Here is a 72,089-nt window from a genome sequence, read left to right on the forward strand (position 1 = left end):
TTTTTGTTCTAAAGTTGTCAATTGTTCTGTTAATTCATTATTGTGGGATTTGTTTTCCAGCTTCTTATGTAGGCATTTAGTACTGTGAACTTTCATCTTAATACCACTTTCATTGTGTCCCATGAATTTGGCTATGTTGTATGGTCATTTTCAATGAATTTTGGGAAGTCTTTAATTTCTCCCTTTATTTCTTTCTTGATTCATTAATGCTTCAGGTGAGCATTATTTAACTTCCATTTGCTTGTGGGCTTTCTGGAATTAGTGTTGCTGTTGAGTTCTAATTTTATGTCATGGTGATCCAATAAGATACATGAAGTTATTCCAATTTTTTTGTATCTGTTGGTATTTACTTTGTTACCTAGCATATGGTCAGTTTTTGAGAAGGTTACATGAGGTGCTGAGACAGTATATTCTTTTATGTTTGGATGGAATGTTCTATAGATTAATGTTAAGTCAATTTGAATTATAACATCTGTTACTTCCCTTGTTTCTCTGTTAATTTTTTGTCTGACTGACATGTCCAGTGGTGAGAATGGAGTGTTGAAGTCTTCCACTGTTAAAGTGTGGGGTTTAATGTATGATATAAGCTTTAGAAATGTTTGTTTCTTTTACATATGAGGGTGCCCTTGTGTTTGGTGCATAGATGTTCAGTATTTTATGTAAACTGACCTTGATATAGTTACCAATAATTTCCAATGCAATCTCCCTTGTTTCCTGTGAGATTTATATTACCTTTTTGTATTATTAGTATATGAGTGTGCCTGAGTTTATGTGTGTGCCTCATATGCATGCAGATACAGAAGAAGGCATCAGATTACCATGCCTCTGGGGATACAGGTAGTTGTGGGCTGCTACATGTCTACTGGACTCCTAACCATGACCCTCTACAAGAAAAGGAAATGTCTTAAAGACTGACCCATCTCTCTAGCTCTTCCCTAGTTACTTCCATCACATTTGTGAATTCCTTATGTTTTTAAACGACCTCCTCCTTGGTCCTCACAGATGATAAACTCTGCTGATTTTATTTTTACCTTTCTTGTTCAGATCCTTCATCATACAGACAAGCATGTTTCCTCCATGATTCCATGCTCTGCTAATCAATTTTTCTTTCTTCATATAAGCTAATTTCAGTGGCTTCAAATGCTCTCTACGAGAAGGTCTTTCTCACGTTTCTGTTACAAAACATGTCTTCACAGAACTTTCAATTATGTTAATGTCTTTGAGTTTACTCCACACTCAGGGAGTTTAGTATCTTGGCATTTTTCATGTTACTACCATATTCAGTCCCTCGTGCAATACGATTTAGAACTGGAGTCTTTGTAGATGATCGGGGAGTGAGGGCTGGAGCTGTATGAATAGATTAACTCATGCATTAATTCTCACCACAGTTGCCTGGGAAAGAATGGCTGAAATTTTAGAAGGCAGGCCTAGTTAGGAATGGTTGTCACTGTAGACATGTTTTATGGAATATATTTTATGTTGCCCTCCACCTTTGCTCTCTGGTCATCACAAGTAATAGGTTTTCCTCCACCAAGTGCTTCCTTCAAGTTCTTCCTCATCATAAATCCAATAAAGTAGTTTCTTGACCATGAACTGAGACCACTCAAACGAAGAACCAAACATTGCTCTACGCCTTCCAGTCAAGTCCTTTTGGCATTTTGGCAGAGCGTGGAGAGCTGACTCCACAGTCCTCTGGAGAAAGAATTAACCAATGGATTATGAGTGACCATGTGCTATAATTGATTACCCAGAGAGATGGCAGAATTGCACTGCTTGGAACCCTTTCAAAGCAAAGTGGGTTGCCAAATGGCTGAGCTTGTTTAGAGAACGTTGCACTGTAAGGCAGTTAGGCAAAATAAATTGCCTTCCAAACTCCTTTTGAAGCCTGCAAGTCTTCATATTTCTGGAGACTTTTAATGGACAGTACGTTTTGCGAGGGCTTTCAACAGCTTACTTTCCTGTGCATTTTGTCAGTGCTTTCTGCTCTCTGATGAATATGAGACTTTAGTCATCATTGCCCTCAATAGGTATTTATTTGTTTAATTTATTCAATGCAACTTTGTTTAAAAGAGCCAATAAGAATCAATAAGGTGTCCAATGTGTGCAATGAAATAAAATCCAGGAGTTAGGGGATCAAAGAGAAAAGAAAGGACTGGAGTATGATAAACACCAGAATTAGTTTCCATTCAAAGAACATAATTTTCTCATTAAGTTTAAGACATATTGGGTTGTTGATTACATGAAACATTTCTTTCTAAAGATTTGTTCTTAGATGTCACTCACTTCAATTTTTATTAAACACGGGGAGTTAAATTCTATTAAATATAGGAACATGTCTCAAAGATAACTCACTGGTGTATGTGCCTGGTCCTGGTTGCCTTGGAAGCACACAGATGATACAGAAACACACATGGGTGCACAAATGTGCACATGCATGCATGTATGCACACAACATGCACACACACATTGCATGAACAGACACACACACACTTTGCATGATCCAATCTTATAAACATATAGTCACTATCTCTTATGGTATTTGTAAGATTACCAAGTATTATGCCAAGACTTTACAGATGTTTCCTTTGAGTCTAATTCCACATCTTGAAGGATCAATGTTGATAACCCAAAGTTAAATTCATTAAGATTTTCAACTATTGAACAGCAACAAAGTAGGTGAGCCACATCCTTGACTTCCACCTGTGAATATTGTCAAGAATAAGTATTTGAAGGCTTTTTTATTATTATATTTTATTATTATTTTATTTATTTTTATTATTACTGTTTTTCCTATTTTGTGTATATAGAAACATTCTTTTTCTTTAAAAACTAAGAATCCTGTGAGGAGGGAGACTATAACTTCTACATCATAATCACACTGATTATGAAATAAATTTCATTAAGGTTTTAATATGGGGCTTAAACTACATTTCTATATTTTTAGCATCCTCTGCTATTATCACCGTGAATTATCAAGCAATGGATGAAGCCACCCATCATTTTGCAGCAGACTTTTCTGCTTCATTTTGGCCTCAGGCAGGTTGTTATATCATCACTACAGTAGAAATTAAGCTAAGTCTGTGATGGCAATTACTTGTGCAATTTCCTGAAATCACGGACTAAAACTGAAGCCATGCCATGATTAAAGACTGTACAATGGGAATAAGGGGCTTTGTGAAATACAGAATAGAAATGGATTGGAAAAAGATAATAGGGTTTTCCCTCATACATCAGAAAATTTCTTAGAGTGGAACTTGTAAATTAAAGAACGGCTGCTTCTGCCCAGAGATTAAATATCTTCTTTTCCGTGTTCTTAGGCTGCCTCTAAGACTTAGTGTTCAATCTGAGATCTTCTCCAAGTTAAAGATTACTCTTTTAACCACGGTTCAGTTCTGTGCATCTTGATTAGAATGTCTTTGTGATCCAAGTCCTAATTTTCATATGTAAAATATTAGCACACTTTTACACTTCTTTATTGTTTTCAGTTCAACAGATAAAGCAAGACAAGAAGGTTCTCAGAATCTGGAGTGTCTTACTGCATCACAAATCCCTGGAAAAGAGTTTGGTTTAACTAACAGGAGAAAATGATTGTTCAGTCTTTTCTGATGAGCTGCAGACCAGTGTCCTGATGAACCACATCTGTCTTGTGGGGGAAAGGCACCTCTGCATCAAGCCCAGGGCAGATAATGGCTCTGAGCATTGTCTCAGCGTACACGCACACAAAATCTTGGCTTCAAAGCCCTAATACCCCTTGTACCCCTCACAGTGGCTGTAATATAGTTACTTTAATAAGCAGGTCTGCTTGTCTGCTCCAAATCCAAATGCTACCATCCAGGCTGTAAAATGATCCTAATCTAGTAGGTTCGAGTTATCTTTTTGAAGGCAGTCAGAATACAGAGCCACCATACGGAAACAATCTTTATTTTCCATTGGCTGCATATGTGGCATGTCTAATGAAATGCATTTTACGTATTTACTTTAAATATGTGATAGAATTACAAAATTGACAACTTTTATGATTGTCAAAAATATGTGATGCATTTGAAATGTGCAGTGATACCTAGTCCTACCGCAAAAATGTTCAAGTATAATTTATTTAATTTGCATATGCGCAAAATAAATATGAGGAATTAAATACATATTTTATTTGTATATATACTTATATAAATGTTAAATACATTTGACATTTTAAAAAATAAATATAACTGAAAGACATCTTGAATACTTAAAATTTTTACTCAAGGAAATTTTAGTAAAATCACTCAACAATAAAATGTTAATGCTATCATAGATTTGGTACCTATCAACTTGGATTTCTCTCTGGCTGAAGTATGATAGGGAACTATATTCAAACCCTTAAATATAATTGCTACCTCAGCTTTGTCGCTGTATTTTCCTCTACTTCTCTTTCTCCCTATGTAAAAATTTTGCAGGTTTCCCCAACTTTCCACATTTTAGTCCTAATATGTATATCACCATGCACTTTCATGGAACATGTGTTAGTTCAAAGTTACATAATTATAAGATCATGCCAATAAATTAGAAATGAGTTTAATACAGGAGTAATAATTACTAAGCCTCAGACTGGGAAAAGTAGCAAGCTTCTTAGAAAATCCATCAGTAATTTTTTTTTTCTTTTCTACTTGTTTTCTTTGATACCTCATATTAACACCAAAAGGCATTTACATTGAAGTTTCCAAATCAAAGAACAGAAGAATCTTTGTAAAAGATTGGTATAAACATTTAATATATGTCACATGCTTCTAAGTACAACTCAGTTTTTTTTTTATTTTAAAGCGCTGACCTGATATAATCTTAGTAGACCAAGATAATGTCATGTTAAATCTAAGAATATAGTGTACAATAAAGCATAGAATATTAAAATATTTTCTGAGTAAAAGAAGAAAAGACTTTACTACAAGCTCTTCTTTAAGACTTTCTCATCTGATACTGTAAGTCGTTCGAGCGCTATTCTATCTCAGGTCAACTGTCTCTTCTTGTGTATTCCTCATCACCTCCTTTTTGAAAGGAATGTCAGGATCAAAATGCATGTGACCCCTGCCTTTTATGTTTTATTACTTTGAGGAGAGAATTGTATGTTTGGACAACTGTTCTTAATTTGCGCTCCACACCTAGGAGTTGTAAGGAAAGGTTTTGGGAGTTCATGAACTACCTGAGATTGCATGCAATACTAGTATATTTGTGCCTATATGAATTCCTGTAGGAAGTTTCATGACCTGTCACATTCACAGAAGTTTAGGAGCCACTGTGCTTTTACAGATCTTCTCGTTTCTTGTGGGGACTCTTGGTGTTCGGTCTACCTGATATCCAAACACTTTGCCGGCAATCAATTGACTAAGCCTAGTTTAGCAAAATGAGAAATTTTTGTAAATACTTGAAACACCCTCCCTCCCTCAGGGGTAAAGAGCAAAATTGAAAGAAACTAAAACCAGGACAAAATCAGGATTCTACAAGAGGACACGTCACAAAAGTCACACACAGAAATTCCTGAGAATAAACAAGGGCTAAAAATCTCTCTTTCTTTCTCTGTCTCTGTCTCTCTGTCTCTCTGTCTCTGTCTCTGTCTCTGTCTCTGTCTCTCTCTCTCTCTCTCTCTCTCTCTCTCTCTCTCTCTCTAACATTCTAATTGTTTGAAATCCAAGGAATTCATTTGGGTTCTCTTCTGGTTATAGAAGGCAACTTGATTAGTCTGATCAAGATTTCTGGAAGAAGAGCAAAGAAATTCCCCCAAAAATGCTGAGAAATAGACCTAAAGAAAAAAGAGGGATGACATGAATAATTATATATATTGCATGGTATTCGAAGAATCTAGATATAACAGTGAATGAAAGCAGTCACTTTAAACTCAAATTTAGTCAAGATGTCTCTCTGTCAAATGATTGAAATTTCTTTGGTACCTATACATGACATATACACTAGAAACTCCTTGATTATGTTTCTGCCTTCAACATTACAAAAGCATGAAGCAGTGCCTTCCTATACCACGTTTTTTTTCTTCTGATTCATTTTCACCTTTAACAAAAGTAGTGATTTTAAGCTTAAATTCAATCAATCTAATCTTCTTTAAAATTCTTTCCAAGTGTATGGATTATGCTTTAAAATAAGAGCCAAAATGATACTGTTCACGGTGCTCTGTATAACATGATCTTGCTTATTCTCCAGATTAAACTCGATTTTTTTCCATCTCTCCACTACAGGGATGATTTGCTTTCTTTGTTTCTTTTGAATAACAATGCACCTCCCCTCAATAGACATTTCTCCTGTATAGCCTTCATTATCTCTTCTTTGCTTAGCTGATGGATCCTTATCTTTCCTCAGGTCCTTGTCTAGCTCTAATTATCAAGGGCATCCTTTCCTCAATGCTAGGGTCAAGCCCTCACCCTTTGTACTCTGGATTTATATTAAATAGTATGCTGTGACTTGATAATTCTGTTTTTAATTGTCTCTGTGGGAATAACACTGTAACATTTATTATCACTACAAAATATTTCCAGCACAAGGAACCTAAAATATTTCTACGAAGTAAACAAAGAGTAATGTTGATTCTGAAAGAGCACCAAAAAGACCCTGACATTTGACTCTGGATTTTATCTCTACCATCATAGAATAAGAAATATATGGTTGTTGTAGTGGATAAAATTGTATGGAGTTGAAGAAGACATGATGATTGAGTCTTGAATGGATGTGTGCTGTTGGCAGGCACGTCCATGGCCAGGATCCCAGAGCCTAAGACCTCTGGAAGAATGGCAAAGTCTTCCACCTGCAGTAGGCTCAGAGCTTTGACAAATCATTCCTCAGGGGACTAGTGCCAGTCTTGACAGTGTATGCTGAAAATATTCACCATGGTTTCTCCTTCCAGAAATTTACCAAGTGAAGACTGCTTCCCTGAAGAGACTGTTCCTACAAAGTTTGCTAAATCTGCCTCCTTGAACCAACTGTATACCATAAATCCTGCTCCCTTGTTTACCTGCATCTAAAAATTTCACCTGTATGTTCAACTCTATAATAAACACTCTAAGCTCCTGGGAGGAAGAAGGGTGGCTGAGGTTTCTAAAGCTTAGAGTCTAGACCACCTGTTCTCTGTATCTGTTCAGTTTCTGTCCTGATGTCCGTGTCTTTTTTTCATTCATTCACTGCCTTGGTCTGGTCAATCCCTAAAGTCATGAATGGATGGGGGATGAAATCCTAAACTTCGTGCATTATGACACACCTCATACATGCCAAGAAGTATTAGAGACAGGCCTATAGTTATCCTCACTTTATAGATTTTAAAGAAAGGAACAGATAATGCGATTTTTATTTTTATTGGGGTTGTCCAGAGTGCAGACTATGACAAGCCACATCATGCTGAATTTACATGGTGTGGTTCCTACGGTTCCTTACTATCCGCTACATTATGGACAGTTTATAGAATGAAATGCTGCCTTACTGAGACTTAAGAAAGATGCATGCATAATGAGGCTCAGTATTTTCTGAGTTTACTTTATGGAAGGCAGGGACCATGTGAACCTTACCTACTCTGGCTTTGTGCTTCACATGCTAGTCCCTTGACATGGTAAATGAAAGTTTAATAAATGATACCGGGAATGACAGTTTGTTTTCTCTGAAAGGTGGTGTGCCAGAAAATACTGGAGCCTTGTAGGCAGAGGATGAGTTTCTGCATCTTTTCTGTTGTGTTTTTTTAAATCCTTTTACATTCTGGAGACTATCATTGAAATATTAGAAAGAAGATGGTAGACATGAGTTTGGGTGGAGGCAGAGCCTGTGATTTAGCGGCTTTCCTCCAGAGTAATTTGTATTTATGAGCTTCTTCCAGTAGACATGCTGATTTATCATAACTTTTATGCGTCCATGTATAAGTGTGTGTTCCTGTGTGTTATGTGTGCCTGTGTGTATGTGTATTTAAGTGCGTTTAGACATGTGTACATGTGCATGCACTTGTATGTTGGTACATGTGTACGTGCCTAGTGTGTGCAAGTACACGTACAGGAGTTGATATCAAGTGTGTTTAACTGTACTCTACCTAACATATAAAGGCAATGCCTCTACGTCAAACTGAAAGACAGACTACTGGGCTGTTCTGTCTAGCAAGCTTGCTGTAAGGCCCCCTGCTCTGAGAATCCTAGGTCCCCACTTTCTCTGGTACTGAGATCCCAATGGGCTCTCATGCCTCCCAGCATGTGTGACTTCTGATGATGTGCTTTTACCACAAGCACTTTTAGCTACTGAGCTATTTTTTCCAGCCATTAATCATGACATTCTGATGGAATTTTCAACTTTTACAGTTTATAGTAGTAAGGACTCTCATTTTGCTTCAAAGCTTTGTAACTTTCAGAAATTAGAGACAAAGAAAAGAGGAAAGGGTTGCTGGATGATATACTACACCTATGACACCAGCATTCTGGAGACAGGAATAGGGGAGTATTTGTTCAGAGCCATTTCTGAGGTACATAGTGAGGAACTAGAGGGAGGGAGAGAGAAAGAGGAGGGGGCTACAATGAGGTACAGAGGAAAGGACTCACTGAACATTTGATAAGGAGGATTTGTCAAACCTTAACCTTCTACTGTTAGTATCTCCCAAATGCAGTCCTTCTTCAGAGGCTTGGAGGTTCTTCAGTGCTGGTATTATTGACTCTTTGACTTGAAGCAATGTGGGGGGGAAGGCTGAAAGCTGAGGTGCAGTACTGAAAGCAAAGGGATGTGCTCACTGAACATGTAAATCTCCATTTTAATCTGCTTTTAGACTGTTGGAGGCAGGCAACACTCACAGATTTGTTCTAGTACCTGCCTAGAAATGTAGAAACAGTATTGGTGATAGGGAATCTAATATATGTCTCTACAATGAGAAGTGTAAATATTGCTGCAATATATATTTGGGGCGAAAAAACAGGAGCACACACACATACATGTATCTTTCTTTCCCCTTCTACTATGCTGGTTTCAGGGACTGAATTCAGATTTTCAGGCTTGGTTAGAAGTGTCTTTAACTGCTGACCAATCTCACTAGCTCCTAAACATTGTTTTAAATTAACAACAACAACAAAATAGTATAAGAAAAAGAAAACTTCAATAATTCAGAGAGACAAACGAAGAACAGTATGGTAACATTGAAACATTCAGAAAATTAAATGAGCTCTCAAATAAATAAATACAACAATGCTAAGTCATTTTCATAAGTGCCATAGAAAATGGATGAAGAAATAATTTCATTTATTTGTTTCTGAGTAAGTGTACATCTATGTAATAACTAATTACTAAAAGAACCACGAGCTTGAAGAGAGTAAGGACGGTTTGTGGGAGAGTTTGGAGAAAGAAATGGGAAGTGATAGAAACAATATGGTGATTGTGAAATTATAATATGAATTATATTATTATCTCAAAAACTAATTGAATGATAAAAAAATTAAATTAAAGAAATGGTAAAGTTCAATGTTCTTATTTCTGCTAATATCACACCTTGGGTGAGAACATTGTGCCTAGACAAAGAGATAGTGAAAATGGCATCCTCTGTGAATTGATGCAGTTTCATCACATATAATCCTTTGGTGTTTGTCCTGTACTCCATGATATAGATAGTCACAGCAATGGCCTCACACACTTTTAACCCTACTTGAAAACTGGGATAAAGCTTTCTTCATCCTAATAAATAATCTTCATTATGTGCTATGCGGTCTACCTTGCCATTGTTTTATTGATGACACTGACACCATGTTCATCAAGGATATTATTCTATAATTTTCTTTTTCTGTTGTGTTCTTGTTTTTAATATCAGGGTATTGCTGATCTCATGAAACATGTTTAGATATGATTGTTTTGCTTTTACATTTAAATTAAGCAAAGAAAAGGTACCAGTTATCTTTTGAACATATGGTATGACTCACAAGGAAAGTCTTTTCTTGGAATTTTCTTTGACAGGAGACTAAAATGTTTACAAATTTGATCTTGTTTTTTGTTAACCTTATTTATTTATTTATTTATTTATTTATTTATTTATTTATTTAGGATTTCTGCCTCCTCCCCGCCACCGCCTCCCATTTCCCTCCCCCTCCCCCAATCAAGTCCCCCTCCCTCATCAGCCCAAAGAGCAATCAGGGTTCCCTGCCCTGTGGGAAGTCCAAGGACCACCCACCTCCTTCAAGGTCTAGTAAGGAGAGCATCTAAACTGCCAATAAGTGCAGTAGGATCAAAACCAATTGCCATTGTTCTTGAGTTCTCAGTAGTCCTCATTGCCCTCTGTGTTCAGTGAGTCCAGTTTTATCCCAGGCTTTTTCAGACCCAGGCCAGCTGGCCTTGGTGAGTTCCCGATAGAACATCCCCACTGTCTCAGTGTGTGGGTGCCCCCCTCGCGGTCCTGAGTTCCTTGCTTGTGCTCTCTCTCCTTCTGCTCCTGATTTGGACCTTGAGATTTCTGTCTGGTGCTCCAATTTGGGTCTGTTTCTGTCTCCTTTCACCGCCTGATGAAGGTTAATATTCAGGAGGATGTCTGTATGTTTTGTTCTGTTTTTCACATATTCTAGAATGAATCTGGCAAGGTATACATGCCAGGAGTTTTACATTTATTTTAGATTATCAGATTTTCCAGTTTATATTTATTTGAAATTATTACTATGGCCGCTTTGTGCTTCTCTGTTGCCATTTGCAATGTTTCCACTTTCAATTCTGACGTTATTTGTTGAGTTCTCTTTTTTATTTTTAGTCTAACCAAGCATTTTTTAGTTTTTATGTTTGTATCATTGACCATTTGTTTATTAGTCTCTATTTCATACATTTTTGCTGTGATCTTTGATTTGTCTTTGTTCACTATGTATGGGCTTAGTTTGTTCACATTTATGTCATTCCTAGGAATGCAATGGTATGTTATTTACTTGAATCCATCCGTTTCCTTAATGTCAAGGTTAATTGCTACGCTATTTTTCTTAATAATGTCTTTGTTATGTCCCATAAGAGTTTCACTAAATCAGTCCACATTTTTAAAGTATTGATTAAATAAACAGAGTTAATTTTATGAATATCCACACTACTTTTCTGCTATACTATCTTTTTAAATATGTTCTGAGTTCAGCATCTAGTGAAATAATCTTTTGTTTTTCAGTTTGTTTATATGGTGGATAACATTGAGCGATTTTTTTTTTTTTTTGAGACAGGGTTTCTCCATAGCTTTTGGTTCCTGTCCTGGAACTAGCTCTTGTAGACCAGGCTGGCCTCGAACTCACAGAGATCCGCCTACCTCTGCCTCCCGAGTTGAGTGATTTTAATATGTTGAACCATCCCTCATCTTTGTGATTAAGCCTACTTGGTAATGGTGGGTGATATTTCTGATGTGTTCTTGAATTTGGTTTGCCAGTATTTTATTTAGTATTTTTGTATCAATGTTCATGAGTGAGATAATTGGTCTGGAACTTTCTTTCTTAGTAGTGTCTTTGTGTGGTTTGGGTATCAGAGTAATTATAGCCTCATAAAAAGAATGTGGCAATGTTCGTTGTGTTTCTATTGTGTGCAACAATTTTGGGAGTATTGGTATTATTAGTTCTTACTCAAAAATCTTGTAGAATTCTGTACAGCAACAATCTGGTCCTAGACTTGTTTTGATTGGGAGACTTTTTATGACTGTTTCTATTTATTTAGCAGTTATAGGACTATTTAGTTTTCTTATCTGGTCTTGATTTAATATTGGTAAATGATATTTATCCAGAAAACTCTCCATTTCCTTTAAGTTTTCCAAATTTGTGCTGAAAAAGCCTTCAGCAAAATACAACATCCCTTCATGACAAAGGTCTTGGAGAGAGCAGGGATACAAGGAGCACACCTAAACATAATAAAGGCAATATGCAGCAAACCAATAGCCAACATCAAACTAAGTGGAGAGAAACTCAAAGCAATCCCACTGAAATCAGGAACAAGACAAAGTTGTCTACTCTCTCCATATTTATTAAATATAGTGCTTGAGGTGCTAGCTAGAGCAATAAGAGAAGAAAGGGAGATCAAAGGGATACAAATCAAAAAAGAAGAAGTCAAACATTGACTATTTGCTGATGATATGATAGTTTATGTAAGTGACCTCAAAAATTCTACCAAGGAACATCTACAACCCATAAACACCTATAATGTATTAGGATGCAAGATTAACTCAGAAATAATCAGTAGCACTCCTTTATACAGATTATAAATGACTAAGAAAGAAATCAGAGAAATATCACGCTTCATAATAGCCACAAATAACATAAAATATCTTGGAGCAACTCTAACCAAAAAAAAAAAAAAAAGTAAGACCTATATGACAGGACTTTAAATCTGTCTCCTAGAACCTGGAACTAGAGAGAAAGCACAATCAGTAAAGTCCTTGCTAACAATTTTCAGACAGATGGATGGATCTAGAAAACATATTGTGTGAGGTAACCCAGACCCAGAAAAACAAATATAATACGTACTCACTCATGATTGACTTTTAGAGATAAAGTAAAGAAAAACCAGCCTCCAATTCACAATCCCAGAGAACCTAGACAGCAATAAGGACCCTAAGAAAGACATATATGGATCTAAACTACATGGGAAGTAGAAATAGCCAAGATCTCCTGGGTAAATTGGGAACATTTGGATCATAGGAGAGAGTATAAGGGGAGAGGGGAAAAGGGAGGGGAGCAGAAAAAATATATAGCTGAATAAAAACAATACAAAAATGTTCTGAGTTCTTGGCAGCCAGGGGTCCTTACTAGTGTCTTAAGAACTTTTACTGATGAACTGGTTCACAGTTGCTCTATAAGCACCTGCTGAATAGTGAAGTTCTTAGAGACAGCTGTGTTCTTGTCCCCTCTATTCTTTCAGTCACTTTAATAATTTAACACATTTAGAAATTCAAAACACGTTTTGCGCTTGGTGCAGTGGCTTGTGGTTGGTGAGCTTCAGAAGTTCATGGTGTTTCTTAGCTATAAAGCTAACTGAAGACCTGCCTGAGTTACATGAAACTGTCTCCTAGAGCCTGGAGCTAGAGAGAAAGCACAGACAGTAAAGTCCTTGCTAACAATTATTGGGATCTGAGTTCGAGGTCTAGTGTTCTTGTAAAACTCTGTGTGTATACTTAAAATTTCAGAGCTGGTGAGGGAAGACACGGCAGTCCTGGCATGTGCTGCTCCTGTAACTTAGCCTGATGGAGGACTCTAGTTTCAGTAAAACACTGACTCACAAAATAAAAAGGGAGTGGGTAGGGGGAATGGACCCTGAGATATACTCTTAAGATGGGCATCTGGCTTCTATGTGGACTCACATTCGCACAAGCTCACATGCACACACACACACACACACACACACACACACACACACACACCCCAAAACACAATTACATAAATACCTATGAACGTCAAGAAGCATATAGTCTTAACTTTGTAAGTTATTTATGCTCTTGTATTTTACTGTTTCCATTTCTTACATATGAGGCTTTTTCAACACAAGTTTAACAAGAGTAATCTAAATTGATTCAAATATTAGAGAATGTACTTGAGTTGATTCTTTTTTTTAGATTTATATCATATTCTTTTTTTAAATTTTTTTATTGAGAATTAGAAAAAAAAAGTTTCCGCCTCCTCCCATCCCCCCATTTTCTTCCCCTCCTCCCACTCTTCTCCCCCTCCTCCCCACTCCTCTCCCCATCCCTCTCCAGTCCAAAGAGCAGTCAGGGTTCCCTGCCCTGTGGAAAGTCCAAGGTCCTCCCCCTCCATCCAGGTCTAGGAAGGTGGACATCCAAACGGGCTAGGCTACCACAAAGCCAGAACATGAAGTAGGATCAAAACCCCGTGCCATTGTCCTTGGCTTCTCATCAGCCCTCATTGTTCGCTAGGTTTAGAGAGTCCGGTTTTATCCCATGCTTTTTCAGTCACAGTCCAGCTGGCCTTGATGAGCTCCCAATAGATCAACCCCACTGTCTCAGTGGGTGGGCACACCCCTCGTGGTCCTGACTTCCTTGCTCATATTCTCCCTCCTTCTACTCCTCATTGGGACCTTGGGAGCTCAGTCCGGTGCTCCAGTGTGTGTCTCTGTCCCTATCTCCATCCATCACCAGATGAAGGTTCTATGGTGATATGCAAGATATTCGTCAGTACTTTGGAAAGCAGTGTGGCAGTTTCTCAGGAAATTTGGGATCAACCTACCCCTGGACCCAGCAATACCACTCTTGGGAATATACCCAAAAGATGCCCTATCATATGACAAAAGCATTTGTTCAACTATGTTCATAGCAGTATTATTTGTAATAGCCAGAACCTGGAAACAACCGAGATGTCCTTCAATGGAAGAATGGTTGAAGAAAGTGTGGAGTATATACACATTAGAGTACTATGCTGCGGTAAAAAAAACAATGACTTCTCAAATTTTGCATGCAAATGGATGGAAATAGAAAACACTATTCTGAGTGAGGTAACCCAGACCCAAAAAGATGAACATGGGATGTACTCACTCATAATTGGATTCTAGCCATAAATAGAGTTGATTCTTTATAGAGTCTATATTTCTCTATTGTCTAATTTAATCCCTGTGCTATAAGCAGTAAGGAAGGTTTGATATAATACTTATATTATAAAAATATTAGTCACTTTTTAAAGTGAGTTTTCAATATTCATAGGCATTGGCAAAGATGAACATATTAATAAATTAACCCTTTATATTATGCTGTGTTAAAATAGTTTCTTCACATTTTCATCTTTTCTCTCCATAGTATTTCTTTCTCAGTTCCCCCATATTTATGACTTCACTCACGATCTCTGGTCCCATGGATATCTATAAAATATCTGATCCCTTTGTCTTGTAATATTCAACTGCATATAAATAATATCATAGATCATATAATGCTTATTGGGAATAATTTTTCATGACTGCTGCTCTTATATTTTAATTCTTTTAAATTTGAAATTTTTGTAGGTTTGTTGGTTTGGATCAACATACTTCAGAATATTAAATAGTATGCAAAGAAATGGTAAAACCAAAAACTAAAAATATTTGAGGAATTTAGAAACATTCTGAATGAAAGATAGTGCAAGTAGCAGAATAAATATACCAACATGAGTGTGTGTTCCAAACAAAATGATGGGATTTGTGGGCATAATAAAACATAGTGCGAAGTAAAAAATGAAGTCCACTGAAACATTTGGTTGAATGCAGATGCCATGGAAAACAAGGAGAAGAGGAATAGGTTGATGAGTAAGGGCAGTGTCTTCAAATTGGGAAATGGCAGTTGATGGAATATCTGAGAGGACTTCCTCAGGCTTTCTGATATGTTGGGCTTACAGCGCATGCTTGTGCACAGATGAAAATTAGGGTTTTCTGTTTGGGTGCCTACTCAGTGAGTGAACATAGCAGAATAGTCTCATGGAATTAACAACAATAATCTTTCTCAACAAATGTACCTAGAATGTGGGGGATAGAGGGAATTCTTTGCTTTGTTGGAGAGTGAACACAAAGAATTGGAAACATAAATTTGGGAGATGATCAGGGAAAAGAGAGCGATAGAACGAGTTAACTGACCATGTGACTTGACTGTTTTCAGTGCTTTGTTTCTGTCACTGCTTTTTAATCATCAATAAAGGCTTGTAGCTTGCTTGGTTTGTTGACTCATGCTTTTCTTTCTCTATAACAATAAACGAGCTTATTGCTATGAGAAATCATTAAGTGTAATAAAAGTGTTGACAAATGAAACCTGGTACATACTCCGTGCAGTGTTAGGGACCCTTTGAAAATACCTTCTTCACTGCAGTACCTACGCATTGGCAATCTTTAAAAACCAAAGAAGATTTACTGTCTGGAATCTCTACCTTCACAGATTTTCTTTTGAACATTTATGGTTATTTGTGCTTTAGTCTTTGTTGTGCACAGAATCATCTTGGTCTCCTCATTCCATCTCTTTGAGCAGCAGCCGATTTGTCTCGGTAGAGTACCTTTATGTCCCCCAGTTGTATGAAAAGATCCCATGCCATACTCTTCTAAGCTCAAGTAAAAATAGTTATTTTAAAAATGCAGAAATGATGCATTCACTTACTAATGTGAAAAGTCTTTCCATAGAGAAAAAACGATATCTTAATACTTAAAATGCTTCCCATCATACTTAAAGTGGATCGGGAAACAAAGAATTCCATTTTCATAAAAATTTTTGGTTCTTTTGAGCAGGCAAAAGTGCCGATTAAAAATCACCTTATTTTGCTGGTCATAACATGTTTTAAAATAAGTCTCAATTCTGGCATTTTTATGAAATACAAAGCAATTAAACTTTGTGTTCAGCAGACCATTGCCAAATAGGGGCTTAGATATTCTTCAATGTGTAGTTTTATCACCCAAGCATATCTAGCTGTTTGGCAGTAGGATTTGGCATGAAAATAAAAAAGAATTCCAAATACATTCTTCATGCCTTTTAATGGATCTACAACTGCTCATCTAGAAAAAAAAAATAACAATTTGCACATACTTGTCCATGATCTGGTACAGGCGGCGTTTTATAAGGTATCCCAAATTCCCTCCTGCTCTAGCAAATAGAACAACTCAACAAATTAATCAAATAAAATTTACTATTGATCCATTTTTATTTATGATATTGATCATATAAAATATTTGTATTTTAAGTAATTAAATAATTTCATAAAATGAGATAAAACCATAGACAACGTCAGAATGTAGTCAGACAAAATATTCAGAAAAACACAATTGTGTAGACATACATAAATATTTTTATTATAATTTCTGCATTTAATTTTTCTTAATAGCATTCCTTATGAACATTTTGTGTTGTAAATGGTAATTTGAACTTTCTTGCCTGTATTCCAAGAAATTAATAATGAGCTTTTCCTGTCCATAATGACTTGCAAGACATGTTTCAGCAATAAGATGTAAAATCCCTGTGCCTTCTGCTAGTTCTGAGACTGATGTGTATGGTTTGTTTCCAGAAATATGGCCAAACAAATACATCAAAATTTTCAATGTCAAGTGTTCTGGTGTTCCGCATAATCAATGGGAAACCATTTACAATAACCAGTGTACTAGTCTACATTGTTTTGATGCTGTTACATATTTTCTGTTTGTTCGCTTTTTATGTCTTCCTATTAGTTTACCTATGTTTAATGGAGCTAATGCAATGACACATGAGCACATAAATAATGTGGCAGAATTATGTGTAAGCACAAAGTGTAAGGATATAACCCTTAAGCAGTCATTTGGCTCAGTATCTATGATACCTCCTTAGAAGAATGCCTTCCTAAGGTGAATATTAGGTGGCGATAAACTTTCTCCTTTATCTTTATCCCTAATTTAATACTGTTCTCAAAATAAGCATGTGCAGGGTTTGGAGCGATTGCTCGGTAGTTAAAAGCACTTGCTATTGTTCCAGAAATGCCAGTTCTCCAACACCTTTTTGACAACTAACTCTCTGCAACTCCAGTTCCAAAGCATTTGGTGTCCACTTCTGACCTCTTGAGACATCAGGCATGACATAGTACACATATAAACGTGCAAGCAAGGCACTTTTACACATAAAATAAAAGTAAATAATTCTTTAAAATAATTTTCTGTCCTCTAAAACTTTCTGTTATCTTTTTAAACTAAAAATGCTTTTGCACACTTACATTGTCTATTAAATACCTTCACTTCTTTATTCCTTTCTCTTAGCCCTTTTCATTCTATTCATTCCTTAGTTTCTGTTCAGAAATTTACTTCTTTAATGTGATATATACATATATGATTTCGTGTACTAATATAATATCTTAAAAAAATAGGAGAGAAGGTATAAGGTAATTATCTCAATCCTTGTAATTTGACTACCTCTAATTCCATGCACATTCCCCCAAAAGACAAGGTTTTCCTCTTCTTTAAAGATAAAATATTCAATTATATTATATCCACCATAATTTCCTTATGCATTCCTTTGTTGATCATCTAGCTTGCTTTCACAATTTAGCTACTATGAATAGTTGTATAATAAACATCAATGTACAAGTTTCTCTGTGTAAGTATTTTTTACTAAGACTTCTTTGGACAAACACCCCTGAGAGATTTAACTAGATTATGCAGAATATCAATTTTTATTATTTTGAAGAATCACCATGACAAGTCCCACAGTGGCTACACTAGTCTCTATTCTCACAAGCAGCCTATAGAGGTTTCCTTTAGTCCATATACTCACTAGCAGTCACTGGTTTTTGTCTGTCCATTTGTTTGTTTGTTTGTTTGTTTTCTTACTGATTGCCATTCTGGCTTCTGATGAGCAAAGGCTCAGTAGCCAGATCATGTAAAGAGACAGCCTACAGAATGGGAGAACATTTTTGCTATCTATATCTCTGACCGACAATTACTACCTAGAGTATAAAACACTCAAAAAATAAACAAGAAATCAATCAAATCTGTAAGTGGGATAATAAATAGACAGTTTCTAACAGATGAACTATAATGAACCAATAAATATATAAAACAAGTGTTTAAATTCACCAGTCATGAGAAAAGTATTACTACCTATGATTTCATTTCACCTACATCAGAATGGACGTCATCACACATTCTCCCTACTCATCCCCTGTTGTGGAATATTTAACTCTGTAAAGGTCTATTATATTCATTTATGCTGTAGACTATTATCTTAACTAGGTAAAGGTGTGTTACATTTGATGTAAAGAGGAGTAACATTTGTTTAGGCTGCGTTTGTTTTATTATGAAAATATGTGCTGTTGTTTCACTTTGCTGATTGGGCTAATATAAAATCTAAACAGTCAGTATCTAGGTGGGGCTGTAAGAAAGAGAGAGTAAATAAGAGGAGGGATCTAGGCCCAGAGTTAAAAAAGAGAAAAGGAAGAAGCAAGAACGAGGGAGAAAGAGAGGAACAACCTCGGACCAGAAGCCAGGCAGCCACGAGCCAGACATAAGAAGTAGTGAAAGTAAGATACACCAAAGGAAAGAAAGATGCTGAAGCAAAACATAGATAAAGAGAAACAGGATAATTTGAATTATAAGGGCTAGCAAGAAAGAATATATATATATATAATTATTAAAATTTATCTTATCCTAAACATCTTTGGTGTTCAATAGAATTATCAGTGTTAGTAAAATCTTTCTATATGTTTGCCTTTCAAGAATAACCAAGTGAGTGCCAGATGAGGTCACTGAATCTTACCCATTTTCATGATGAAATAAGTGAATAACTGACGACTGTTGGTGATGCTACTAGAGATTTGAATTTCATCAAAAATTATAATATGTTTAGTATGAATTTGTTAATTTTAAGAGACCAAGCAGAAAAATCAGCCTTTTAATGTTGTAAAAACTAACAACTGTGCTATTTCTTTATTTAAGTGCCTATAATAAAACCCATTTAGAATTGAAAATAAATAAGTTGTTAAGATCATAGTAGAAAAAAATGTGAAATATGATAGAAGAGAGACTGCGGGGACCAAGTAGTGAAAATGTGAAAAAACATAGGCCAAGTCCCAACTCACACAAGTGAGGTCCTTTCAGCTGCAGAACTAAGGCGCCACTCAACGATTCCTTTAGCATCCTTTGAGACCATCACCAGCATGCAAGGCTAAACTTGGATTGTCAAGTTTTATAACTCTTACTAAATATGGAGATAATAAACAAGATGCAAGGTACTTAAAAACTTTGCCCGGGAGACATAATAAATCAGCAATGCAACAAAACTGCTTCATTTCGCTCTAAAAAAACTGTGCGCCCCATAGAACTGAGTTTGGTGAGAAGCTGTCACAAGGCACTGCTCGCTTGCTTCCTTGCCTCCTGGTAATTGGTCCAGAACTGACTCAGAAGACTGCTCAGCACCTACTGTATCACCCACATCACTTCCTGTATGTAGCAGCTGGGTTTTTCTTGGAAGGTTTCCATGGAGACACAGGTCTTCTCTGATGCTGATGGGTTGCCAGAGCGGATAAGATCACACGGCGGCGTGAGTGACACCGAACCACCTACGTGACAGCAAGCTGCTCTTATTTTTAATGGCTACATCAGGAGTGACTTAATCACTGACTGGTCCCTAACATATGACCAAATGGAAGTTCTTAAAACAGAATTTCCTTCCTAGTTTCCTGGCTGCAAGTGAGCACACCTATTTCCCTTTGGGATTGACTTTCAACACAAGTCATAGCCCTCAATACTCTCATATTTTTTTTAAATGTCCTGTGAATGAATGGAAAGTTACAAATTGTCCAAATTATGAGTGCAGGAAGTACAAGTCAAAAAATGTTCAGGACAGAGGATGTACGCTGAACAGAATTCAGCAAAATGCGTTATTCCTGTAATATTGCAAATGCTTTGACAGGCAAACATGAGGATCATGAAGAGAAATCTGTCATTTTCTGGAAGGTACCATCAGCATTGTCCAGTCATCTGCTCAGCAGTATTTCCATTAGTCTTGGCAAGATAAAGGTCCTTAATGTGCATAAGCTGAAATAAAATAATGAAGACAGCATAAAATGTTCTTCAACACAATACAGTTTTTAATTAATTTTAAGTTTGAAGGGTTCACTAATTACAAAAACATCTAAAATTCAACATCTTCTTAAGGAGTAGTCATTTAAAAACTAAAGGCAAAGATTTTCCCAATATTCTAGTTTTCCTTGTTTAAACAGGGAGACAAGGTATCCTCCATCCTTTTGATTGTGTGAGAGAACCGAGAAAGAGCAATATCAGGGGCCCTCAATAAATGATCACTGGCATGCATGTTGAACACTTTGAATTTACTACTTCATGCTGTACAAAGGACAGACACCTTGGGATGAGGCCCAGCCACATTACAGAGAATAATCTGCTTTTCCAAAGCCTACTGATTTAAATGTTAATCCTATCTAAAAAGATGCCTTCATAGCAATATCCACGTTGGTGTTAGACCAAACAATCAGGCCCCCAGCCAAGCATAAAATTAACCAACACAATGGGTGATCATTGGGTGTCTCAGTTAAAAGCATGCTAGCAAAAATCTATTATGGAGTTGTGAGGGTTTCACTGAGAGATTTGGCAAAGGTTTAAGTCATGGTAGAAAGAGTTTGCACTACACTGAATGCTGTGCAAAAGTGCAAAAGGAGGGCAATTTTATGACTGGTCTTTCAATACATTTTAGTTACAGGAAGAGATTAGAATCGGAATAAGTCTGATTGCTAACGAATCATAAGCAATCAATCGTTCCCGATAAAAAGACAAGGTGTTTGATATTTGTGACTGGCACAGTGGCCTTGTTTGTGTCACATTAAGGCAGAATTATGAACTAACATTGTTTTGTCTCACTTCATCATGGCCTTGGAATACCCTCGTTTGAGGTTGACAGTGTAACAGATTGTTTTTGTGAATTGCATGGTCTAGTTGTGATCACTAGACTGGAAGCTTGATGCCAAAAGTTAATGAGTTCCCCTCCCTCCATTTCTCAACAGTAATTTAACTTTATCTGCTCATACCAAAAAAAATGTATGAAGGAGATTTTTGCTTTTGTTTTTTGTATGTTTGTTTATTTTGGATGTATTCTTAAAATTGACCTTAATTTAAAGGTAGAAACATTTTATATGCCATATGTATATATGAAGAAATATTTTGGTTTGTGTCCTCCCCCTCACTAGCTTTTCCCAGTTGATCATTGCTCTTGAGCTGTGTCTTGTCATTGTGGATTCCCACAAATACCATTCTAAACAAGCTTACAACCACAGGACTCGCTAGAACAAATGGCCCTTTGTATTCTCTGTCTATCCAGTGATGCTTACTCAGCTCACTTCTTGCAAATTCTTCTACTCTGTGACAAAAATTTTCTCTCTGTGGTCCTTAATTCATGCTCAATATTCAAATGTACACAAGTATGATTTAGATAGGATGATAAGTCTACTGTACAACTACACTCCTGAGATAGATGCATATTTACAGAGAGCATCTGCAAGCATCTGAGCATCATGCACTTTAGAGCTCCACAGTGAGAGAGTGAGTGGCTGGTTCTTTTACTGTTGATGGTACACAGACTTTTCCTAAGATACTGACAACTCCTCACTTTAGTCCTTCAAACTGACATTTCCCGTGTCTCTTTCCCTAACATTGTAGTAACATATTCCTTAACGTTCACTCTTCTAGTTTTTCTAACATTTCTTCCAGTTCTAATTCTATGTTATACTTTACATTCCCTATTCCCCAAGATGGTTCTGATTTCTTGAGAGAACTCAAGTAGATTTACACTTCTGAGCTACTGTGTGCAAGTCCTTAAATGTAGTCATAGTGTTATGTGTTGATAGCATCAGGCACAAGTCAATAGAAGGTCATATCTGCAAGTAACTTCTAACACAAGATGATCCAAAATTCTACCTGATGACTCTTAAAGCTAAAAGTATGATAAAGCATAAGATTTGTCTACGAATGCCTGGAGAGATGGATCAACCATTAAAGCTAGGCTCACAACCAAAAATTTGGTTCTGAAAGGTTCATATGTGAAATTACTAGATAGGAATGGGGCTGCTTGTGTTGAACATACCTATTTACTTTACTACCTAGATATCCCACTAACATGAAAGGAACTGTTCACATCCATGAAGCCGAAGAAACAGAAAACAGCAGACTTAGAAGATGATATAATAGACTCAAGAAAGTTAAAACTGGAAGCAAGTGGCCAAGCATGGTGGCTTATGCCTCTTACCCTTCCACTATGCAGACTGAGGCAGGAGGATTAGAGTGAATTCAGCCCTGTCTGACATAAATAACGAGTCTTAGCTTTGTCTGGGTCACATTGTGAAGCCTATCAAACAACAAAAGAAGACAAAACTCATAATTTAAATCTTCAAATAAGTAAAAAATAATAGCAACATAGGACAAAGAGAAATCTAATTCTTTCTATTGAAAATACCCCAGAGCTAACTAAGTGAGTGACCCCAGATATCATTATAAGTTGACTGAATGAGAATACTGTGTCAGGAGGGGAAGAATTGGGAAATGGCTTATTTTAAAAATAAATAATATAAGTATCCAGGTAATAACTTCAACCCTGTGAAGGAATGGATATTGCCTGAAGATAAGAAAGCAGTTGAGTTAATTCATATCCGAGGAAGTAGTTTCAAAAGCACCTTCACTGTCTGGTCTCTTATAAACAAAACCCCAGTAATGAAAAGACACACATGATGATTTTACAATATGGGATTGAGAGAGTGAAACAATGAAAATGAAAACCGGCTCAAAAATAATAAAGTATTGGGGAGAACATAAATTCTAAAAGAGAAAATCTCTAGACTCTAATGTTTAGAGCAGTATTCTTTTCTCATACTGTGGATGTTTAAGCAGACGGTGCTGTCCCTGGGAGAGACCCACTCTGTGAACAGAAGATATGCAACTAGCCCGAGTGGCACAGAATTGTGCAGGAGACAGAAACAGAGTTCATGAGCTCCACCTTATGTGGCAAGTGAGTGCATGTGGCCAATTGAGCGAAACTGCAACTGATTTGAGTGAAGGAGCCAAACCCAACACACCTCCTATGCTAGGGGAAAGGCTGCAGCCCTTACCTACCAGGTACCTAAGAAGTGAGGGTAGTCATATGTGACAGCGCATGTGCAGAGCTCAGCTTGTGGGAGTCAGTTCTCTCCTTCTACCATGTGTGAGCCTGATTCTTCACGTTGTCAGACTGAGGGTCCAGGAGCTGTCCCCCACTAAAAGATGCTGTCAGGCCCAGAAATTATATTTCTATACACACATACATAATACGTGAGCTTATTAACTAAACACATGTCACATAAATAACAAAAATATATACTGAATGAAGCATCCAAAACAGATAAGAGAAGTATCTCAGTCAGACAAGCTGATGACAACCTGTAACTCCTAGCACTCCAGAGGCTGAGTCAGGAAGAAAATAGTTTGAGGTCAGCATGTGTGCATGTTACAAACTATTATAGTCCTAACTTCATAGTGGATCCCTTTATCAAAAAACAAATGAACTAATCCATGTAATTATCAGAAGATATCATTATATAACATAATCCATGCTATGCATTTCCCATTGATATAATTCTCAAATATGATGACAATGTATGATATATGAGTAGAATACAGATAATGTAGTGAAAACTCATTTTGGGAGGAAAATTATGTATCTGATTTTCTTACAAAAATTTATAGCTACACACACACACACACACATACAACAGTGGAAAACCATTAATATATGTTAGAGTGTTCTTGAAAATGCAAGACAATAACTGTGTGGTTACACTTCTTCCATATCTAAGCAGAGTTGTGACCATTTGACCATGGTAGTTATCAAAAAGAATAACTTGAAATCTCTAACGTCAACACGTAGCATTATGGAAAAGACAGGGTGGAGGTTAATCTGAGCACTTCCCCGGGGCACAGATTCTTATATTTTCCCAAAGAATTATTTTCTTTTTTTGCTTTGGTTGTGGTTTTTTAGGAATGGAATTCACTGTGTAATTTTGGAGCCTCTCCTGGTACTAGCTCTTGTAGATCAGGCAGCCCTCAAATTCACAGAGATCCTCCTGCCTCTACCTTCTGAATGTTGAAATTAGGGTGTGTCCCACCACCACTGCTCGACTCCCAGAGAGTTTTTAAACTGATTTTTTTTTTTTTTGGCTTGCTCCGAAAGAGTATCCTCAGAGTTAGGAATGCTTGCTGGATATTACAATCTTGTTTCCAAAAACAACTTTTGTTGGTGATACAGTCTAGGGCTCTTGATGGGGTTCGTTTGCTCTGCCAGTTAAAGGACTCAAAGGCAGGAAAACTCTAAACTCAACAGGCTGTAGCAGAGACATCTCTAGCAGCACAAACTGAAGGTGTAGTTGAGTTCGTTTTCTTTGTGGCGGAGGGTGTTGAAGAAGCACACACAGAAAACTGCCCTCTTCAAAGCAGAAAGGGGACTGGTAACCCTAAAATTCCACTCTCTTCTCAGGGGTTCTACAGCCTCTGAAGAGTCCCTCCCCTAATTTAGGCTTGGTCAGTTTGAAGTACGGTTGGCTGGCCTAAAGCTATGATCTGACACTTTGTGAGCCAGTCTTAGACTTGATGGATGGATCCACCAACAGGCTCCCTGATGACACGAGACAAACGCTGGAAGACGTTTGTCTCACGTCAGGAGTTTGAGGAAGAAACTGGCCATCTTGGAGATTGGTCACCTTTATTACCTAGAGAGGGCTCTCTCCCTGCCTGTGTGCCTACCTGGAAGTCTATCTAACTTCTGTTTTCTCATTGGGATTGCAGTTCTTTTGGGAACCTAAAGTACATTACATTTGCCCCATTTTTTTTTCTGAAAATTGGATTTTTTTAAAGAGTCACAGTTAATAAAGCAAACAGTCAGCTTTATAAGAAATTTTACTGCAAATAAATGTGAAAATATCCTTCCTGCTGTAGAGTGTCCTTTTCAAACACACACGATGTGAAGCGTAACTGTGGAAATTCCATGTGGTCAATATTTTTATAACCAGTTGCCTTTCAGTATCTCAACTATGAGAAAATGTGGATGCTTTTTTTGTTTGTTTGTTTGTTTGTTTTTTGTTTTGTTTTTTCGAGACAGGGTTTCTCTGTGGTTTTGGAGCCTGTCCTGTAACTAGTTCTTGTAGACCAGGCTGGTCTCGAACTCACAGAGATCTGCCTGCCTCTGCCTCCCAAATGCTGGGATTAAAGGCGTGCACCAGTGGATGGTTATTTGTAGAGAATTATGAGGTGCTTTCTTCTCTTGCTTTGTACTGACAAGTGTTCCCTACCAAGCTCTTAAACGCCACGTATTTATTTGCACAGTTAATATATAAATAGTGAGACACACAAGCAATAACAGCATGGGAGGATAAGAAAATGCTTCATTACAGAGAATCCAGTTTTACCAAGTGATCTTTATACATACCAACAGTGCAATTAAAATTACGTTTAACATCTTAAGAGAACACATTAGAGACTTTCTATCTTAAATGTCGCAGAAGCTAAACAAAATGATCCACACCTATTAATCCCAGAACTCAGGAGGATGATGGACAAACCCAAAGTCATCTTGAGATACATTATCAATACCAAAACTAGCCAAAAACATGAACCGACTAATATTAATAATAAAAAGACCCAATTTTGGACAGAAACTGTATCAAAATGTTTATTATTAGGCAGCCTGAATAGCAGAACCCTGAAGGTACTTGGCATGGGAGAAGAGGGTACAGGGAGGTGAGCTGGGAAGCGGGTCTTCTCTGGACAGAAATCCACATCTCATTAGGACAGATACGGGCACTTCCCCTGCTGTGGGTGATATCAGGGGTTGGCCAGCTTTAATCCTTCAGCCTCACTCCCATAGACTGTGACTTGGTCCCACGGGTTTTCATTTGTTTGGTTTTGGGGCACACCCCTCACCTTTGACGTGAATATTTGGACAGACTTGAGAATGCTCCACTGACTGATAAAGGCAGAAAAAAAAGGAGTTTTACCCTAAACTCGATAGTTCCTGTAGTATTTACCCCCATATTACATCTTTTGCAATGGTATTTTTAAAAGTCAGTCTCTTTTCCACATACATGTACAGGTTTGTTCAAATGTTTTTCTTTCTTTCTTTTTGTAGTTTAAGGCTATCATCATCCCACTGTTAAGAGTAGCAAATCAGATGTCATCGTTGTGGGGTCTGCTCAGATTTTACAACAGCTTTCTGAGTTACTTCTTCAGGAATATCTGACTCTGAAGGTTCAGTCTTGCACAAAAGACATAATCGATCATTTTCTGCACCTCAGTGTGGTAATGTCATTTCAAAGACTGTAAGCTTTCTCATCTCAGAAACTGTACCGCACCCACTCTGGATCCACTTTACTGTCTCCCATGATGCTTCAGCAGTGGAAACACGTGGGAAGGCATTGTGGAGGTCACAGCAGTTTTAAATAATGAACCGACGTACCACTTCTCATGGGATCTTTAAGGTGCCTGCCAACACCCGTCATTCAGATGCATTTTGATGATTTTCAAACGGCTCTGTGACTGTTTGCTGGGCAATTTCAGACTGCCAGGTATACAAATGTTATACCCGATCCGCTGTGGTGGTTCAGGCAGACACACTTCCCAATGCCCGTCAGTCTTTTTCAAAGCTCAGCTTCCATGTGCCCTTCAGCCTGTTTTTCCCCTTGGCCCCGCCAACTCCCCTCACTTTCTAAGGCGTGTGAATGGCCTTCTGCACCCGGTGCTTGTGGTCGTCCAGTTATTGCCTTCTGGGAAATTCTGTGTTCATTTGGCATCAGCAAAATAATAAACACAACGAGCCTGACCACATGATAAATAGGTCTGCAGTTAATGACATGTCTTACATGAAGAGTTCGATGTTATTTTCTGCTGTTTGGGAGGGCAAATCTCAAGGGAAATTGCCACTCTCCTGGAAGGGCAGTTAATAAATATGTATACGCTGTTGCCTTCTGCATTAAATTAACAACATCGCTCCAGGGGATCTGTGAAATTCACTGTGAGAGGTAATGAAAGGGAACCTTAGTGGAGGAACTTTTTCCAGGAAGCTCGATAAGACTGCCATTTCCTATTGAACTGTCATGACGAACTTTGTGTGATACCATTCTGGATGCAGGTGTCCAGGTCAAAGGATACAAAGGGAAGTTCAAAAGCACTCCTCCCATGCTTGCTGATAGTCTATCGCAATTGCTCTGTCGTGGGAAGCGTAGGCAGAAGCGTGTGCTGGAAATGAGGCAAAACCTAAACTGCCTGTCAGGCAAATGAGAGAAGCTTGGAAAACTGAAGGGAAAGGAAAAGCATTTCTCTTTGACAATTCTGTGAGCTGTGCTTGAAAGTTATAAAGAGAGAGATTTCAACAAATTTGTTGATTTCTCAGCATGAGACTTCAAAGAGTGCTAGAGCTGTTTATCTTCTTTCTTGCAGGTGATACTTTTAAGGATGCCTACTTATATCTAAGCTTATCAGATATATTTAATTTAGCATGTGAGTTATCTCTCAATGAAGCATTTGAATGGCATTTAGTAATAGAAATAAATACACTGGTTTCATTTTTAGTGTGTTCATTTCCATATAATTCCAAACCCGCTGAAAAGTAGACACACCACTACAGGCAAAGCTGTGTAGAATCACTCACAGCCTTTCTGAAACCCATATCTCAATTGTGTCCTATATAACACAGCCCTCAGACCAGGACCATAGGCTCACATGCTCGGCATTTTCCTGTCTCCTTCCTCAATTCTCAGTCTTCAAATTTATGACATTCGTGGGTTTCAGTATTAAAGACTGTCACTTTCTAGACTACTTTTCTAGGGTTTGTCAGATTATTCCTCACAAATATACTCACTCTATGTATTTTGGTCAGGAATACCCAGGAAGTGCAACTGTGTGTGCATGTGTGTGTGTATGTGTGTATGTATGTGTATATGTGTGTGAATGTGTATGTGTGGATGTGTGTGTGTGTGGATATTTGTGTGTGTGGATGTTTTTTTGTGTGGATGTGTGTATATGTGTGTGGATGTGTGTGCAGAGGTGTGTGTATGTTTGTGTGTGTGTGTGTGTGTGGATATTTGTGTGGGTGGATGTTTTTTTGTGTGGATGTGTGTATATGTGTGTGGATGTGTGTGGATGTGTGTGCAGAGGTGTGTGTATGTTTGTGTGTGTGTGTGTGTGTATTTTATCCTATCAGGTAGCCTACATTTCGGCTCAGCATTTATGTTGGGATGCCTTTGTTCATCGAAAGATGTTACCGGCCAGATCTGGTCTCTGCTTTTCCTTTCTGACTTGTGAGAATTCTCCATGGTGGGAACATGACACTGTAAATACACTGCTTCTCTTGTAACTTATTTTCTTAGTGTCTGGGTCCCTTTATTTCACTTCTCTTGTCTGAGTGACTTAGTACAGCAAGTCCTCCCTCCCGTCCTCTGTCCTATTGCGTCAGTTACAGTTCCAACAGTGCCTGCTTCTCCTTCCTGTTTGAAGGTTGAGAAATCAAATGCACACTAGGTGTAATCCTTATTAATGGGGTGCTCTCAGGCCACAGTCTCAGCGTTTGTACCTTGTCTGCGAGAACTCTGGCTTGTGTTAGCTTTAATGTATTTACATATTTGCTAAAGCCTTTATGTGCGGCTAATCCCGCAGGCCTGCTCACCACTTTTTACTGACACACAAACCTTTCACGGCTTCCATTCACTGTATGTCCATCATCGGTTCAAACCCTAACTAATGTCTTTCAAAGAAGACATGAGAAGACAGGCTGAGAAGCCAGGAGACTTGCTATCAGAAGCGTGGGAGAAAGGATTTGAGTTTGGATAAGGACGGACATAATGATCACATTTTAACTTCTATTATCTATTCGGATAGAGTTTTTGAAGCTTAGGTTACATGAATTGAGGTATTTATACCTATTTTTTTCTGCATATTTTTCTAATTGAAATACTGCCGTAATAAAAGTGACCTAAATCACAAAAAAATATGTTAAAGCAAATTCACTTATTGGCCATCTTTCTACCTTCAATTCAAAAGGGAAGTAGACCTATTCACATCAACGACGTACCTCATATGTCAGAATAAATTTTTAAAATGTGTGTCAAAGTTAGAAAGATCTTATATCGCTCACATAAAACTATTTTCGTCCCTTACTTTTCCAAGAAATATACATTATACAGACCCCATTTCTCTGTAAATAGAGCTACCCATTATCTGCGGCTGGTGAGGACTTAGAGATAATGACACCTCCACCAGTCGTTAACAGACACCCAAGGAGCACAGGTTCCAGTGCCATCAGCCGGTGAACTAAATATAAAAGGAATGCTTCCCAAAGTGCCATTTCCATTCTGGTGTAATAGAGATGTAATGCATATGTCAAGTTATTGAGTTGTCAACTTAAATAGAAACCAGTATGTCATCCAGTAATTATTGCTATTTAGGCCTGAGGCATTAGTGCTAATATTAGCATGCGAGTGTGCAGTAGGCAGAGAACAAAAGGGAGAGGAGGTGATGGGAGGAAATCCTAAAGACCTCCATATGTGGCTAAGTAGCCTGAGTTTACCTTTAGCTGCATACTGACACTCTAAAACCAGGAAAATACGCATAAGAATATAGAAGCTATTGGGAGTGGGAGGAGGACAAACAGATAAAGGACTCACTTGGCATTTAGGGGAAAGTTTAGTATATTTTACATGAAGACGGAGTGGAAAGTAATGAAGTCAAGAGGAATTAAATTTGGTGGTTAAGTTTTCTTATAAGTGAGGTTCATTTGTTCTCCTCCCTCTCTTTGTACTCCTTCCCTCCCTCCCTCCCCTTCTCTCTCCCTCCCTCCCTTCCTGACTCCCTTCCTCCCTCCTTCTTTCCTGGAGGTGAAGTTGACTTTGAAAAAGTGTCTCAATCTATAGCTAGGATGTCCTCATCCTCAAATTTGTAGTCCTGCGTCCCAGCACCTAGAGGCTGGGCTACTGACTTGTGCCGTGTTGGCTCATTACAATGAGATTTTGTGAGCGATGTTTTGGACTGTACTGAATTGTTTAAAAATGTTGAAATCGAAGTATATGTTTAACAAACAATTTACTGTATAGAAAGCTCATGCAGCCATCCACCTGTGAATCAGGTTCACGTTTTACATATATGTGCCTGGTAAATCCACCTTATGTGGCCCTCTTGGGGTAATCACTTTTATAATACTAGCAAATTTCTATCAAAGCCGAGAAATAAAAAGAGACTTTTCAGGTCCCACCTGCAGAGGTTCGTGAAATACACACAACCATAAATAGCAGACCCTTCTTATAGGTAATATATCTAACTTAAAAGTCAAGTTTATGTTTAAGGTCACTTCTTGAAAAAAAGTAATAAATTAGAACCTGATGTTTGCTGTGTTCTCCGTGTGCACAGTCATAGGAGAGAAAAGGCAGAGTGGTGGGGGAGGGTGCTGGGGAAGCAGCAGAAAAAAGCAGATACTCTGGCATCCTGTGTTGGTCCATTCTTCAGGAACATTAGGTAATAAAAGAATCCATCTGAAGATTAAGATAAAATCTAGCAAGACCAACACTGTCTTTCCTAATTCACTATGCAGACAACAGAGTCAGCAAAGGAACATTGAACTGCTTCCAACTCCTTTAAAAGCATATACTTTGGAAAGCAGAAAGGCGTCTTTATGTGGACAACCCCCCACACATGCTGCCACCACACTGGCTAGAATTTTATATGAATGAACTAAAGCCACACTGCACAGACCCACATCCTCTAAAATGAAAGAATCTCTGTATTTAATGGGTATCTCAGGGCAAGGGAGGAAAAGCCAACCATACCTTCTACAGTTCTGTTGTCATGCCCTTTGGATGTCTGCCTTTCCCCTGTTTAAATGGGCCCATCACACCAGTCAGGGACGTCTATGTTTCAGGGTTCAGTCTGCATCACCCCAGAAGGCAAAAAGCACCCAGCGCTCCCCAGCATTATACCGCAAGGGAAACTCCACTTCTGTTTAAGCTTATGCAGAGACAGACTGTAAGTTACAGGAATGCAGATTTCTCATTTAAATTCCATGCAAATTTTCTGTTTGCCTTCCCAGTGCCCATCATACTGATGATGATTATACTGAAGATCAGACAAACGCAAGACCCTTGCTTCTTAGCGTCTGTATTGGGCAAAAGCCTTCACACTCCAACACAAGCCTGATTCATTTCACTTGCCAGAGTAGAGGAGAATTAAAATCAGTCCTTGTTTTTATTGTGGTTCCCTCCTCTTCTGTTAAACCCTAAACATTAAACTGCATGAAAGGAATAAAGAAGTTGTAAATACAAGTTTGATCTTAAGCAGGGAGTATAATTTGTAGGGTTTTTTTTTTCTTTTTAAGAAAAAAAATTACAAAGCTTACCTTAAGCAATTCTCTCACTTCTAGCTTTCTGGCATTGTAGCTAATTCTTGTGTCAATAAATACATGATTTACTTCATAGTATAAAAGAGATGTCCAAAGTATAAAATCTTAAGACATAAATTGCCTCGAATTACATATCAGGTGTTGTTTACTGTGCTTCTGTTCAATATGTGATAAGTGACCTTACCTTACTCACCTTTTAGCATCTGTAGTGAAGGTACCAGAACAGTCCTGCAGATATTCAAGCCTCTCTTGCAAAAAGGCTTTTCCTTCACAAGTACATCTATATAAACCTTAAATCATTTTTGAATTATTTAATCCATATACTGCAATTGCTACATAAGTAGATATCATACTATGTTGTTTAAGGAATAACAGAAATAATAATTGCAGATATCAGTGTTTAAAATAGGAAACTATTGCCACATATAATAATTTAAAATGCTTAAATCCCTCCACCTGGGGCCTGGGAAGCTATGTTGTAGAGGAGACAGAAAGATTCTGAGAGCCAGAGAGGAAGACACTAAAGAACAACGTCTTTTAGATATAAAACTAGCCGGGCGGTGGTGGCACACACCTGTAATCCCAGCACTGGGAAGGCAGAGGCAGAAGGATCTCTGTGAGTTCAAGGCCTGATCTACAGAGCAGGTTCCAGGACAACCAGTACTATTTCATGGAGAAACCCTGCCTCGAAAACAAACAAACAAAAGCAAAAACAAAACAAAACAGAGAGAGAGAGAGAGAGAGAGAGAGAGAGAGAGAGAGAGAGAGAGAGAGAGAGAGAGAGACTGTCTCATATATAAAGTCAAAGAGATTGTGGCAGCAGGTACAGAGCTTGAGCAGGTTCAAGCCAGAAAGTCTCCAGCTCTGAGGGAGGAAATGGACCTGACTCTGAACTCCTATGCCTAATATAGAAGCTCTTTGTAATTGACAACTGCTTGCACAGAGGCTTAATGAACACACCCCATGTAGGACTGATTTTCCCAAAGTCTCCCACTCTGGAAATCTTGTCCACTTGTTGGTCTTAGTTTCCAACTACTTCAAGAAGCAACTTCTCTGATGGTGTTATGATCAAGACCTGGATTTATGGGTATAACAGAACATGCTAGAACCATTTTATTGCTAGGTTTTTTCAGCAGAACAATCAGTATTAGATTTTTTTCACTGGGTCCATGGCCTGTGGTCTCAGACTCCTGGCCATTCAAACACTATCCGGCACTGGTGCAGTTTTGTGGAGTGGACATTAAATACAGTCAGATAGCGGTTGGCTATTCTCACAAATTTGGTGCCACCACTTTGTCAATCTATCACGCTAGCAGGTCACCATTAAAGACTGAAGGGTTTGTGGCTGGATTGTCATTTTCCTTCCTCCTCTGGTAGCATGCAGGGGACCTTGCAGTATGATGAACACTAGTCAGTAACGGTGAAAGTTCGAGGTAGGCATCAGATCAACTTTCTTATGTTTACTGAGATGTGTAAGTGTTGTCGTCAAGAAGAAGGCCTTACCATTAGTTCATTTAGAGAAAACAATAGCCTAGCCAGTAGCCTAGGTTGTTTGGAGGTTTGTATGGGGACCCTTTTTGGCCAAAAACTCACCTATATTAATTCATTACTGCCATTGAAGATTTCTCTTGATGGCAAGAGAGATATAGTTTGGTCATCATCTCTCCCCCATTGTTTGGTGGCTTCATTTAGATTTCTTTTGTGTCTATATATGAAATGAAGCTTCTACTGCATTAGGACTCCATACAGTCTTTCAAATGGCCAGTAGCATCAGTTGTCTCTCCCAGTAATCCCTCCCTTTTCCCTCTGTTCTCTCCACCTCCCCTTATTTAGTCCTCTTGTTCCAGTCTCCCTGGCTGTCTCTCTGTAACTATATATTCTATTTCTCCTTTCTTGAGAGAACCTCCCGACCCCATAATCCCTTAACCTATATCTTACATCTGTGGTTATATAATTGGTAGTATGTCTATTGAAGGCTTAAAATGTGACATTTACATAATAAGAAAATACATACTATATTTGTCTTTTGGGGTCTGGATTATCTTATTTGGGATGATTTTTTTTTTAGTTTCATATATTTTCCTATGAATTTCATATTCTTTTTAACAACTGAATAATCATTGTGTAAATGTGTACTCTTTCATTATCCATTCATCTGTCTATGGACATCTAGGCTGCTCTGAATTTCAGGATGTTAATAGAGCAGCAATGAAGAGGGATGAACAAGCATCTCTGTAATAAGATGCTGAGTCCTTTGGTTATGTCTGAGAATGGTAATGCTAGAACTGCCGTACTTATCTCCACAGTGGCTCTACAAGTTTGCACTTCCACTAGCAATAAATAAGTGTTCCTTTTCTCCACAGCCCCATCTGAATGAGCTGCAACTTATTTTTATTGATCTTGGCCATTCTGACTGGTAGGAGCAGAGATCTCAAAGTAGTTTTGATTTGTATATCCCTTATTACTCTTTTAAGTGTTTTTCAGTACCTTGTGTTTCATTCTTTGGGACCCCTCTGTTTATTTCTGTCCCCCATTGTCTACTGGCTCATTTGTTATTTTGATGCTTGGGATTTTTGTTTGTTTTTTACATATTAATCCTCTACCTGATATACAACTAGTAATGATCTTTTCCTATTCTGTAGCCTACTGCTTAGTCAGAACAACTGTCCTTGGCTGTATAGAAACTTTTTAGTTTCATGAGGTCACAATTTTAATTGTTGACCTTAGTGCCTGTGCTTTTGTGTTCAGAAAGTCTTTTCCTGTGTCAGTGATTTCAACATTATTCCCCACTTTCTCTTCTATCAGGATCAAGATAGCTAGCCTTATATTGAGGTCTCTGATGCATTTAAAATGGAGTTTTGTACAGGGTAATAAGTATACATCTTTTAAGTATTTTTACAGACAGCCATCCAGCTTGACCAGCTCCATTTGTTGAAAAGGCTGTCTTTTTTTTTTCCTGGTGTTTATTTTGGCTTCTTTGTTGAAAATCAAGTGTCCACAGGTATATGATTTATGTCTGATTCTTCAATTCAAGTGCATTGATCAATGTGTATGCTTTTATATCAATATCATGCTCCATTTATTACTAAAGGTCTGCAGTATAATTGTGGGTTGAGGATGGTGATACCTCCACAGTTCTCTTGTTATTCAGGATGTTTTAGCTATCCCAGGTTCTTACAGAGAACACATTGCTCTTCTTAAAGTCAGTAGATCACACCTATAGGATTTAGCAACACTAAAAATTCTGCTTTATTGAAATACAGGTACAATCTTCAGCTAATACTTCACTTCCAGAAACTGTATAATTTTATATATGTCTTTAAAGTAAATTGAATCTTTGTGGTGGTTTACTTGAAAATGATGCTTATTGACCCACAGAGAGTGGCACTATTAGGAGGTGTGGCCTTACTGGAGAAAGTATGTCACTGGTGGTGGGCTTTGAGGTTTCAGATGTTCAAGCCAGACTCAGTGTTATTCTCTCTTCCTGCTGCCTGAGGATCCAGATGTAGAACGCTCAGCTTTCTCTCCCACACCATGTCTGCCTTCTTAACTCTGTGCTTCCCCTGACTATGATGATAATGGACTAAATCTTTGAGTTGTAAGATAGCTCCAATTGAATGTGTAACTTTATAAAATTTGCAATATTTATGGTGTCTATTCATAGCAATAGAAATAATAATTCAGAAAGTCTTCCACATTTTTAAAAAGTCATTTTTGTTAATGTATTTTTTATATTCTACAAAAATTTAGTCTTTGCCCCATTTCTGTGACTTAAAAATATTACTGGAATTTTTACATAATCTATTAAATATTGATCTTCGGAAAGATCTAATTGGCCTGTTGGGAATTTCACATTTTATGACCCATTTACATTTGATATTGTAAAGTAAAAGATATTGTCAACTTAAAGAAAATTCTATGAAAGAATATATAACTGTTCTGTCATGTATTCTGAAATATTACATTTGTATTATTTACCCATGTGTCCACCTTTATACTAAGAATGCAACACATCGTATTCAAAATTTACTAACCTATTCAGGTTTGAATTCAATTATACCCCAAGTCTATAGAGGTTCTCATGCACTTTGGAACAAGACAGTTAACTTTTCTGAACCTAACTTCTCCTGTCTAAATAAATACCTATCTTTATATTTCGTAAGTATGAGTTCTCTTAATTTTTGTTCAGGGTTGTTCTATAGATTCATTTGGGTTTAATTTAAGACCATAACAAAGCATATTCAGCTAAATCATATTGCTTCATCTTTTATTTAATTACATTAACATTTTATCATGAGCTTAGCTCCCATCTCTATGATAGGAATTAACTGCTTTATTAACAGCAATAACGGCAATATATTTCTAGAAATTTAGAAATGAAAAAAAAAGAACTTTGATTTTTTGCTTCATTAAAACTTATATTTTCATTTTAAGCATGATTTAAATGCTTCAGTTATACTTTGTTTTTAATATTTACTTAGAATAACTTCTTATACTAATTTTCAAAAAAACCCTACTGCATTATTGGCTGATTTTAACTTATTAAACTTATTTAAACTCAGCTCTAAAGAATTAGCTACTGACAAAACCATGCTAATTTATCCTTATATTATAACATAATATAATATTACACAATGAGCAGGAGGCCCAGTGCTGAAAACTTTAGTGAAATTCATGCATTAGTGACTGTCTTACTTAGGGCTACTATTGCTGTGATAAAACACCATGACCAATGCAACCTGGGAAGAAACAGTTTATTTGACTTACCCCTCTACATTACTGTTCATCATGGAAAGAAGTCAGGAGCTGACATAGAGGCCATGGAGGGGTGCTGCTTACTGACTTCTTCCCCAGGGATTGGTCAGCCTGTTTTCTTAGAGAACCAAGGACTATCTTCACAGGGGTAGCCCCACCCACAATAAGCTTGGTCCTCGTACATCAGTCACTAATTTAAAAATTCCCTTACTGGCTTGCTTATTAGTCCATCTGATGGAGGCATTTTCTCAGGTGAGGGCCCCTTTTCTCCAGTGACTCTCACTTTTTTTCTCCAGTGACACAAAATTGGCTAGCACTGTGATCATATTGATCACTGCCGTTAACTGAGTTCATTTCTTGGGAATAAGGTCTTTTATTTGTGGAGTTTAATGTGGCTATTCAATAATCTATGTACAATGAGGTTGCTACAAACTAAAATTATATATCATTGGAAAACAATTTCTAAAGATGTAGGTATAACAATTACTTGTCTGAATTACTTTGGGCAAGTTTTTGAATTGTGTTGTTCCTCAGGTTCCTAATATGAAAACTATTGCTGTAATAAAATTCCTTCAGAATCTGATCCATGTTAGCATATCATTAACACTCAACACTAGCTGTTTCTGCAAAGAAAAACAACAGAACCATGGATGTAATGAAATATCTGAAGAAGAACAATGCGGACAACATTTGTGCTTTGCTTTTGATTCACTAAAATTAACTGATAGATTTAAAATAAATAATTTAGACTTGCTATGCCTAAATACGACTTTGCGGATTGAGAACAATGAACAACACGATCTTGTTTTGGTTGTCTTTTCTGAAATTCAATGACCTGTAATCAAGATAGAAGAAATGAGCATAAGTTTTGTTTAATTTATATATCCTCCCCTTCCACCTTTTTCATAATGGTCATTTGACAATCTACACAGACACAATATTTGTTTGCTTTAGAAAAGGAAAATAGAATTGATCCAAGGGACTATTCCCAAATCAGACCTTAGCTTCGTTTTTATGTTTTTACCCACTGAATTTATCTTAGAAATAGAAATGTTTTCTCGTTATAATGATAAAACACACTGGTGTTCCAATAACATTAGTTCAATTTGAAAAATCGGAAACTATCTGTAAAGATGCAGGCCGTTAAAGACACTAAGAAGTTTTCCAGAGCTGGGGCGACAATCGAGGGGATAAGTATGCTTATTCTACAAGGGAGCAAATCTTAATTCAAATATCCAGAACCTACATTAAAGCCAAGAAGCATAGGGCAAATATCTGTGACCCCATCATCCCCACAGGGAAATAGCAGAATCCCTGAAGCTCTGGCCAGCTAGTCAGCTACATACCAAACAGAATAGAAAAATAATAAACAAAATGGAATCAAGAACTGACATCTGAGATTGTTCTCTGGGGTCCACATGTGTGCTTTGGAGTATACATACCCCCCCATACACACTCACAGACACACATACACACACTTTTCTAATAAAGCTTCGAAATTGAATGATATCCTTATTCTCAGAAATGGATAAGGCACATACACATGAAATGGCAGGCCACTGAACATCTTCTGCATAAAGCTAAGAGAAAATTACTGTCTCTTACAGAACATAGTCTGTTAGTTGGAAAGCCTGAGCTTGCGCCCTGATAACAGTAGGTTGTAACTACTTCGAGAGAGCCAATGAACCGAATCAATGCACGACGGCTGTGTGGCAAGCAGTATAGAAGATCTGTCAAATAGAGGCCTACAGTCACGTATGGCTTGCAATGTTTCTTCATTCCTTCCTCTAAAAAGTAAAGACAGCTGTTTTGCCAGCATAAAACAACATTAGTTCATGCTTGTGCAATGGCATTCTACTCATAGCTAGCAAATGAGAAATTGCCATAGATCTAGGTTTTCATCTGATGGCACCTTCTGGAAACAAGATAAATGAAGAAAAAGCAACACCTTTAGAGGCTGTCTTGATTAGTGTTGAAATTTTTCTTGGGGTTGACAGATGCTAATGAGTTTAATTTAAACCTGAAACAAAAGATCAAAGATGTCTTTGAAACAAAATTTTGCTGATCATCAGCAATAACAGGAAGCAAATTTTATTTGCATATTCCTACAATGCAACCATCAGCCCTACTCATAATTTTATTCTTTATTTAAGTATAACCAAAATCAAATTCAGAAAATGAGGAAAATTATATGAAGTATAAATATTAAATTGACATGATTCTGATGTAAATAAGTGATTCAAGTTTTTTAAATCACTAATAAAAACCTATGGATAATGCATAAAAAATTTTGTGATATTTTGTTATCTTTGTTCTTAAATCCTGCTGAAAGATGATACTTTAATGTGGGTCTCTTTGTTTCTTTTAGGCATGGTTTTATGGACAGACTCCTGCTATCCTTTTCCACCCTTCCCTCTAATTATCTTGTCTTTGGTAGAACATGAGATCATTGGAAGCCTTTGTTTTTGACAGAAACTTTCTTGAATTCCTCATTTCAGTCACAGTGTGAAAATGAGGTACATAAAAGTACTGTCATAAAATACAAAGAAAAAAATGCTACCAATATATAAAAACAAGGATCTGTACGCTGGTCAGGCTTTGCAAAATACACTTTTCAACTTAATAGGAATGACACAGAGAAGCTGAAACACTTCTAAAACGAGTACAGGAGGCCATGAGCTGTCAAGAGAAAGCAACAAAAGGAAAGGCAGAAACCTGTGTTCAAGAAGGAAGTTTGGAAGGAGCTGAGGAGGAGGGTGATTCAGTGAACATGGACTAGCAGAGGGGCAGCACTAATAAAGTTCACACTGATATGAACCAATGTGTGCTGAAGATGAAGGAGGCATGACGGAATGCCTGCGTGCTACAGGAGCACTAAGTCCCTACAGTATAGGTTTAATTCTTCTCCAGGAAGGCCAGGCACACACAGTTTTATATGAGTGATTCCCAGAGGCTGAGAAAAATCCTCATATGATTGTATTACTATGAAATTTGTTGGTTTTTTTTTCTTTTCCAAAATGAATTTAGTTAATAAAATATTAGCCATTTAAACTGTGCTGTGGGTGGTAAGCACTATTGCAATTTTTCATCTCTGTTTTTCTTAGAACACGTAGAAAATAAATAATGATAGTTACCTACAACTTTGCTAAAATCACCTTATGATTAATATTCTTTAATATACTTGATAGTTTAATATAATTTACAATGCATTTTATGTTTTTATATTTGCACTTTTAAATAAAATTAACAAACTATCTTTACAGAGTTTGTTCATTCATTATTCACCTCTTCTAATTTAATCAATTTAAAACTGATTTAGAAATTTGGTTCCAACTGTCCAGGAGTACCTAATAGTCAGACAAAAATGGAGCTGCAATTTTTTGAGTGCCTTATTATTTAAAAAAAAGATTAAATGAAAATGACAAAATTCATGCCCTTTAATAAGCAATAGGTGACTTGTGAATCATATTATGCTTGCATTTGTATATCTGTTTGGTTGTATCATCAATTAATACACAAATTTTGCTAAATGCTGTTTTTTCTTTTCTTTTCCCTGTGCTAGATAGATTTATGTCGACTTGACTCAAACTAAAGCCATCTGAGAGGAGGAAACCTCAATGAAGTAAATGACTCCATAAAATGGAGCTGTAAGCGAGCCTGAAGGACATTTTCTTTCTGAGGGATTTACAAGGGAGTGGCCAGCTCATGATGGATGATGTCATCTCTAGGCTGGTGGTACAGGGTTCAATAAGAAAGCAGGGTGATGAAGCCATGTGAAATAAGCCAGTACTTTCACTCCTGTGTAGACTCTGTATCAGCTCCTGCCTTCAGGTTTTTGCCCTGTTTGAGTTCCTGCTTTCACCGCTTTTGGACTGTTATACGGACTGTGAGTGAAACAGACCCTTTCCTCCCAAGGTTGCTTTGGTCATGGTTTTTCATCACAGCAATAGTAACCCTAAGATATTTTCTCAACTGCAATCCTTTTATATTCACCAGGAAGAAGTTGATCAGAATCACAGAATATGCCATAAGGGGTTTATCTCTGGTCACATCCTTGTCTTAATTCTTTTTGTTCACAGTCTACTCTATTATTACCCATTCACGTCATTCTTTGACTTGCATTCACACAGGTATGTGGTAGCTCAAAAGTCTGCAAAGATTTCCATGTCCAACTGTTAGGTGTGTACCAAGCGGGGGTATGTTTCTTGGGGCCCTTTGACTAGATGAAGACATGGAAATAGTTTAAGCTGATAGAGTGCAAGAAAGGTGTGGACGAAATATTTATAATTTCCAAATGAAGCTTAAAGAACCATCTCCTAATTTTCCACCTTCCCTTTCTCTTGTTGTTCTAGAGTGCCTAGGAACATAGGACAAAGAAAGTTAAACTCTACCAATTTTTGTGGGTTTTTTTTTTAATAAATTATGTATGAACTTGTGTGTATGTATACGTATGTGTGTGTGTTTCTTATGCATTCTCTTTATAGATCTTCATTTTATTTGCCTTTTTGTTTTCTAAAGAGCAAGAGAAAGAAGACGTAAGTTGGATGTTGTGTGATGTTTTTGCTGTTTTGGCTTTTTGAGGCGCCTACTACCCAGCTTCCAAATAAATAACACACAGATACTTATTCTTAGTTATGAATGCCAGCTTAGCTTGGCTTGTTTCTCTTCAGCTTTTCATAATTATCCCGATTACCTTTAACCTTGGGGCATTTTCCTTTTCTTACTTCTGTGTATCTACTTTCATCTTACTCCGTGGCTGGCAGGATGGCTGGGTTGCTGGGTGGCTGACCCCTAGTATCCTCCTCTCTTTCTTCTCCTTTGCTCTCTGTTCTCCTTACATTTATTCTGTCTGCCAGCCCCACCTCTCCTTGCTCCTGCCTTGATATTGGCGGTGCATCTCTTTATTAGGACCATCAGGTGCTTTAGACAGGCACAGTAGCACAGCTTCACAGACTTAAACAAATTCAGTGTAAACAAAAGTCACACACCTGAAAATAATATTCCCCAGCCGTTGAATGGTTGGGAAGTTAAGGGACATCTGGGATGAAAAACCAGATCAGAAGATATTGTATAAAAATATTTTCAATAAAAACGTAACAAACCAACAGTTTCGGGAGTAACTAAAAAGAAGGGGAACCAGAAATAACCTTTCATTGTCTTGATTGTTTGAAATTATGAATAATGTTGAAACAGGACAGTCCTGCCAAGTCATGTGCTTAAAGCAACTTATTATTAAAAAAAATGAGAGAGAGAGAGACTTAAGGGTTTGAAAATTGGAAGCCGTTCTACTCCTCCTCAAAATGATAATAAGTAAAACCAAGTTGGGGAAACGGCAAAATATACTCACAACTAATACTGTACACAATAAAAAGCTGCAGCCAGATACGGGGCTAGTACAAACTCTCTGAAGGGGCAAAGCCCAGTGGTAGCTCCAGTGGAGTCCGTTTAGAAGCCGGCATGACATGGGCAGGTGACAGCAAGCAAACCCTTGCATGTGCAAACCGAAAGCAACATCCTATGTCAACAAATTGTTCCATCATGTCTGTTTTCAAGCACAAAAGCTTCACAAAAAGACCAAAAGAGGGGCTGGAGAGATGGCTCAGTGGTTAAGAGCACTGCCTGCTCTTCCAGAGGTTCTGAGTTCAATTCCCAGCAACCACATGGTGGCTCACAACCATCTGTAAAGAGGTCTGGTGCCCTCTTCTGGCCAGCAGACACGCACACAGACAGAGTATTGTATACATAATAAATAAATAAATATTTTAAAAAAAAAAGACCAAAAGAAAGAGGCAATGGAGGACGAAGAGGAAGGAGATGAGAGATAAAAGGGAAGAAGAAAGACAGAGGAGATACAGAGCTGATATTCCCATGGCTTCTATGTCTTAAAAATATGAGCCATAAGGGAGATGTTCAGGAATTTCTTCTTGTGGAATATATTACCATATATGAGAAAACCTGGATATAAGTGAACACTTTGTTGTCATAGATAATGGAACTGAAATCTTTTTAACTAACAAAATGTCTATTAAAACTTAATCAAATTCCCTTCCCACAAGTCAGGATAGGTTAGTTCAGTATCTTCAAAAGGACCAGGTGGTGACTTTGCTTTGATTCCTTCCCATCTTCTCTTATTCCTATTCCTCTCCATCGAATCTCTCCCTCACCCCCTTTTTTTTACCTCCTCTCTCCCACCTCCTCTCCATCCTCTTCTTCACCTTCCTCCTTTTGTCTTTTCTCCTTTCTTCCCTTTATGAATTTAGTAGACGTTTCCATGAGTCTCTTCATATTACACCGAATTATGATAGCCTGTGACAGCCTGTAGGGTTTGTTTACTGCCGTGGATGCACACTCGTTTGTGGCGTCCTTTGTACTGAGAAGAAGGCTGTGCATTTCAAGAGACAGTTTCTACTCTCGCAGCATCTCCTGATTTATTTTGGAGCACTGTCTGCTCACAAGTAATAAATGACACTGTTGTTACTCGCTTACGAGTACTTTGAAAATTAACTCAACAGCATGTGATTTTCAGAGTCTGAACATTGAAAACTCTATTACATTAGTAAGTTCCTTCAAGATCATGGGGCTGGCAGGATACAGTAGTACACAACTCTATTCCCATACCCATGATGTGAAGAACATGGGCTGAAATATAAATGTGTATGAGCTACATACATGTGTTTGTATGTGTATGTATGTATGCATATATGTATGTGTATCTTAAGACCACAGCACCAGGCAGAATGAGGAAGAACATGGGTAGTTGCTTTGGGGTGGTCTTTAAAAATGTATCCTTAAGTATAACATATCACTGCAGCCCACAGTCAGAAACTCAGTCACATGACCATAACTAATTACGATGACAACCGGGTAAAGTAATATAGTAAGAGGAGGGAGGTAGCCAATCTGTGCTCTATACTTTAGTAGCTGTAATTACTTTGATTATTTCTAAATTTCATCACATCTAAAACATACTTAAAATATTTGGGATTAAGATTCATTATAATTTTGATGACGCTGTCTGTTTTATTATAGTTTAATTACAACCATCTTTTCTATCCTTTGTGTTGTTGTTGTTGTTGTTGTTTTTCGAGATAGGGTCTCTCTATGTAACAGTCCTGGAACTCGCTTTGTAGACCAGGCTGGCATTGAACTCAGAGATTTGCCTGCTTTTACCTCCCAAGTGCTGGGATTAAATGTATATGCCACCATGTATGACTTATCTTTTTTGTTATTAATAATACATCAAAGTATCATGATTTTGGCATTTAATATCATAGATTCAATAATACATGGCCACATCTCAATAATCTTTCAATAAAAATATTCTAATAGATATAAAAATGAGTGTGGTGATAAATTGATAATTTAAAAATATTAACTAAGCTAAGTGATATTTATGAACTATTTAATTTTTCCATACTTCACGGAGAAGACAAAAGTTATCACTTCATTTAAAAGCAGTAAGCAAATTCACTAAGAAACATTGGTAGGATAAGAAACTGAAAAAATTCTAAGAAATTGGGTTTGTCATATAAATACATAAGACTATTGTACTTCAAAATGTGTATTTTGCAGACACTATGGAAAACACTTCTCAAATGTGTGACCTATATAACCAACGGTCTGACTGGAAACGTAGGAACTGATATTATGGACAGCTGCACCTCCTTATAAAATGGAATAAGACTGGCAACCTGACAACCCAAAGCTTTTATCTAAATAGATTGGAAGACTCCAAATTTATAAAATCTATGTTATGGCACATCCAAAATGCAACATCCAAGACAATTTTATAATTTTTGACTTGAGTTTATACCATCACTTATTCATTTTTGAAAAAGTAGTGCTAAAAATCTACACATGAGTGTAGCAATGTTCATTTACATCAAATATTTTCAGTTATTATTGTGAATACAAAGATATATTTACTGAGGTGGATGGCTCAGTTCCCAAAATTGACTCTTGCTTGTACCACCGTGAGTATATTTTCTCAGTGAATCCTCCAAAATTTTCATTCTTTAAATAGCAAAGAAGAAAATTCCCTGCTTTATACTGTTTAGGACTTTTTCTTTTGCTCCGGGGTTATTCATAACGCGTTCGTTTGCCTTAAATCACGACATTTTATGTAATCCATCCTATGTTATGTTTAAAAATTTAAAGGAATCCAAGCAGTATTATTTCCTTGACAGCTTTGTACGTTAAAATAGAAGTGCTAAGTCTGGGGAGCATTCATGATATAATGTATTTACTTTCTGGTTTCTTTTTCCACCCCAAAGGACTGCCAGAGCTACAAGTTGAAATAAATACAGCTGATAAGAATTTCAAGGGGAAATGATCTTATTTCTCTGTTGTCTCTGCCTCAGTCCACATGGACACTCCTATTTTTCAGTTTCTGAGCAAGCTCTTTTTGAGCTCTTATTATACAATTTATTCAGTTTTACTGTATTTATTCAAAAAAAAAGTCAATGGACATGAAACTAACCAAAAAAGGTTTTGTGTTGAAAGGATCAGCTGTAAAGTGAATACAAAAATTCTGAAGTAGATAATCAACCAGAAATGTTATTTTCCCTTCATTTCTAATTCTACATTTCAATGGAGATCCTTTCTGCAGAAACCAGGATGTGAATGCCAGTGCACTCAGAGTTAACCCAGACATAGCTGTTTTTGCAAAGCGCTAACAATACTGTTCACTGCGGACATTTTTATTTTGTTGTTATCCTCCCTCCTTGACTCTGAATTTGTTAACGGAGTTTCTGATGCTCGGAGCAAAATAGTCACTCAAATGTCTATTGGACTGAATATAAACTAAGTGAGTAGAATTGTAATTAGGATTCTGAATGAACTGTTTGGAGAAATGTCACATGCTTTTGTTTATGGGTGACAACTTTTCTTTCAGAAACGGAACAACAATCTGGTGTGTTAAAGATGCTGTGTATGGATTGGTTTCACTTAACACGTGATACTTCATGTTACGGGAAGCACAATGTGTTCTTTTCAGAGTCTTCCACTGAGCGGATTCCCCATGGTTGCTCTTACCTCCAGCTGGGCAAACTCTGAGGATGAGGTGAGATTTCAAGAATAGAAATGCCAAGCTGGGAGTAGTAGCACACAGTCTTAATCCCAGCACTCAGGAGGTAGAGGCAGGAGGATCTCTGTGAGTTTCAGGCCAGTCCAGTCTACACACGAAGTTCCAGGACAGCCAGAACTATGTAGAATGACCCTGTCTTGACTAATCTAAAACAAGAGCAAACAAAAAGAATTGTCATTTCAGTGTCGCGACCTATCAAGAGACACCTAGCTCATTTGCAGCTGTATAATGTTAAACTAAATCCTGGATCTAATTTTCACTTCTCAGCATTATGGCTTAGAAAAAGAAGACATTTTGGCCATGATCCTTCAGGTAATGCACTTGAGAAATTGCAGACAAACACAAACATTGTACACAACAGCCAAAAGAATGCAGTTACACCATCTCAATGTCAGCAAGAGTAAACAAGATTTCTCCAAAAGAATTATCCACAGTGTCCTTGAAGACATGCACCTGCCACAGGTCTTATGTATTCTAATCATCTATTTGAGAAGATAAAGTGGCTTAAAAATGCAAGACCCTTTCTCTTCAATGTCAATAGTAAAAAAAGTTGAGAGCAGTTTGGTGTAAAATTACTACATTGACCATTGACTGCATTCAACGATGTCTTTAATACTCCTCAAAGTTAATAATAAAGAAGCATTCTTGTATCATTATCATTATTACAAAATGTTTAACATATGTGTCTTCAATATGTTCTGGGGAAATTATGACATGAAAGTAGCAAAATAAATAGACTAGCTCTCTATGATTTTTTTTTTGTAAAAAAAAAAAAACGGGATTAGAGGGTTTAGAGCGGGATAATTCTCTATGTGGGATCTGTTCTTGTTTAGCAGCTCAGGTTGAACTCCTCATGTGTGTTCTGGCACTCATTGCCGGAAGGTATGTCACAGATTTCAGTTCCAGATCATCTGCACTTATTATCGCTGGACCTGTCAACTGCATGAAATGACCCCCTCATGCGCACCGTGTAACATAAGAGAGGAATGTGCTAAAGCAACTCAAAATCTACCACCTCAAAGAGATGGTTCCAATTTCAACTCAGCTCTTTTCCTGCTACATTAAGCCTTACATTAAGCCTTCTCTGGGCTTGTTGTCTTAGCATTGCATGCAGAGTTCATTTCTCTTTTCATGGGTCACTGGGAAGGCTGTGTTGCACCACGGAACATGCCCTTTGTTCTTCGGTTGAATAGCTGTCATCACTTCCTTCCACCCTCCCCTCCATCTTTTTTGCAAAAGAAAGCAAGCAGAGCTTAAAACTGAGTTAAAATATATAGTTACACATTCTTATCCTTATATTTCCCTTATGCTAATTTTTGTATAATCTAAAGAAATTCCATGTTATTAATATTTGTTGGGTATTCCTTATTTTGTAAGGGAATGATTCCTGTTTTCTTTTGTTAGACAAAAGAGAGAAGCCCCAAAGTTGGGATGGAGACAGGTAGATCCTTAATTGATGAAGCAGCCCATCACGTACTTGGACACACACTGCTTGATTTGATACCGTAAATCGGCTTCCATCTCCTCTCCTTCTCCTAAATCCTCATAGGTCTATAATTTTTAGTGAAAAAAAAATATTTTGTAACACTCTATTGTACTTCCTTGAGAAAAATCTCTGGACTTTTAGAGTCAATATTCTCTGAGTTTTAGCCATAACTAGCCATTTCTAAGATATTACATGTGTCATCTCATACTTTTTTTTTGAGCTCCAGTGCTGAATGTGGTAAGGTTTAACATTAATCACCGTTCCTGACTTCATCCACTCCCCACTGACCTCATACCTACTCACATCCTTAAGTACACAAGTAAGCTGGTAACTCCCACGTTCACAGTCCTGGCAGCACCCTGCCTCTGCGGTTTACACTCACATTTTCTAGTTTAATGGGCATAATTACTGGGGCATAAAATGTTTAAAAGTTAGTATCAGAAAATCTAGAATTCCATAATTGGCACCCAAACCTGTTAACCTTTCCCAAATGTACCCACCCTTTTAGTTTGGCCAAAATCGTTGAGATTTTTATTCTTTTATTCTGTCAGTTCTCCATGCTTTTGAAATGTGCATAGAGCAGACATAAGCAACAGAGAGTGTGTTTCACATATAGGCTACCAGCCAGCAAATATTTCTAGAAGATATGAGTAACCGGGTATGCACAATTCATCTGCTCACTTTGTGTGCAATTGCCCCTTTGGTCTGACCCTGGCATTTGCCCCCATTCTGGTGTCACTGCTTTCAAGTGATGCATCGATCTGAATTCGACTCTAAACAGAACCCATGGCACCTGATCTTTTGTAAGTATAGACAGATCCTGACATTCTTGTCTAAAAGTTTCCATCTAAGACATCATCAAACACACTAATATCAACATTTCTCCTACAGTCTAGCCTCCTGGGCCTGTATAATGTCTTCCACAGTAAGTGCATCAAAGCCCTGTTCTGCCTCAGTTTCCCCTTGTTTTCCTCCCCTAGCAAAGTTGCCCTCTGACACAAGTATCACTTTCTGCCCTCTAGGCCCATGCAGTCTCTGTGTAAATGATGCATTTCAGCAAAGCTTTCTTTGACTGGTGCTGACTAGAAAAATGGTCAGTTCAGTATGGTGGCATGTCTAGGATTCTAGCATATAACAGGTTAACAGAAGACTGATCCAAGCCCTGGTCCAGAATGGGTTACACAGAAGTATCCAGTTGAGCCTGAGCTATAGGGTCAGGCCCTGTTTCAGAAAAAAAAAATCCCTCTAAAGAAAGAAAAATTTGTTCTTGTGCTCTCCCACCACCTAGCCTGGGCAGCTTTCTTATGCCAGCATCCTTTAGGCTTCGCCATGTGAGTAGCAGAGACTGCTTCTCTCTGAATAATAAATCTTCCTTCATTCATTTACACAGGAAGATGTTCCTGGGGGTGGTCCACTGTTTCTAGAAGGTATGCCAGGAACACACAAGCAGAGCCAAGTGCCAAAGCTTCCTCCAGCCTAGTCTGTGAACAGCATAACCTTTTACTGCTGTATATTATGGGGATTACATTCTCTTGGTTTATATGTAGCACCCCTGTGGCTATAAAAAACCAACACATTTCCTAGGTTGCCCTGCTAAGGGGCCAAGTACACAAGATACGAAGCCTAAATGAGCAGATGGTTTTGCATCATGTCATTTGTAATGTTGTCCTTAAACTGCATTGCTTTCTTGGGCAGAAGTGGACTCAGCCTGTGTTGACTCTGTGTCCAATGAGAACAGGACTGAGAGCTGATGCTCTGGATCTGGTTTTCATTCTTCTGAGATTTTTCTTCTGAACACCCAGTCCCTACTGTTTCTGGAAGGATTGCAGAAGGAGATGCATGGTGTAAGGCTTGATTTTGGAATTTTTAGCATTTTAGGATAAACAAATGCACACAGATTTTTACTATAGAATAGGCTTAGGGCCCGGAAGTTAGAGAGCCCTTGAAACATCCTCTTGCCATTTCCAGTGACTTCAGAGCCTAATAAAACAAGCTGCACTAGCATTCCTTTCATTTCTTTACCCCTCATTCGCCAGCTTCATTCACTGCTCTCTCAAGGATTCTCTTTGGAACTATTTAAAAAGGACAGGAAAACAATGTGCACCATTCAGTTTTGCTGTGTGTGCGACATGTTCTGTCTTATTTTTTTAACGTATGGTTCAGAGAGTTCCTACCATTTTACTGATAGCCTGCTACAGCCCGAAGTGACTCATCCAGGAAGTTGCTCTTATGTTTCACTCATGTGAGCATCTAATTTTTACTCCTTGTATCCTGAGTAATTTAAATCAACAAGCTTTAAATAGTTACTCCAACAGCACACTGTCATTCTTACTGATTAGAAAAATGGCTTCAATTTCAGACTTATCCTACCACTGCCCCAATTCTTTCCCAAAGAGGCAAGTATTAATAAAACCCCATATTTCTTTGATTAAGAGCACCACTCATTAATATATAAGCCTTCAAAAGTCAACCACTGCCAAATGTGACTATTCTTCTTCTACATCTTGTACATTTTGGTTGTTATTCTTATATTCTAAGGAAATTAAAACAAAATTGCTTTAATTTATATAATCAGCTATCCAGTTACTTCATTATACAGATGTATATTATATACAATGTTGAACGTTCTATTAGATTGTATAATTTAACAAATAACTTACTCAATGTCTTTGGAATAAAATACAAAAGCGGAGAAAATACTATGCAATTTCAAGCAAAAAAGAAAGAATTCTAATTTTTTCTACACAAAATGATGTTTCCTATTAAAGCATGCATTACTACTCATCAGACAAACATGACTTTATTCACAAAATGGGGAACATGAAGCAGAAAGATCATAAGTTTGTGGCCAGTCTGGGATACACAGGAATGAACAAATCAAGAGTAGGATTTTATTTTACCAAGACAAAACTCTCAGTTTTCTTTAGTGAGTATTCTCAAATACTAGAGAATATTATGTTTAAGTCTTCCTGGAATAAAACATTCAGTCTATATTTTGTTTTACATGTTCATCGGATGATCTGTTTACCTTCCTGCCAAGGATGCTCCATGAGTGTGCCTTGTGCTAAGGACTAGTACTGAGGATGCCTCACGCTCATCATATCTCTTTGATTCTGTAGGAACTGCGTTTAGTCAAAGGCAACATACTGTGTAATAAATCATCTTCTCAGCAGCTTCACTAAAATGCACCTCGGCAGGGGATGTTTCCATGGCTGAGGCTTCTGTCCTTCTGGCTTCCTCACCAACCGCCACAATCATCTTCAGGTCCCCAGGCTGTTAACACTCACAAAGAGAGGAAGCATATAGTTCAATCTCTTCTGCACCTGTTTAACCCCCATGGTATACAAGTGCATCCAAACATAAGAGATTTATTCAAAGACAATTACTCATATTGGGATACAATATTTAATTGATAAAATCATTTCAGATAAAGGAGCATTACACTGTGCACAAATAATTATGACAAGTAATAAATTAATAAGTGAATTTTGTATAACATTGTGAACGGTTTTATTATAACACTGAATAATTAAGAAGCAGCATCTCATCCATCTTCCATTTTTTGTGTGTACAGAAAAATGTTTAAAGCTTTTTTTAAAATCATTTTTCTTTTTAAACAAAGTCCTGTAAATGGATTATGGGTCTTAGAGATGATTGATTGGAATAATGGCTAAGAACTACTTGAAAGGCAAATAACATGTTTGTTTTAACTCCAATTATTTAATCGGCTTTGTTCTGAAACATACACCTTGGGCATTGATTTGCTGAGAAGCCTTCTGGAGAATAAAACTGTATTTTTTTTCAGTATAACAGAGTGTATATCTGACAAAATGATAGAATATTAGGTGCTATGATATATGTTTTTAATAAGAGAGGTTCTAAAACATTAACATCTATGACTTTATGTGTGTGTTAGGGTAACTATTGTGATTAAACACCATGATCAAAGCAACTTGGGGAGGAAAGAGTTTATATGACTCATGCTTGTACATCATAGTTCATAATCAAAGGAAGTCAGGGCAGGAACTCAAACAGGGAAGGAACCTGGAGGCAGGAACTGATGCAGAGGCTGTGGAGGGGCGCTGTTTACTGGACTGCTCCTCATGTTTTTCTCAGCCTGCTTTCTTGTAGCATCCAGAACCACCAGCCCTGGGATGGCACAACCCATATCAGTCTGATCCCTCCCACATCTAGTTTAAAAAGTGACCTATAGGTTTGCCAACAGTCTACGGAACCTACAACTTTATGGAGGCATTTTTTTGAATTAAGGTACCCACGTCTCCAATGATTCTAGTTTGTATCAAACTGACATAAAACTGGCCAGTACAGTGTGCTAACGGGATAAGGCAGTGTCGTTTTTCTGTTATCTTTGGAGACCTATATGTCAAAGTAGAGAAAACAGAGCTCCAAGAAATTGATGTGTGTGTGCGTGTGTGTGTGTGTGTGTGTGTGTGTGTGTACAGTTTTTAGGTAAAAGGCTGCAATGTAAAAATTTATACCTTAATTTTTAAAACTTCTTACCTAGAAGTAAAACATGGTGTACAGGCTCAAAGTCAAAGAATTAGACTCAAGAAAACTGGCTTATCCAAAACAAACTGTTAGTGGCAGCATCAACCAGTATTTCATTAGCCATTAACAACTTGATCAAGCTTATTTAAAAAACACTTTCTGCCTTGCTGAACAAAACATATAAAATATCAAATTATAATTGAAATATTTCTTGTTGAACATAGAATCAAAAGATGAGAGTAAGTATTACATTATGGAGCAAAGTACACTATTATACAGTTTTTTTTCAGTGCCCCATTTTTAATTGGGTTAATTAGTATTTTATTTTTTATTATTCTCATTTTATTTATTTATTTATTTATTAAAGATTTCTGTCTCTTCCCCACCGCCGCCTCCCCTTTCCCTCCCCCCCCCAATCAAGTCTCCCCCTCCCTCATCAGCCCGAAGATGAGTCCGGGTTCCCTGCCTTGTGGGAAGTCCAAGGACCTCCCACCTCCTTCCAGGTCTAGTAAGGTGAGCATCCAAACTGCCTAGGCTCCTACAAAGCCAGTATGTGCAGTAGGATCAAAACCCAGTGTCATTGATCTTGACTTCTCAGCAGTCCTCATTTTCCGCTATGTTCAGAGAGTCCGGNGTCCCCCTCCCTCATCAGCCCAAAGAGCAGTTTTAATAGTCACAACTGAAATAAAATAACTTGTCAAATTCTATTAGTTAAACTATTCAATCACAATTTAATTTTCAAAAAGTCATACATTTCAGAGAATATCTTCACTCACCAAGAATTAATACATGAATAGATGCTTATATCAAACATATCTAATATTTTTCATGCCCAGAGATCAAATTATTAATACCACTGTAAACACAGTTTAGGAATATGGTATACATTAGAAAATTTGCATATTTGTATCAAAATCTTCCGACACTCAGTGATTTAAACATTATTACAATTCTCTTAGTGAATAAGAAATTAAGATTTAGAAATGTTCATTTATTTTTTTTCCAAGAGAAATTTTGTCAAGGCAGAATTTAAAATAACAGACACATAGAAACCATTCTTATCACAATACATCCCATCAAATCAGTTTCATTCGCCTTCTCTGGATTTCATTATGGGGTACTTTAAAAATATATGATTGACATAATTCACATATAATTCTTTCTTTCCACAAACACCTCCTGAAAAATCCATAGCAACCGTGACAATGTGTGCCCACCTTTATGAAGTGCTAAAATATAGCGAGCTAAGATTTCTTCAGTTAATTCTCAATTGCTCTTCTGTCTTATATTTTATTTCTTCCTGTAAGAGCTCTGTTTTCATTTTAGGGTTTTCTAATGCCTACTAAGTTTCTTACCTTCAGTGAGCATCTCATGTAGACATGTCATAATGTAGGAGTCCCCTCTGTGTGCTGTGATTATCGTTAATGAATAAAGAAACTGCCTTGGCCTGTTGATAAGGTCACTGGAGATAGACATACTGAAACTTTGCTGGTAGGCCACAACCTCCTGGTGATATACAGATTAATAGAAATGGATTGAATTAAGATGTAAGAGTTAGCCAATAAGAAGATAGAGCTAATGGGCCAAGCAGTGATTTAATTAATACATTTTCTGTGTGATTATTTCAGTTCTGGGTGGCTAGGACACACAAGCGGGCCCTCCTGCAATAATGTCACAGTTTCTTCACTGATTGTAGTTTCACTATGGGGTACATTTCTCCTCTTGCTCCTCTCCTTCTCCTTCCATTTCTTTTCTTTTCCAAGACAGGCATTCTCTGTGTAGAACTCACTCTGTAGACCATGCTGTCCTCAACCTCAGAGATCGACCTGCCTCTGCATCCTTAGTGCTGCAACTAAAGGCATGTGCCACCACTGCCCAGCAGGATAGACTTCTTTTAAAGGAGAAATCTAAATACCTTTTAATCTCAGCTTAACATAGCCATTCTGTAAAATGAAATAACTTAAGAAAACATTAAGTTACTGCACTTATCACTTCCAACCATTATCACAACAGCTGTGTCCCTACTCAAGAAATAAGGAAAGGGCAACACAATAAAATCATTAATATGATGAATATATAGTTGTCATCAAAATGTAAATGTAAATATTCTCTTACACACAATCTCTACTATTAATTTCTCAGAACAGTTAGTAACTTTGTAAATCAATTTTCAATTATACAAAATATAATCAATAGTAAATCCTCAAACAAAGATTATATTGACTAATCTGTAGCCTAATAGGGAAATGCCTCTAAATAGGGGAAAGGCATTTTGAGAAAAATATTAAAACACATATTGGATAGAAGTTAGTCTCTTTAACAACTGCTATTTCAGAAATAAGTCAATTTCTTTATTGATGTCTTTATGGTCTGTGTCTTTACTCTTCTCATTGTTTATTAGAAAGTATTTTTGATTCTATAATTCTTATCACTTTTTTCTGATGAATGGTTGGTAAATGTTTTACCATTTTATGGGTTCTGCTTTTACTGATTATTTTCTTTGCTGTGCATACACATTTTGATTTCATGTGATCATATTGATAAAGTATTTGAAATAATTCCTTTGCTACTGAAGTCCTTTTCAAAACATTCCAGTTTCAAATTTTCAAATAAAATAGTAAATTCTTTAATCCACTTTGAAAGGATTTTTATACAGGGTGAGATACATGGAACTTATTTATTTTTCTAGATATAGAAATTCAGTCATAATACTCAGTCGTTATCTAAATTTAAATTCTGATTATTTTTGATAAGGTTTCTCTGTGCAAAAGTCCTTGCTGTCCTAGAACTAGCTATTGAAAAATTAATTATTTTAAATTATGGTGTATGTGTGAAGTAGGGAAAAGAAGTAGGTGCACACCAGTGTAGCTGCTTTTGGAGGCCAAAAGAGGATAATTAATCCGCTCTAACTAGAGTTTCAGGTGGCTGTAAGCCAACTAATGTGGGATCAGTCTTGAGTCCTTCACAGGAGTAATAAGTACTCTTAACCACTGAGCTCCCTAGTCTCAAAGCTTAAGGACTCTTAATGTAACAACACATGCTTCTACAAATAGAACTTATAGAAATTATGCTGTCTGTGCTCATGAACCTACACGATAAAAGATGATGATCAGATCTCAAAGTATGAGTAGAAAGTAATAAAACAGGAAGCCTTGCAATGTCCTAGGAAAGATGCAGCTTGAAGGGTAATTGTAAATACGTGTTGTCTGTGTGCTTTCAGATCTGAGATATACAATTCATGGAAATGGCAAAGGTGCATGAAAATTTAACAGTGAGATTTCCAGAGAAAGGATGGCTAGCATGAGAGACAATTTCCTTTTCCAGTCAAGGTGCCTATAGTTTAGATTCTTAACTACAATTTTCACTTCGTGGAAGATCACATTTGTGTTATCTGTTACCATTGGTATATAAAGATATGAGGCATTCAAAAAGGGAAGTAACCTAATAACTAAAAATAAAATATCAACTTTTAAAATCTCTGATCTGTTTGTATTATAGAACTAATATGAAGTATAACATGAAATATATTTATCATAAGAGAACTGTGTGTTATTACCAGTTTGCATATAATTCAGAATTATATGCAATCTGTTAGTAGCCTACTGCAATCCAACCATTGTCCGGTAGTTATTAATCTGTTAATATTAAGTCTTAATATATTTTATAAAGTAACATCATATTCAGTTTGCATGTCCTCCTCCACTTTTACTGTGCAGCTTCGTTTCTGTTTAATGTCAATGCCAGATGTGGGTCTTTTAGTTCTCCCATCATAGCAGGGATTTCCTTTCATGTGTCATGTTGTTGTCGAGTTTTCAACACCGTTATCTCCTTCAATTTTCCCTGCAGATGGTATTGCCTACTTTGTTCCTTGAAAAACTGCCAATATCATTGCTTAGATAACACAAATTTTAACAATTTAATTCAAAGGGATTTATGTTGCCAAATTTGTAGTATTTCTGCTGCATGAGTTAGGTTATTTTACAAAACTTCTTTGTGTATAAGTACATAGTGCTATGAATATAGACATGGGTATTGATTTGTGCTCTGCAAAATGAGATACATATGTGCAAAATATTGTTCAGTTGATTTGTTATGTGAAAAGGCACATCTCTTCATGAGGAACATTTCCTGGGGGAAACATCGGCTTCCATGGTTGTGTTTTCATAGAGCTGTCTCTAACATGATTCCCAAACATATGGACTCTACTTTCATTACTTTCAGTGACCCTTTGCTAAATATTCTGTACATCAAAATATTACTGGTTGGGTTGCAGAAAAAAATGACTAAACAATCTATGAACTCTTTCGTTTCTCTTTGTTTGCTTGCTTGTTTTTTTTTTTTTTTTTTTTTTTTTTTTGCAGCATTGGAGCCTGTCCTGGAACTATCTCTTGTAGACCAGGCTGGCCTCGAACTCACAGAGATCCCCCCTGACTCTGCTTCTCAAGTGCTGGCCTTAAAGGCATGTACTACCACCAACCACCTGTGAATTCAATTCTTAATATGATGATATATCTTATTTATTTAGATTGGAAATCATAAAATAATATAAATCATTTTGTTTGTGGCTTATACAATCTGATTTACTAAAATATACTTATGGTAGCTAATGTAAATGTTAATGGTAATATAAGTAAGCACATTGAAGTCAAGAATACCACTGTATATGCCTTAGTTCATTGAAAGAAGTATATCAATGGCATGTATTTGCACATATAAAAGACAAATGTATTAAATAAATATTTTGTGCCATTTTTAGAGGAAACCAGGAGGATGCTATGGCACTTTGAATGGGAATGTTCTTATAGGCTCAAATATTTAAATGCTCAGTCACCAGGGCGAAGGAAATGTGTTACTGGGGTGAGTTTTAAGGTTTCAAAAGCCCATTCAACGTCTGGTTTCTCTCTCTTTCTACCTGTGAATCAGAATGTAGCTCTCAACTACTCCATCGGCTTCCCTCCCAGGCCTGATGCCATGTTCTCCGCTTGGATAGTGAGTTAAACTTCTGAAACTGTAAGCAAGCCCCCACTAAACACTTTCTTTTATATGACTTGCGTGGTCATGGTGCCTTTTCACAGCGATGGAATAGTGACTAAAATAAATATTAAAGTCAATGTTAAAGGGTTAAATGACATTTTAGAAGCATAATTGTGCATTCAATATAAACTATGTAAATCTATGATGATATAAATAATTTTATAAGTTCCATTGATCAGAAGCAAAAACTATTGATGCCATGAATCAGTAACTATAACTGTTGATATTTTCTGTTATTAGATATATATAGAGAGAGATAGAAATAATTAATATTAACATAATGATTTATGTTAGCAGAAGTATTAACATAATCTAGTTTAATCTAATACCATCTACTTCAAAGATATTATCAAATAGATAAATAAAAATATTATATGTCATTTAATTGAAAGTGTTCAAATCTTATAAATAAAAAACCCAGCAGAAGGAGGGAGAACATGAGCAAGGAAGTCAGGACCATGAGAGGTGCCCCCATCCACTGAGACAGTGGGGCTGATCTATTGGGAGCTCACCAAGGCCAGCTGGACTGTGACTAAAAAGATGGAATAAAATTGGACTCTCTGAACATGGCAGACAATGAGGGCTGATGAGAAGCCAAGGACAATGGCATGAGGTTTTGTTCCTATTTCATGTTCTGGCTTTGTGGGAGCCTAGCCAGTTTGGATGTTCACCTTCCTAGACATGGATGGAGGGGAGAGGACCCTGGACTTTCCACAGGGCAAGGAACCCTGACTGCTCTTCAGACTGGAGAGGGAGGGGGAGAGGAGTGGGGGAAGGGGGGAGGGATGGGGGGAGGGGGAGGGAAATGTGAGGCTGGGAGGAGGCAGGAATTTTTTTTTCAATAAAAAAACAAAACCCAAAAATTTATATTTGGTATCAGCTGAATCATTTGAATATTTATCTTAGTAAACATAAATTATATTACTAAATCAACCACTCCCTAGTAAATTTTCAGAATTTATGATTAATGAAAAATACATGAAAAGTAAATATCATAACATTCAAAATAAAGGACTTTGTAAAGCTCGAAAAACTTTTACAAACTCACAATTATCTATTGAGTTTTTGAGCATGCAATTAATTTAGTTTTAGGAATGCTGAGAATGTTGGCAGTCAGCGAACATTTGCTAGGAGCCATTCATGTCCAATAAGCCTCATTTCCTCTTTGACTATATTACTAGATTCCTAGATCAAATGATTACTGGAGAAATAGACCCTAGAGGTTGTTAGAAATATCTCATTATACTTGCTGACAGGAAGATAAATTTGTCTGAGTGACAGAATTAAGAAGAAAGATTACCTGAAATATATAATGGGTGGGTCTCAAACTAAGTGACATTCCTTAGTGAAATGGGTACTCATTGTTTATAACCCAATGTTTTGTCAGTAGGAGAATGAGTGAAAGAATGAACATTGGCAATTTTAGTAACATTTGCAAATGGAAAATTTTGATAGTTACTGTTGATACAGTAAATGCCAAAAGCTGGGAAAACTATGAGTCAATTAAAGTGTTAAAGTTCAATTTTAAAGAAATTTCATAGTATACACATGAAGTTAAAATTGGTTTGAAAATACTGTATATTAAATATCTTGGAAGTATTAATATATTCCGTGATACATACAACCTGAACAAAAACATATCTTATATAAAAAAAGAAGAAAAGAAAAAACAACAAGAGCAAAAATTAAAACAGCAACAAAACTATCAATACTGATGAGCCCACCATGCTCCAGTGTGTAACTCCAAGTTTATGGTCACATAAATGTCCTTAGCTATACCCAAGAGGCCATAGAATGCAGCAAAATGCATGGACATGAAAAAGGGATTCTTTTTGGAAATGTGAAGGCAATAATGGGAGGAAGATGAGAAAAGATGGGAGATGAGCATAGCCAGAGAACATTCCACACATGCAGGACATTGTCAGAGAACCAAGCCATTCACACACCGGGAACCATATTTGATGTAATACATTAACGTTCCTAGCAATCATGCCGAATACTCGAAAGTTACCTTGGCGGTTGGGTGTGTTGCAGATACGTGCCATTTCAACATTCGCAGGCCAAAGCAGCAGGGCCACTGAGAGTTCAAAACCAGCCTGGACTCCGTAGGCAGATTTAGAATATATCCTGAGATTTTCTTCTCTATCCCTGCCAGTATGACCCCTTTTCCCTTGCCTAGTTCCCAAGGTTATTCCAATTTATATATTCACACCTGACCATTTGGAGCTAGAAACTATGGATAAGAGAGAGCGTGTCACGTCTGTCTTTCTCAGGGAGTGACCTATTCCATGTCCATTGAGTCATCCATAAAATTCATGATTTGATTTTATTTTCCAATTGAATAATATTCATAGAGGATATGTACCACATTTTCATTACCCATTTCATTACCATTGTAGGTTGAAGGACATCTATGTTATTTCCATTGTCTAGCTAGCTATATTGAATAGAACAGCATGGTAGTCTTAGTGACTTTCCCAACAAAATTGAGTATTGCTGTAGTCCTTAGTTGCCTCTCAAATGTTGAAGGTAAGTTCACATTGCTAAAGAAACTAAAATTTTAGGTGTAGAACTCAAAAGATTCAAGTCCAACCCTAAACTTCCAATAGTGGCATGTATATCTTAGGAATAACCAACAACTGCATAATTGATTTAGAGACCATTCAACAGGAGGAAAAAGGCTAAAGAACTACAATTTTTTAAAAAAAGAAGTTGAGCTAGGCATCTCTTACTATTTCCAGTAACCAATTCCTGTAAAGACTGAATACCAGTATTAAGTTAACTAATACAGGGTTCCGGTTCCTGTACTCTAGATTCCTATGAAAGCTCACCAAGGCACACATCTGAGAGTACACGTCTGCTTTGTAGTATTTACAAACTCCTCTAGTGTAGCTCATACCTGTTGCAGATGGTGTACTTATATGAAATTGGAATATGAAGCACAGCAGATTCTCTCGCTGGACTTGACCTTTCTTCTGATGCTGTCCTGCCTTTCTTGTGGTGGATAACCTCTGTTCCAGCTTGCAGTCTACAATACAACTGGGACTGATTTGTGGCCGTGGCCTGGGGTAGGTGAGCACTGGCTGTGGTGATTAGTTTAGGGGTAAGTGCCTGACCTCAGTGAGGTCAGTATATTTATTTACAACAGGACATTAGATTTCATGCTGAGGCTTGCAGAGAGAGAGAGCTACCATCTCACTCTGTACTCACGTGGCCTCACAGCATTTGAAAAGGGGTGAAAGAGAACAAAGAAGTGACCTCTTTTTTGACGTTTTTATAAATACAATATTTTTATTACTTTTGTGCGTTTCATACATGCGTACAATGGATTTTCCTCATGTTCTGCCCTCCCTCCTCCCCCTCACTCCTCCCCCTAACTCCTCCCTACTTCTCACCTCCGTGCAATTCTCTCTCTCTGTCTCTCTCTCTCTCTCTTCTGTCTCTCTCTAATAACCTGCAAAGTCTAGTATTAGGACCCCACCCACATAACCTCATTTTGTCATAATTATCTTATAAATTCTCTCTCTAAATACAGCTACATTTGAGAATTGGGACTAATGTTACTAAGGAAATGAAAGTTTTATATACACCAACAACTGCAATACATTGAAGTAAGTTTTCAAATTAGCTTAGAAGATTCAGGGTAATTCTTTTAAAATCTGAAAAAATATTGATTTTACATAAGCAGAATACAGTATATTAAAATTGATATGGAATCACAAGTACGGTAAAGTGATGTCAGGAACTGAAACCCAGAAAGACAAAACACCTCATGTTCTCTCTCTTATGGGGGGTCTACTTTTTTGGATTTAAATGTGTTAGTTTAAGTTGGAGTACTTGTAGAATTAAAGAAAGTAGCTATGAGAAATAATTTCAAGACAGTAAAGAGAGAGGAAAACGGGGTGTATAGGGTAGAATATGGAAATAAGAGGATAGTTTGGGTTAAACTGAGGATTGAAGCATAGAGTAAATACTGATGTAGAGTGAGGAATAACTGATTTGTTGAAATAGGAGCGGCGGCAGGGCTGCATCCCCAACACCCCGGCCGCTTGGCTAGCTTATGCCCGAAATAACAACACACAAACTGTATTCATTTAAGAACTGCTTGGCCCATGAACTCTAGCCCTTACAGGCTAATTCTCGCACGGGGACTAGCCCATTTCTAATGATGTGTGTAAGCACCCCAAGGTGCCCTAACCGGGAGATTCTAGCCTCCGTCCATCCTGGTGTCTCTGCTCCAGAGCAGAGCTATCGAGACTCTCCAGGAGCAGAGCAGAGTCTGACCTCACTTCCTCTTCCGCCCAGCATCCTATTCTGCTTATTCCACCCACCTATGTTCTAACCTATCAGGACCAAGCAGTTTATTTATTGCTCAGCCAATGAAATCAACAGATTGATATGACACTCCCACATCACTGATTTTAAAGAACTTTTAAAAATTTTACATGGAAACCTGCTAGTGTAGCATCTCCCCCAAACATATGAATATCCATATTTAAAATTAGTTTAAATAGAGTTCTTTTAAATGGGAAATGATGCCTCTAATATACAGCACAATTTCAAAGAGAAAGACCAGTCCCAGATGTGAGCTAGCTTCCTTTCAGTTGTTGGTCAGTGCTGTTCCATAAATCTCCAAACAACATAGAAGATGATCAATTTGTCTGATACATGACAAAATTGGTGGTTCATGTTTATTGAAATTATAGTATAAGTACATAATTTATTTCTTTATTTTCCTCCCTCAAAAACCTCCCATATTCATGTCCTTTTCTCTTTCAAATTTGTGTGTGTGTGTGTTCCTCTAAGTTCATAAATACAATCTTTTCAATCTGTATAATATTACTTGTATGTATGTGCTCTGGGATTTAGTACTGAATAAGCAAATGGTGTTTAGAAATAGTTTTTTGGTGATAACTATTTCTCCCACTCCTAGCATCCCTTACTGGTCTGTAGTTCTTTGTGTAGGATCAAGGCCTCATTAGCATTCCTCCACCCATTTTAGAAGATCTATTGTCATCATTCTTGTTCAGATCATGTTTAAGCAGCCATGTTGTTGAGACTTGATGGGTGTGACCTCTCATTTCTAGGAGACAGAATCTCACAGCAAACCTCTTACCCCTCTGACTTTAATAATGCTTCTATTCTATCTTCCACAATGTTCCTTAAGTCTTTGCTTTCAACATTCACTAGACTTTGTGCTTTAGTGAATGAGCAGGCAATTTTGTTTATACTTGATTGCTCTTTAGGATTATTTGGTGTGGGTTTCATGTTAACTTCGTTAAAGATAATGTCATAAAATATGCACTTCTGATAGTTGCTCAAATTTTCAAAAACCAGGAGACTTTTTTCTCTGTCATAAGGAAAATACTTGTATATTATCTTTAGGCATTTTTATTCAGCTTGTACTATGTCATGCAAGACATAAAGAGATATAAACACATCTGGAGTTCTGTTGGTTAGAAAGCATGATTTATTTATTCAGAAAAAATAAAAGCTAAAGCATGCATATAATATTCAATGTATGTACTAATATCTTCTTAGGATATAGACCCCAGGAAAGGTTAACGTATACTATACTGTGAGTCTGAATATTTTAACTCAGTATAACATAGAAAGTAGATTGCTTACCTGAGCTAATTGCAGCCCCTCTCCATATCAACAGCTAGGGACTCTGCATGGGACCAATCTAGACTCTGCGTGTAGATGACAGTTATGTAACTTGGTCTGGTGTAGGGCCCCTAGCAGTGGGACCAGGACCTGTCCTTGGAACACGAGCTGAACTTTTGGAATCTGTTCCCACAGGTATACACCTTCCAGCCTTGATGCAGTGAGGGAGGAGCCTGGTCCTTTCTCTACTTAATAAGCCATGCTTTCTTGACTCCCAAGGGAGGCCCTACCCTCTCTGAAGGGAGAGAGAGGTAGAAGGGAGGTAGGGGAAGGAAATGGAGGAGGGAGGGGAAACAGTGGTTGGTATGTAAAATAAATGAAAGAAACTTAATTAAAAGTGTAGTTAAGACATTAAATTCTTCTGCTGATTTAAAACAAATTATTAAATGTCTTATCTAATTATAGATAGCAAGGAGTAAGCTTTCTAAACATAGGATTTACTTTCCTGCTTAAAAGTGATTTTGAAGGCAAATGTTGTAATGTGTTGTTTCCCACCAAGCTTACAAGAAAATCTACAAGAGGCTATCAAGTTTGAAGCAAGTTTGACTCCATACTGAAGCAGTGCCCACCCCTGAGAAACATTGACAGTCATTATTTGTTTCCTCATAGATAATTGTTTAAAATTATTGTGCTAATAACACAGTCTTAAACTTCAGAATAAAATATTTTCATTTTTATTATCCTAAAGCAATATTGATTAAAATTTGCTGTGGAAGAATGTTCTTGTATACTGTAAAGATTTGTCACTCAGGTTGGTTTAATAAAAATTGATTGGCCAGTAACCACACAGGAAGTATAGGTGAGGTGACCAGACAAGGAGAATCCTGGGAAGAAAGAAGAGGCACAACTGCCACCCAGATACAGAAGAAGCAAGATGAGAATGCCTCACTGAGAAAAAATAACAAGCCACATGGCTAAATATAGACAAGAATTATGGTTTAATTTAAATTGTAAGAGCTAGTTAATATTAAGCACGAGCCAATAGACCAAGCAATTTTTAATTAATATAAGTCTCTATGTGTTTCTTTGAGTCTGAATGGTTTCAGGATCAGGCAGTACAAAAAAAAATTCTGTCTACAAAAATTATTTTACATATCCATTACAATGTAAATCCCTAAATATTAAAACCCAGTTTTGAAGATGAACATAAAAGTTGTAGATTAAAAAACTTTCAGCGTAATGGAAACAGGTGTTAAGAAAAAGTACACATTGAAATGAACCTATTCGATACATGAGAACTGTTAGACTCTAAGCACTGATTTCTTTAGATTTCTCGGGATATTTGGTTCACTTCCTCTACGAATGAGACTAGCATCACTGCAATAATTCACTATCATGCTCATTTGTTGGTCTTCCCCCAAACACCGTCTCTTACGTTGAATACAGAAATTGGTAATCTCTCCAAAAGTAACTCCCCAGTGCTTTTTCCATCGGTGTGAGAATCTCTATGCTATTTCCGCTAAAACTCAAAAGGACAACTTTAAAATCTATAAAGACGTTTTTGTGTGAGAAGCGGGTGGTAAAATGCTCATTTCATCAAGTTCCAAGAGGATAACCACTTGTTTACTCTCAAAATGCCTAGGAAGCCATAAACATACAGTAGATACTGTCTTCAGAACTCATAGTTCTTCGGAGATCTCAACATTATTTATTATGTTTTTTTTTCTTTTTCTTTTTTCTTTATTAAAAAAATTTCCGCCTCCTCCCCACCTCCCTTTTCCCTCCCCCTTTCCTCCCCTCCCTCTCCAGTCCAAAGAGCAGTCAGGGTTCCCTGCCCTGTGGGAAGTCCAAGGTCCGCCCCCCTCCATCCAGGTCTAGGAAGGTGAGCATCCAAACTGCCTAGGCTCCCACAAAGCCAACACATACAGTAGGATCAAAACCCAGTGCCATTGTCCTTGGCTTCTCAGCAGTCCTCATTGTCCACTATATTCAGAGAGTCAGGTTTTATCCCATGCTTCCCAACTAGGTCTTTGGGCAGCTGAGGAGAGAGAGCCTGAAATGGCCCGATCCTATAGCCATACTAATGAATATCTTGCGTATCACCTTAGAACCTTCATTTGGCGATGGATGGAGATAGAGACAGAGACCCACACTGGAGCACTGGACTGAGCTCCCAAGGTCCAAATGAGGAGCAGAAGGAGGGTGAACATGAGCAAGGAAGTCAAGACCCGAGGGGGGACACCCACCCACTGAGACAGTGGGACTGATCTATTGGGAGCTCACCAAGGCCAGCTGGACTGGGACTGAAAGAGCATGGCATAGTGCTATTTTTAAAAGTTCAAGAATCAGATTTTTGACAGATGATATTTGGAAATTTTCAGAAAATAAATTGATACCTAATGGAAACTAATGTGAATTTCTCTCTTTGGAAAATTTCATCATAATTATCTATGAAGTATAATTTATAAGTTTTAAATGTAAATTAGGTCATATACTAGATATAAATTCCAAAAGGTATGATCATAAAATTATAAATTTAAAAATAACTTCCTAATTTAATATATCTAATTAGTAAAAATATTCATAGTTATAAATAATGTACACAGGTTTCAGTTTTAATTTAATAATAATTATATTTTAACTAAATTTATATTTATGAATAATAAGAAAAATATTCTTATAATTTCAAATATTTGAACACAGGTTTTAAATTGTTTTCAGGGGATAATGGAAATCATATAGAACACTATTGTTTCTTCTCTTCTACACTGGTTTTCTTTTCCTGAGAAATCTTGTAAGCTTTCATCACATTTCTTGGTCTTGCAGCCCCATTCAGACATATAAAACAAGAGAACTCACATGGGGAAGAAAGGAATTTCTCAAAACTCCCTAATGTTCCACATATTCGATTACTTTGTACATATATATGTGCACTTTTACTTCCTTTTCTGAGACACAAGGTATGAAGTAAGCAGGGGAATTTTTCTTGGAATTTATTTGGCAGGAATCAAAACATTATGGTGAACTTTTAATGACTAGTAATTCTCGAATTCACCTTGAGTCTGTTCAGCCACAGGATCTCCAAACGTTTATCAGGTTTTTTTTTTTTATGGTTTAAGCATTTTAAATTAAATTTTGCATGAACTAGAAATATCTTCAATGCTACTTTGTGGCTGAAATGCATGAATCATAGAAACTTTCTTTCATTCATGTCTAATTCATCCCATAATATAACAACAAATTCTTTTCATGATTCTCAAAGCTGTGTCAGAGAAAGAATAAACATTAGGGTTAAGATTAATGCACAGATTTTATTTTTTCTTGTGAAATTGTGTGCTTGAAGTAAATCACTAAAGATTAGGTGGATGGTTCTGATTCCTGATGAGGGTTAATCTTGACAGAAATAGGATGACCTATCTTCCCCCAAGCATCTTTAATAAGAAAAATATGTCCTTGATATCTAGGGAGAGACTGGTGCACAGGAAAAAGAGGAAAAAAATCTGTACAAATCTGCCAGTTCTTTCCATTCACATGATCCACTAAGACATCACAGCGACAGTAGTTTCTGAAACAGCCTAAGCAACAGATGCTTCTGAATCCACGCTGGCCAGAATTCTAAATATAGAGTCAGATGGTGGAGTGAGTCTAACAGTGGATATCAGTGTGTGCACTCATTCCTTGAAATGTGCAAAACTCATCTTCTGGGTTCTTACTTGGGATTTAGAGAGGAACTGAATATCTGCTTAGGGAGATCAATAAAGCCTTCCTCAGTAAGGTAAGCCCAGAACTAGTGACTACCAGTCTTGGGTGGATTTTATTTATGAGGGTTTGCCAGGAGAACATACACATTTATAATTAATTCCTAGAAAACACAATAGTGTAAAATAGAACTTCCAACAAAGCTGATCCTACTACATTAAATGAAATAATTCTGTAAATATTTTATAATTTTCATCCCACTGGGAATTTTTTTCAAACTCTGACTATTCAGTTCATGTGACATTTAACTTTGTCAGTCCATATTTTCTTTTTTTGTTTAAGAAATAAAAGATTTCTGGAGGCGTATCATTTGTTTAATCTATTATAGCCTTACTTGATTAATACTGTTGCTTCTGTTTAATCATTTAGATATCATAATTCATGCAGATTTCTTCCATTATTCCTGTTTTGTTTGAATACTAAATCCTGTTGCATAAAACCTGTCTCTATAAATGGTGCAGTATGCTGAACAGAATTTGCAGAGTACTGATATGATGCCATTACTTTGAACTAGAAGAATTATGAGTTGCAATCACCCTCTGATGTTTTTCGGATTCCCTGAAGCTTTGATGAATTCATGACATATTTCATATCTGTAGTGACACTTATGGAAAAATGAAGGCATTCTGAAACAGATTCTTACTCAATATTTCCAAAATCCCTTTGATTATTACTCCAAATAATTAACAACAGCTTGTCAAAGAACTAATATAATTCTTCAAATTATTCATGATCATCCTTTCCACAGGACTGAGATTATTATGGAGCTTCTGTGACCACTGCAAACATTTGGTAGATGACAACCATTAGGAGACATAGAGACACTAAGATTCCAACCCCAATGCATTAAAGTGGAATACCAACTTTAGTGATCTATTTCTTTATCACTAAGATAAGTTATGCATTTCCTACAACATAAAGTTATTTAACAGAAGAAATTCCGAGAAGCATTTTTTACTTTTTTTTGTTAGCCTTTTGGAGATAAGTACAATATTTGTTCTAATTGCTGTTCATCTCCTCCAGAGCAATAAAACCCGCATCACAAGCACAGTAATCATGACTATAATTATGGCACTAGTCTCAGAAGTATAATTTCATAATACAGAAAAATTTATAGTGTTCAATTAGTTTTATTCAAAAACATATTTTTGAAGGATTTTATTGGCTGCTTTAACATCTTCAGGTAATTCACTCTTGAGAAGGATGTAAGTATATATAAATAATACATTTACATACAAATGTGTATGTGTGTTAGTGTGTCAATAATCTATTAAATATACCATTAATGTAGATATATATGAAACAACTTTTTGAAAAGCATATATATATATCATAGTCTGTAAACTTGAAAATTATATCAATAAAAATAAAAGTACAACATTGTTGCCCTGTGACATGGATGCTATTGACCCTTAATCAAAAGGACATTCTCTGAGTTGTTTTTCTAATAGAAGCAATTAATCTCTTTGCAAAAGCAACATATTTTCCTGGCTGGAAGAACTACCCTGCTTTCAACAGCCAAATAAACTGAAAAACAGAAAGGAAGCATGTAAAACTTTGGAATGTGCTAGGTGTTTTTACTTAACAATATTTATTAGCATCAATGGTTAGAAAGGAGTGCCCGGGACAGATCAGAATTCAGGTGTCTAAGCCAATAATAATTTCATAACCACATAATACTGGGATTTCCATCATTTTTTCTACATGATACTGAGCAGTTTCCAACAATGCCATTTTTACAGAAATGCAAACAGAGATTACTTAGCTGCTTCCAAGCTGCCCACACCCAAATAATCACATAGAAACTATACTATTTGCAACACTTTGAACAATAGCTTAGGCATTTTTCTATCTAGTCCTTTTATCTTAAATTAACCCATTTCTTTTAATCTGTGTATCACTACAAGGCATACTGGTAACATTCGGAGTCCTCCTTCTTTGGCAGCTACATGGCATCTTCTTGACTCTGCTTACTCTTCCCTCTCTATCTCTGTTCAGATTTCCCACCTGGCTCTATTCTACCCTGTCATAGGCCAAAAGCTTTTGTAATTATTTACAATATAGAGAGGGGGATCCCACATCACAGAAATGTTCCAAACTAACATTTAAATCTATACTTTAAATCAGGAAAGAATATGTTGTTTCTATGTTGGTAGATCAAATGAACTATAGACTTAAGTACCCAATAGCACTTGTTTCTATCATAAAGAAATTATTAAAATGAAATAGGTTTATAGTCAAGGAAGAGTTTCACACCAAAAAATGAAGACTTTGGTGGTCTAAAAATTAAAAATACACTTAAAATGAGTAAAAACAAAACAAATATGTTAAGAGATGGATGACAGTTCCTTGTGAGTGAATAACACTATCATTTTTTAATAATTATAAACAGTAGATTACTGTTTATTCATGAGACTGCAGTTGTCTGAAGGCTTAGACAAGTTTGGAGGCGTTTCACGGTCTTCCATGGTAGCAGCTGGCCAGGGCTATCTGTCAAACCACCCTTAGTTCTATTCATGGCGCCACTTACACTTCAGTTCTTGGTGAATTTTCATAGAATAGTAATGTCTGAATCTCAATAGAAAAAGACAAAAGTTCTGCAATAATTTTTCAGTATTGAAAGCTTTTTTTTTTTATTTTGTGTATCCCTAGCTGTCCTGGAACTAGCTCTGCAGACCAGGCTGACCTTGAAGCCACAGAGACATATCCGCTTCTACCTTGCCTTATGCTGAGGGGATAAAGATGAACAAGTGAGCCATGTAGTTTTGTACTGACTTTGTTAAAACAAACTCAGTGGGTTTAGTAGAATTTAAAGCAAGAAGGAAGAATAAACTATTGCTCAGTGAAGAATAATCTATACTAATTAGTAGGCAAAAAAGACAAAAGAAGCTTGAAGGCTGTTTGTGGAATATATGAATTGGAAGATTAATTTTTAAGTCCGATCAAAGGTAATATTTAGTGTCACTTGATAGATCTGAAGGTATTTCAGATGCACAGAGTTGGGGTTTGAGAATGAATAATGTGAGAGAAAATTGGTATTCCTTATAGTATGAGACACCTAATGGAAGTGATATTAGAATAAGAAGAAGTGTGGTGTGAGATCTTCCAGAGGAATTTAAATTGATGTCTGTCGATTCTCTTCTCAAGATATTCTAATCATGTTATAATTAAAAGCAGAAAATGTCTTCCATTACGGTCTAGTTTGAGTAGATAATATAGTGTAGAATTTAGGTCAATAGTATATAAATATTCAATGAACAAACCTGGAATTGTCTTTTGAGGAACTCTTTAGTATAAAAATTAACAGTGATAAAAAATATGGTATATAAAATCTTCAATATAAATTTGTTGGAATGACCCAAAGAATGTAAGTTCAATTAACATGATAACTAGTTAACACAATAAATTGTATTAACAATGGACAAAATTAGAATGAAGTTAAAGCATTCGAAATAAAACACTCATTCTAATTAAAGATCATATTGAATTTGATCTGATATATGTTAAATATAAGCATCCCTACAGCTAGCCTTATTCTTAAGAATAAAACTATCCTCTCTACCTAACAACAGGTAAAAAGACAAGGGTTAATCCTCACTACTTCTTTTTAATATCATGATAGATGTGTTCTGGAGAAACAAGTTTCACAAACCACAAGACAACAAAATTAGAAAAGAATAATCAGGTGCTCTATAGCCATGAAAATATGATCATATATAATATATATATATATTACACACATATATATATCCTTAAGGCATCCCATGAAAATCCATTAGCACCAATAACTGACTTTAGAAAGCTCACGTAATTCATTTTGATATATAAGCAGTATGTGAATGAAACCCAGAATAAAACTCCATTAATCATACAATCAAAGATAAAAAAAAAAGTAACGACAAATGGTAGTGCTTCTCTGGGCTTGATTCCCAGGAAAAACAAAGCAAAAGGAGTAAAATATTTATTAATACAACTAATAAAAAAAAACAAGTACATTGAGATTGTAAAATATCATTGGAAGAAAATAGAAATTATATTCTCCTGCCTCCCTCTTTCATGATAATCATTGAGCCTTGGCAAAAAGAGGTATGTTATAAATGCCCTTTGTAGGTCTGAGATCTCCTCAGCTTCTTATTCTCTGAATATTGAACAGTTGTGGGTCTCAGTGTTAAACACCATTCACTGCAAAAAGAAACTTCTGATGGGTGTTGAGAGATGTAGATATCTGTAAGTATAACAAGTGAGTATGTGTCCATTTAGTCTACATCCTTTTACAGAATAACAGTAGGAGATTATTGCCTAGACTCCGTGATTTATCGAGCAACAGGCTATAGGCCTTGAAAATGGTACTTGGCCTGAGTTTCATTTTGTGGAGTGGGCCCTAAATTCAATCAGAAAGTCGTTGGTTGCTATCATATCGCTCATGCCATTATGCCCCAACTACATCAGTGGGCATGTCATACCAGGCTTGTCATTATTGCTGGCTGCAGGGTTCAGTGCTGGGTAGAACTGATGATTTTTTTTTCACCAGGCTGGAACATCAAACCTTTAAACACTATGAATCTTACCCAGTATGAATAAAGCTTTCAGGCTCATGTTGGCTTGTTTACTCCATGTTCAAAGATTTAAGTATTTGGTGTCTTCAAAAATAGGGTATTCTCCTTACCCCTTGCCTTCCACTGCCTGCAACAAACAAGGGAGCTGGCTCTCTCCCTTACCACCCGCAACACTCAACGCTCAAGAAAGTGGGCCCTGGGCAGCACAGTAGAGCTGACCCCATTGGCAGAGGCCTGGGTGAGCTCAGAGTGGAATAGCTGGGCACACCCTCTTGCCCCAGCCACCTGTGGTGGGTGAGAGAGCTGACTCTCCCATGTACTAGCTGCAACACTCTGGAAAGTGGACACTGCACTGCCTGGGCGACACAGTAGAGCTGGCCTTGAAGATATAGCTGTGGGAGAGCCAACAAAGAGGGCATGAAAGCAGGAGAACCGTCCCTGCCACTAGCTCGTCCCTGCCACTGGCTCCTCCCTGCAAGGGGTGAGCTCCAAGGACAATGCTGGAGAGCTCCCCCTGGTGGTGAACACTGGGGAGACTTGTAGGCTGATCAACTCAGAACCAGGGTAATGATTTGGCCCATCCCAACACCCAACTCATCTGTGATCTTCTGGAACATGTGAAGGGGCCAGACCTGTAGACCCAAAGCTGCAGGATCTCCACAACACAGGTAAACAACGGGATTCCCAAGAGGAGTCCCAGGGAGCGCCCCGTATTAATATTGTAACTGAAACCAGAGGCCTCGAATCAGACCAAAGACTCCTTGCAATGAACACTCACACGTAAAGATGTGTGGATAAAAGTGTTTGCTGTGTAGTTACACTGTGTCATACTACAGCTTGCATGATGAGATTTTTTTTCCTCCTGTTTTTCTCTTAAATTTTATTTTATTTTATTTTGGGGGAAAGGCTACAATGGCAGAGGGCAGATACGAAGGAATGGAAAATGAATGGGATCAAGACGCATGATATGGAAGAATAAAACGAAGTTGTTGTTTTTTTTCCAAAAACAGAAAAAGAATGTGGCCTCACCATCAATGTCTGGAGAAACCAAAGACAATATGGCAGCATGCATTCCACAGGACTCTGTAGAATATCACTGGCCAACAACTCCAAAATAAGCAAACTATTCTTGGAAGAGAATTTTTTTTATCTGATAATATCCAATGGTATCTAGGAGGACTGTAGTCCACCTGTTATAAGGAAACATAAACTCATACTCACCTACCAACAGAAACTGATGAATTATTACTAAAATGTAAGAAATCATAAACATTCCAAAAGACGAATGTGTTCTCTAAATGTAAAACTGAGTCAAAGGAACTTTGTTTATCAATTTAAAATTCAATAGGAAGGAAGGCACAGTTAACACAGCATTGTTTTACAAGAGTTGAGAGGCTAAGGCAGCAGAATGTCAAGTCTGAAAGCAGTCTTTGTTTCCTAGAAATTTCAAGGCTACCTTGGGTATCCTTTTAACAATACCATGTCACGAGA

This window comes from Alexandromys fortis, unplaced genomic scaffold (assembly GCF_014885135.2).
Source record: "Alexandromys fortis isolate MF-2015 unplaced genomic scaffold, M_Fortis_MF-2015_v1.1 scaffold_38, whole genome shotgun sequence".
NCBI lineage: Eukaryota > Metazoa > Chordata > Mammalia > Rodentia > Cricetidae > Alexandromys > Alexandromys fortis.